A 62,426-nucleotide genomic window follows, 5' to 3' on the forward strand; every position below is an offset into this window, starting at 1 on the left:
GACATGGGTTCGAGCCCTGGTCCGGGAAGATCCCACCTGCCGCAGAGCAACTGAGACCGTGCGCCACAACCACGGAGCCTGCGCTCTAGAGCCCACGAGCCACAACTACTGAGCGCGCGGGCCTAGAGCCTGTGCTCCGCAACAAGAGAAGCCACCGCAATGAGAAGCCTGCGCACCGCAACAAAGGGTAGCCCCCGCTCGCCGCAACTAGAGAAACCCTGCGTGCAGCAACGAAGACCCAACGCAGCCAAAGAAAAAAAAAAGACAGTGTAATAGACAACCTGTCAGTAATGACCCACTTTGCGTCCTGTCCAACTAATGGGCATTTACTGAGCACCCATCTTCTGGGTAACAGGCCTGATGCCCAGTGTTGGAAATCTTCAGGGTAACAGGTGTGGTGCCCAGTGTTGGAACAGTGGAGAAGGGCTCATGGCCTCAGTGCTGAAACATCAGCTCCAGGAGGGCAGGGACTTCTTGTTGCCATTGTACTCCCAGCAGCTGGAACAGGCCAGGCATACAATAGGCGCTCAGTTATTATTTGTTGAATGAGTGACATCGATCAATCAATCAATAAATGAGTGATGGAGAGCCTCTGACTCATTTTTAAGACCTTGAGCAAGTCCGTTGACATCTCTCAGCAGCCTTTTCCCCATCTGTGAAGCCAGTGGTGTTTAATTCATATCGAGTTCCTGCCGAGCAGGAGTAAGTAACAACAATAATAAGTAAACTTATTGAGCACTGCTACGGACCAGGCAGTGTTGTAAAGAGCCCTAGGAGGTAGTAGTATTTTACCTCCACTTCATGGAAGAGGAAACTGAGGAGCAAAGAGGCAGGGAAGGCTCCTGGAGAAGGGGGATTTGATCAAGTTTTGGAGGAAAGACTGGGGCTGGGACTGAGCAAAGTGAAGAGGATCCACGGCACAGAGGGCAAGTCCCTGTCCAGGGTGTCTCTGAGCCGGGGTGGCTGCACACATAGGACCTACGTGGAACCCGTCAGCCTAACCCCGCCCCCCGCGTCTCCATGACAACAGCCTCCGCACATGCGCCTCAAGCACCGGCGCCTGGGCTGGCGGCTTGAGCCGAAGCCGGACGCAAGCAGGGCGGAAGCTGGCTCGGCGGGCTGGGCGGCGGGATCGCTGGGCGGGCTTTTAAAGGCGCGGTCTCCACCCGGGCCCATTCGCCCGCGGGGACTGCTGATGGTGACGGCTGGGTGGGCTTGGGAGTCAGGATCCAGGAGGCAGAGGAGAAGCAGGTCTGTGTGACTCCCCCACCCCCCGGAGGTGACAAGGGAGCTAGGGACTGTGTAAATGCCCTCTGGGGCAATAATGGGATGGCTGTCCCCCAGGGAGCAATACGGAGGAGAAAGGACTATGGTTTTGCACCTTCTGGGTGATAAGAGGGGGACGGGGGTGCGTAACACCTCAGGATGTTGAAAGGGAGCTTGGATTCCAAAAATGTTAGTCGTAATAATGAGAAGGGTGGGGCTCCATAGTTGCTCCATCCTCCAAGGAGGGAGCTGGGGCTCCAGGGGAGAGTCTGAGGGCAGGTTAAGAGGCCTCACAGGTACAGCTTAGAACAGTTACCCTCTCCCATCCCCTACTCTCAGCATTCTGCCATCTCCCCTCCCCGTCAGGTTGCCCAGCCATGGCCAGACTACCTGCCCCAGGCTCAGTGATTGTCCCAGACTGGCACGAGAGCGCCGAGGGCAAGGAGTACCTGGCCTGTATCCTGCGCAAGAACCGCCGGCGGGTGTTTGGTAAGTGCCCCCCTCCCCCAGCCTGTCACCTGCCACTCCCTGGGGAGAACAGTGTCCCCTGTGGTGGGGGGCGTGGAGCAGAGAAGCAGGGCAGTGAGGGCCTTCTCCACTGCACTCCTCAACCTTGGGGACCCCAGAAGCCCTATCCTGGGGTCCCCACCCCCAAACCTCCTTAGCGTTAATTCTGTCATCAGAGCCATGGAAACAGCCAAAACCCTGCCAGGAACCACTGTCACCAGAGAGGCTGTTGATTGAGGCCTCAGCTGGTGGCAGGCCCTCTGCTGGGCACTTTATACAATGGACTCCAATTTAACCTTCTCAACAGCACGTTGCAGACTTGTCCAAGATCCCCTAGTGAGTAGAGACAAGCCTCTTCCATATCCTGCTGTCTCCAGGATAAGACACTCATGTTCCCCAGGATAAAGCTAACTCACCCAGGCAAGGTCAGCTGACAGGCCAGCAGAGGGGCCTGGCATCGGCTGCAGGAGTCCAGCTCTGGCCGGGAGAGACAAAACACCAGAAGGCTTAAGACCAGAGAGTGACAGGCAGCCCACAATTTAGGACTTTCAGGTCCTACACCTATAGATGGATCATAGTTTAGACTTTATTTTTTGCAAGCTTTAAATCAAAAACATTCAGGGCGGTCCAGTGGTTAGGACTTGGCACTTTCACTTCTGTGGGCCTGGGTTCAGTCTCTGGTCAGGGAACTAAGATCCCACACGCTGCAAGGTGGGATCAAAAAAAAAAAAGAATAAATAAATAAACATTCATAAATATCTCTCTGTATTGGTTCTAAGGAGTTTATATTAATTAAGAATACTTTTGCTGATATTTCTTCACTGAGGAGAGAATTAGGAAAAACCTTTCTTTTACCTGTGGGAAATCTAGGATATGTGATAGTATTAATAAAAACCATCTCAGGGAATTCCCTGGTTGTCCAGTGGTTAGGACTCAGTGCTTTCACTGCCGGGTCCTGTGTTCGATCCCTGGTTGGGGAACTAAGATCCCGCAAGCCGTGTGGTGCGGCAAAAAATAAAATAAAATAATAAAAATCATCTCATGCATCAAACTTTTTTGAAAAATGGTGTTATTTGGAGTAGGCACTGGCCCAGTTCACAGAGCACAGGTGTTCCCAGCAGAGCTTCTCCTCCGGGGATGCTGCTTGTATCCCAGGCCTCTGTCATGAGTGCTGTATAGGGAATGGTTGGTTGGCACTGAAGAAGCCCTGAGAGATGAGGTTGTACACCCAAGGTATGACGGGCAAGTGCACGTTGACTCCCTGACCCCACCTGGATCCCTCCTTGCCCCAGGGCTGCTCGAGCGACCAGTGCTTTCCCCGCCTGTGGCCATTGACACCGCCCGCTACAAGATCTTTGTGTCTGGGAAGAGTGGTGTGGGCAAGACAGCGCTGGTGGCCAAGCTGGCTGGCCTGGAGGTGCCCGTGGTGCACCACGAGACCACTGGTGAGTCCCTCCTTAGGAGGCCTTCCTTGGGGTGGAGAAAAGACTGGCCCTGGACCACATAAGCTGGGATTTGTAACCAGCCTTACCATTTACTCTGCAACCTTGGAAAGTCACTTCACCTCTCTGAGCCTACATTCGCTCCTTTGTCCAAAAGGGATAATAGTACCAACCCCTTGGGGTTGTGGTGGGGTTGGTACTAGCGATAGTGGTGGTAACATGCCTAGCACTGAGCTGGCACAGGGTAGGTGCTCAGAAAACACCGATCTTCCTTTCTTGTTTCCTTCCACCGGATGCTGATTGACCATCATGTTGCAATATCTGAGAGTATTCCGGGACCTTTGGCTTCCCCAGTGCACAAGAGGAAACTACTTGGTCATGGCTAGGGCTAGGGCTGCCTCTCCCTGGTAGACTGGAGGCTCCTCCGGGGCAGGGCAGTTTCCCCCGTCGGACTGAGAATTCTCCCACGTCAGGGACTATGCCTTCCCCATCAGACTGAGGACCCATTAAGGTAGGGACATATCTCCTCTTCCTGTTCCTTCTGGGCCCCCTACTCCTCTCCACCTCCGCCTCCCCCATGCTGAGTGACTGACCCCCGCCTCCCCAGGCATCCAGACCACCGTGGTATTTTGGCCGGCCAAGCTGCAGGCCAGCGACCGTGTTGTCATGTTCCGCTTTGAGTTCTGGGACTGCGGGGAGTCTGCGCTCAGAAAGTTTGATCACATGCTGCCGGTGAGCAGGAAGGTGGGCCTGGGTGGGTCCAGGAGGGGCTGGTTGCCCGAGGTGGGCTTCTGAGTACAGGCATCTGAGCCTGGCCTGCCTGGTCTGCAGGAGCCAGAAGTAGGCGTGAATGGACTGAGGATGCTGCCCGGGCTGGGAGACCTCTGCCCTGGGACCAGCCACTCCCTGCTCTGGGCCGCAGTTTCCCAGTCTGTGAAAGGAGGGATGGTGCTGAGACTTCTCAGGGCCCTGCAGCCGATAGGTTCTGGTTACAAGCCTCGCCTGAGCCGCTAATTAGCCTCTCTATCCCCAGGCTTGCCAGGAGAAAACAGATGCTTTCCTCTTCCTCTTCTCCTTCACCGACCGTGCCTCCTTTGAAGACCTCCCTGGACAGCTGGCCCGAGTAGCAGGCGAGGCCCCTGGTGTGGTCAGGATGGTCATCGGCTCCAAGTATCCTTTGGGCGGCCTCTAGGACCGTCAGAGGCCACACTTGGCAAGGCACGGAGCAAGGGTGTCAGGCAGCCTGCCTCTGCCCAGCTATGGGGTCCAGCCCCATGGGCTTTATCTTAAAGGCTGCAACAGGGCCTCCCCCAGACTCTGGGTGTTGGGGGCAAGGGAGGAGGGAGAAGGCTGGGTTTCATGGAGTGGTAAGCAGAGGTGCCCGGACAGGCTCCTTGACTGTCCTCCAGATTTGACCAGTATATGCACACGGATGTGCCTGAGCGTGACCTCACAGCCTTCCGGCAGGCCTGGGAGCTGCCCCTCCTGCGGGTGAAGAGTGTGCCAGGGCGACGGCTGGCAGATGGACGCACGCTGGATGGGCGGGCTGGGCTGGCCGACATTGCCCATGTGCTCAACGGCCTGGCAGAGCAGTTGTGGCACCAGGACCAGGTGGCAGCTGGCCTGCTCCCCAACCCCCCAGAGGAACCCCCCAGCTGAGGGGTGGTGGCATGATGAGTGGGCACTCCCCACCCTCAGGTGACCCAGAGCAGGACCCAGGGCCCAAGGCTGGGACAGGAATATTGATCTCATCCCGAGGACTGGCCAGAGGGTCCTAGTCAGGGAGAATGGTGGCCCGAGAAGGCTCCCGGCCCCAGAGCACTTTCCTTGTGGAATTCTTGGCAGTGAAGTGGGGCACAATGCTCGGTAGGGCAGCCATCTGAGGGCATCTGGCTGTCCACTGGCCTCCTCCCTCTGCCCTAGGAGTCTGGGTTTCTGGAAACGGAGGAACTGTATGCGCAAGGCCTGAGGGCTCAAGCATCTCCCCAGCCTCCCCCTGCCCTTCCCCCTTCTGCAGCAACCATGGAGTGTGACTGGGGAGAGGGGGTGCCTCAGCTGGGCCCTGGACCTCAAGTGACTTCAGTCAGAGCCTGTACATGTTAGTTGAAGTAACACCATCTGCTGTACCAGGTAAACCCTGAACTCTCAGTGGCTTAACTTAATAGAAGTTTTTTTCTTTCTGTGTCTCACCTCAGGTGGAGGTGAAGGTGGGTGCGGACCCAGTTTGTCCTGGGGCATCAACATCTAGTCAGCAGATGGGATGAGTGCAGGTGGAAGGTCCCCCAGCAGGTTTCTATGGACCTGGCCTAGGACAGTGTGCCTCATTTCTGCCCACATTCCATTGGCCAGCACCTAGTCACGTGGTCACACAGAGCAGCAGGGAAAGTTGGGAAATGTAGTCCACCTGTGTGTCCAGGAGGCAAGCACCTCACTCTGGAATTCCTTTTTTTGACCATGAAGCTATGCTTAGGACAGGGGCCCTGCCAGCCTGGGGGAACCAGAAAGTATCACTGGGCAGGGACTGGGCCAGGTAGGGGGTCAGGGCGTGAGCTGGCAGGAGGCCAGCAAGGACAGGAGCAGGAAGGTGAGTGACCTTGTGTCCTTGCCCCATCAGCCAGACACTAGTGAATGCGGGCTAGAGTTGTAGGCATCTGCCCGCAGGTGCCTACAAAGCCGGCCTTTATACTTTCTTTCCCTCCCCGGTGACACCCTCTCCAGTCCCATAGATGGACCCCTGGGCAGAAAGCCGGCCTGAGTCTGACCCAGCTGGAAGGGCCCTGGATGCCCAGGTCAGCCAGCCGACCCTCAGAGTCCCCTCTCGAGAAAGCAGCTCTGAACACTCCACACTCACACGCATGATCATGTGCCCACACACACCAGTACTTGCCCTAAAATGCTGCCCCGCTTCTCCCTCCTGGCACACACAGGAGGCTCCTGCATGCTCTCCCTGGCTTACGCTCCTACGCTTACTGATGGCCTGCATGGCGCTGCTTGTCAGTCTGTCCACCCTGTGCACTGCCTGTAGGTTTGTCAACCTTTCCAGAGCCTAAAGCATGGATTTTAGCACCTTCTTACCCCCAACTCAGGTTCAGAGCTGAGACCTGAGATTAGCCCATGTCCCAGAGGAGGAATGTTGCTGGGCAGGACCCAGGCCTCACAGCCTGCACAGCCCACCGGCCGACTCCTGCTCCCGCGCCGCAGTGTCCCACTGCTGCCTTCAGCTCTGCTTTGGCCCATTTCCCTCTGGTCTTAGCTCCAGTAGACCTCACCCACCAGGCAGAGCAAGGCAGGACCCAGCAAAGGTGGCCTCTGGGCTGGAATGTGGCCTTCCAGCTATGGATACCCGTGTGTGTTGTGGGCACCAGCTACCCCACATCCCAGCCAGTTATCTCAGGCCTTAAAGCTTCAGCATCCTTCTTGGGCACCAGCTCAGCCAAGAGCCAGAGGCTGCTCTGGAGCAGTAACCTAGATCCTCCCCACAGCAGAGCAGGGCACTGGTTGGCACTGGTTAGCACTGCTCCAGTCAGAGAATCGACCCCTCACACACTTTCATCCCAAACCAAGAGGTAAACAATTCCCTTCTCCCTGAGTAAGAACAAAGTGGGGACCACGACGGTGCTAAGACTTGGAGCCGGCCACCTGCCGTCCCAGTGCTGCCTTCTGAGCCCCTCAGAGCCCAGGCCCAGTGCCACTTTAGTATTTCATAGGCTACCCCCTTAGAGGCCTCCACCGAAGTGCAGAGAACTGGAAGCACGAGGGAGGAGGGAGCTGCAGAGCCATAATTCTCCTAATAGCTGGTGGCTGTCCCCGCAGAGTGGACTCTGGGCAGGGTCGAGGAGAGCGAATGAGAAGAGAATGTGTGTGCACACACACACACGGACTCAGGCCGGCTTTGTGGGCCTGGCACCTGAGCAGTCCACAGGGCTCTGCACTGGGGGGCCCACACCTGGTTTAGTGCTCTGCTGTTGCCATCTTGAAATCCTTAATAATTTTTCAATAGTTTTCCACTGGACACCACCAATCACGTGGTAGGTCCTGCACAGGAGAGGGTCCAGACTCCAGATAAAGTTCCTCTCTCAGGACCTTGGAGACAGAGGCCATTCTGTGGCCTGTCCGGAGGCCACCGGAAGTCGGGGAGTTGCCTTCTCCCCATTTTGGTGCCAGAAATTCCACCGTTAGGTTAAGCCTTACAACAGCTCAAAGGCAAATACCCTGCTGCTCCCTTTGTGGGCCCTGAGGCTACCTGGAGGGAAGGGGTGGTGACTGTGCCCCCAGGCTGGTTCAGGGGTGAGCCCTGACTTAGAGGGGATCCTTGGGAAGAGGGTAGCCATGTTTGCTCCTCCGGGCCCTGGAGCCCACAGACTTCAGGGCTCTAGAGGGAAGCTGGAGGGAGGAGGGACTAGCTTCTCCAGGGGTGGGGGTGTGTACGTGCTGCAGCCCAGCCCTGGTGCTGTTTGTCAGGACATCCCAGACCCCTCTTCTTCCCTCCCCAAGCCCCTTTCCTACAGAGGGGGAGTGCTATGGACCGAATGGTTGTGTCCCCCCAAGATGCGTACACTGAAAACCTAGTCCACAGTGTAATGGTATTAGGGGCCTTTGGGAGCGGATTCGGTCATGAGGACAGAGCCCTCATGAATGGGATTAGTGCTCTAATAAGAGGGACCCCACAGAGCTGCCTAGCCCCTTCCACCATCTGAGGACACAGAGAAAAAGTGCTGGCTGTGAACAAGGAAGAGGGCGCTCTCCAGAACTGGGCTGTGATGATGACTTACTTATTCTTGGACTCCCAGCCTCCAGAGCCATGCGAAATAAATTTCTGTTGTTCATAAGCTACCCGGTTTGTGGTTTTTTGTTATAGCCGTCCAATGGACTAAGATAGGGAGGCTGAGGCCAGAGAGGGTCAGGCGTTTCTCCAAGGTTGCAGAGCCATGGAGCAGCCCTGATGCCCTTAGCCTTCCGTACCCCTCTCCCCTGGACTGTCCCTTCCCCTCATCCCCCAATGGTGTCTTCTGGGTCCAGCCCCTCACATGATCCCACCTGGTCTTGCTTTTCCAACCAGAAGCCTGGGGCTGCCTGTAGGAGGGGAAATACGGTACTGGTGCCTCGCTCCCTCCTCCCTCTCCTCTTTCTCTCCTTCCCCCATCCTTCCCAGGCCACAGTGAGCTGGTAAGTGAAGCTCCTGCCTGCTGCCAGCCACCAGCCAAGCCTGGCCTTGTGGACAACAAGGAGAACCCCAGGCAAGTTGCCTGCACCCAGGATGAGGAAGGGGATGCAGGAGCCAGATCTGCAAAGGCTGCTGGGCAGGCCTCCAGAGCCTTGGGTGAGTCCAGAATGGGGGTGGGACTCCCTGGTGCTGCCCTGGATCTCCTTACTCCCAGGGCAGCCTGGTGCCAGCCATGACACCACCCCCAGCCTCCACCCTGTGCCATGAAACAGACTTGGGGGAGCAGTGCCCAGAGGGTGGCATGGGGCTCAGGGCCCAAGACAAGTCAGAGCTGTGTGGAGGCAAATCCCCAGAGGCCCAAGCTGGGAGTAAGGGGGTGGGGGGTGGGGGGGCCCCTCCCTCCCTGTGACCTCAGACCTGGAGGCTGGGCCAGTGGGGGTGAGGTGAAGTGGGGAGAGTTGGTGTTCAATTCTATTCTAGAAAGAAGGGGTGTTTCCTAGGAGCAAAGGGGACGACTGAGGCTTGGGACCGTGGTCCGGAAGGAAGGTGAAGAGCTGTGACCTTGGATTGGTCACTGTAATTCCTTTGTGTCATCTGTAAAATGGAGATAACAAGAGCACCCGCTCACTTCTGGGTTGTAACAAGTAAATGCGTGTAAAATATTTAGCACTGGGCCAGGCACTGAATTAAGGGCCCAGCAAATGTTGGCTACTGACTTTGTCGCTGTTGTTACTTATGGTAGTGGTGGTGTTTCTGGGGCTGAGAGCGAGTGGAGAGGAGGGAGAAGGGTCGCAGATCGCGCCGACAGCGCCTCCATTGTTGCGCTTTATATTTAGCCAGTGGTGGGCGGGCGGGTGGGCGGAAGGAGGGGCGGCCCAGCTGGGCTGGTGGAGAAGTTTCTGGCACCTGCACCTGCGCCGGGGTCCTCTCACCCGCACTCCGGTCCTGTTGCGCCCAGGACGGCGATGGTGCCGAGGACAAGGACCGGAGGACGACCGTCTCTGCGCGTCCCGCGGCAGCATTTGTGGCCCAGACTCCGGGGGCAACATTTTCCGCGACTGGAAAACCGAAATCGGTGAGACTGGGGCCAGACAGGACTCTTACCCCCACTTCACCGCTTCACTCAGGCAGCCAGAGTAGCCCACCCACAGTCCCCCTCTTACAGTGAGGAAAGAGAGGTCTTACCTCCGCGAGGAATCCCGTGGCATCTCTGGTCCTTTTCTTGCAATGGGCAGTTCCTCCTTTGAGCTAAGCCCAGTCGCTCTTGCTGTGGCGCGAACTTCCCTTTTTTTTTTTTTAATTTATTTATTTGGCTGTGCCGGGTCTTAGTTGTGACACGCGGACCTTCGTTGTCTCCTGCGGGACCTTTCGTTGCGACGCGCGGTATCGAACCCGCGCCGCCTCATTGGGAGCGCGGAGTCTTAACCACTGACCGCTAGGGAAGTCCGACGAACTATTTCCTTTAATTTGGGCTTTAGTGGGACTGATAAACCCAGCCCCCAACTCCCCACCCAGGGTGGAAGTGGGGTAGGGTGGGGCAGACCGTTCCTAACTGCCCTTCTGCCCCCGCGATGGGACAGACTTCCTGCTCGTGAGGGAGGAGAAGCTGCGACCCCCGCGGCGGGCGTGGTGACAGCGACTCCTGCAGCGGAGCTGGCGTGAATAAGTTCCAGAGGAACCTGCGCGCGGCCGGGCAGCTCCTGGAGGAGGTGAGCGCAGCGGGGACGGGCTGCGCGGGCTCAGTCCCCGAGGCCGAGCACGGGCTTCCCTAACGAGCCCTGTGACCTGCGCAAGCGACTTCAGTACCTCATCTGTAAAATGGGCTTTACCGTAGCGTCAGCCCCATAGAGGGGCTGTGATGATTAAACTGGCGAGCGTGCAAAGCTCTCAGCCCAGGGCCTGCTCATTGGAGGTGCTCAATAAATGGGAACCAGCAGCCACTACTGTATGACCCCGGCCTAGTCAGCGTCTGCGTCTGTCTCCACGTTTGTAAAATGAGGGTGCTAGTTCCCCCCTCGTTTGAATTTCAAACGAGGAAACGCAAATCAAAGCGCTTTTGAAGGTGGCCAAGGGCCCGCGCGCGCAGAACGGGAACTGTCACTCCCAGGCGGGATCATGAGAGGAGGGGCTCCGGGCTCTGGCCCATCCGGAGACCCCGGCCCCCCAAGGAGTAGTGTCTCGCCAAGCGCCGCGCCCTCGCCGTGTACTTCGCCAAGCTGTGCGCCCTGGGAGCTGCTGGCAGAGGAACTGAGCCAGCGTGTGCCGCTGTAGGTGGGAGGGACGAGCCGGGGCGAGGTCAGCCCGGGGGCGGAGTCTTCCCAGGTACCGGTGACCCTGCCCTAGTCCTGCAGGCCCGACGTAACCCGGACTCGGACGGCAGGGTGGGGGGAGCTACTGCGGCGCCTTCGCCTGCTGCAACCTCTGCAGCAACACGTGCCCAATAAGCCACTGGACTTTCCGCCGCTCCAAGCTGGACTTGTCTCGGGTGGGCGGGGCCTCCCGCAGAGGGGAGGGGCGCCAGCCGCAGGCTTAGCCAAATCGAGGCTCCATTGCTCCTCCTTGCTTTGCCAGAGAGGCAACTCCTGCTTAACTCACTTTAGGTCTCAGGCTTGTCCCTTCCGCAGCCTAGGGTTCAGGCCGTGCCCAAGCGGCTCCCCGTCCCTGATTCCCACGCGTTCAATGCCCCTCAGATGCTCACCTGGCTGCAAAACACCCAGCCCAGGCTGAGCTTTGTGGGGAGAAGGGCTCTCTGGTTTTAGCAGCTGGCACATTTTTTTAAAATAAATTTATTTTTGGCTGCGATGGGTCTTCGTTGCTGCACGCGGGCTTTCTCTAGCAGCCGCCAGCGGGGGCTACTCTCCGTTGCGGTGCGCGGGCTTCTCGTTGGGGTGGCTTCTTTTGTTGCGGAGCACGGGCTCTAGGCGCGCGGGCTTCAGTAGTTGTGGCTCGCGGGCTCAGTAGATGTGGCTCGCGGGCTCTAGAGCGCAGGCTCAGTAGTTGTGGCGCACGGGCTTAGTTGCTCCATGGCACGTGGGATCTTCCCCAGCCAGGGATCCAACCCGTGTCCCGTGCATTAGGCAGGTGGATTCTTAACCACTGTGCCACCAGGGAAGTCCAGCTGGCACGTTTTATCCCTGTGTCCCCAGCCTAGAGACTGCCCTCCCATCGTGTTAGTTCTCGCATTCGGCGGAGGGTTCAGCTTCTGACCCCTGCTCTGCTCACAGATTCCTGGGCAGGGCTTCCCATGACTCCTACTTCTCCAGTACCCAGAGGCACCAAGTGGTGAGACAACTGCCTGGGGAGGGTCCAGCTGGGACCTTATGGGGGCGGAGTTGATGCCAGAATTCTTTCTGACAGGTGGCAGAGATCCTGGCCCGAACAATCTATGGGAAAGAGAAACGTGCGGAGATGGTCATGGCCCGTCTGCTGACCGAGGGAGTCTACACTGCAGCCTTCCCACTGCGTGAGGTAGAGATGACACAAACCCAGCTTTCTTCCACTGCAGGGGCATCAGGAGAAAATTCTGGGACTTCCCTGCAGCCCTCCTGCCTTTCCTCTCCCTAGGGCCCCTGTGATCTGCCCGGGTACCAGGTGCCTGGTGCAGACCTCAACCCTCGACAATTGCTCTATTCATACTGGGCCTGCTGGGGGTGCTGGCAAAAGTACCAGCCCCTGCACCACATACAGGAGGACTTTGGGGACAAGGCAGCTATCTACTTTGCCTGGTTGGTGCATCTGGTGTTGGGGGTGAGGGCTGGGAGATGGGGTTGAGTACAGAGATGGAGGCTCATGAGCATTCCGTCCCCCCACATTCTGTCACCTACACAGCCTGGTTGCTGCTCTTGTGGGTACCCTGGTCTTTACCTCTGGCCTAGTTACCATGGGCACAAATGTACCAGCGTGATGACTGGGAGTGCTGGGGGGATGCGCTGCATGGGCTGGGTCAGCTGGCTGGTTGAGGATAGGCCCTCCCAGGATGGGGTACCCTTTGCTCACAGGGAGGAGATCTGTGTGGGCAGGAGTTCCTTCCTCACGCGCTCACTCTGTGATACTTGTGCCACATGGAATAGTTCTGAGATCTGCCCCGTGGCCAAGGTGAGCCAGGGGAGAGAGCAAGGGAATGGGTAGGTGTTTGGGACCCAGCACCTTGGGCCAGCTGCTGGGAAGGCAGTGTGCCCTCTCTCCCTCCTTTGCAGCTGGGCTATCTCCTTGACCGCCTGGGAACTGTGTTCTTTAGCATCTTCATGTGCTTCTGGGCCACGGCCTTCCTGGAGCACTGGAGTAGCACCTTGGCCCACCACTGGGACTGCAGTGACTTCCAGGAAGAGGAGGTGACGCCCAGCTCAGCCCTCCAGGCCCAGAACTCTGCTTCCTGCGGTTCTCAGAGGCCATAAGGCATGCTGGGAACAGCTTGGACTCTGGAGTCCAGCATCCCAGGATCCAGATCTGACTCTTCCCTACAATTTTCCTGGGTCACTTTCCCACCCTCCCCTGACATCAGGATGATATAAGGTTTGGTGAAGTTAAATACTAGAGGCATTTAGAGGCTCAAAGAGAAACTCTTCCTGAAACAGGGAAGAAGGAGAGAAGCGTTCCACTCACCTACCCATCTAGCCATCCACCTGTCCATCCAAACATCTAATCATTGATCCTGAATCTGTTTGCTTTTCTCCGTCTCCACTGCCACCCTCACTTTCCCCACCTCCTAGCCCCAGTCCAAACCACAATTCTCTCTTACCTGAACCCCTGCAGTAGCCTCCCAATATATCTCTCTGCTCTTATGTTTGCCCCCATTCAATCCATTCCCAGCTGCCAGGGCAATCTTTTTTTTTTTTTTTTTTTTTTCTGTACGCGGGCCTCTCACTATTGTTGCCTCTCCCGTTGCGGAGCACAGGCTCCGGACGCTCAGGCTCAGCGGCCATGGCTCACGGGCCCAGCCGCTCCGCGGCATGTGGGATCTTCCCGGACCGGGGCACGAACCCGTGTCCCCTGCATCGGCAGGCGGACTCTCAACAACTGCACCGCCAGGGAAGCCCCTGGGGCAATCTTTTGAAGATACGTATCACATCCTGAATTATCCTACTCAAAGCGTTCTAGTGGGTTCTCATATGCACTTGGAAAACTATCTAAGCCCCTCACAGCAGCCCACAGCCCTGTGTGATCTGGCTTCTGCCTAGTTCTCCTCCACTGTCTCCACTGGCTCCCTGCTGTTTCTTGAATAGGACAGGGTTATTTCCACCCCAGAGCCTTGGCACTGGCTGCTCTCTGCTAGAATCTTCTTCCAGACTTTATATGGCCTACTTTTTGTCATTCATATCTTGACTTAAATGTCACCCTTTTAAAGAGGACTTTCTTGGGAATTCCCTGATGGCCAGTGGTTAGGACTCTGCACTCTCACTGCCAAGGGCCTGGGTTCAATCCCTGGTCGGGGAACTAAAACCCCACAAGCTGCGAGGGGGTGGCCAAAATAAATAAATAAATAAAAATAAAGAGACCTTCCTTGATCACCCAACCTGAAGAGGCTCCCTATCACTGTTTTAATCTCATCACAGCATTTATCACTACATTTTCTTGTTTATTGTTTTTTGTCTGTCCTCTGCCACTAGAATGTGAGCTCCAGAGACCTTGTGTGTGATGTTGCTGTCTCCCTAGGGCCCAGAACAGTCCCTAGCATATAGAAAGTGCTCATTAAACATTTGATGGGTGAATCTGTGAATCACAAATCTATCTCTCCACCTATCCATCTGTCCAGATATCCATAATGTAATCCATCCAACAGTTAGGGTTGACAAGAAGATAGAAACGAGACTAGTTATTTCAACAGAGAGGATTTAATATAAGGTATTGATTGGTTAAACAGTTCTGGAGGACTGAAAAAGCAGGAAGGAAAAACTGAAGTAACAAAGTCATTGTGAATGGCACCTCTTTTTTTTTTTTTTTTTAAGAAGATGTTGGGGGTAGGAGTTTATTAATTTATTTATTTTTGGCTGTGTTGGGTCTTCGTTTCTGTGTGAGGGCTTTCTCTAGTTGCAGCAAGCGGGGGCCACTCTTCATCACGGTGCGCGGGCCTCTCACTATCGTGGCCTCTCTTGTTGCAGAGCACAGACTCCAGACGCGCAGGCTCAGTAGTTGTGGCTCACGGGCCTAGTTGCTCCGCGACATGTGGGACCCTCCAAGACCAGGGCTCGAACCCGTGTCCCCTGCATTAGCAGGCAGATTCTCAACCACTGCACCACCCGGCACCTCTTAGAGCAGTGAATTATACAACTCATGTGACTCAAAGAGTGGCCCTGCCTCTGCACACAGTCTCCTCCCCAACCCCTGCCGTGCTTCCCCTTCATTTTCCCATTACTTAGCACCTGTTTGTCTTTTAGGTCCTAGCTAAAATGTCATTTCCTCTGAGTGACCATCCCTGAAGACCGTTTTCCTTCATATGAGTTATTCACAAGTACATATTTGTGTTCATTTATCTAATGTCCGTCTCCCCAACTAGACTGTAAACTCTGTTAGGACTTAGATTTTGTCCAGTTTGTTCATCATGTCATATCCAGTATCTACTGCAGAGTGTATGTGGTCGGTTAACAGTTATTGAATAACTAATACATTATCTATTCATCCACACATCCATCCATCTACCCATCCATCCTCATGTCCATCATCCATCCAAACACACCCTCATGTCCTCCTCCACCTAGACATCCATCCAGACATACATCCATCTGCCCATCTACCCACACATTTGTGCATTCACTTATAGAGATTTGCCTGTCTAGTTTGCCCACCCACCTGTCCACCTACTGCCACCCGTCCTTCAGACTATCCAGCCCTCTCCTACATGTGCATCCATTTGTTGTTTACTTCTCTGTCTACTCACCCACCCATCCACCCATCCGTCCATCCATCCATCCATCCACAGGCTCTTAGCCAGGCCTTAGGGAAAAAAGGCCCTGCAGAAACAAAAATGAATCAGACCTCATTCCTGCATTTCCAGAGCTCCCTGTGCAAACAGGAAAAGGCAGGAGGCTTCCCCCACCCCAGGGTCATGACACCCAGACCCTTGGGCCCTGGGATGTACATTTCTGTTGCCCCCTCTGATAGGAGTGCCCACATCCAGAGTTTGCTGCCCTGGCCCCACAGATGGCCCAGAACCCAGTGACAGGCCTGAAGGAGCCCTACTTCCCACCCCACACCCATCTTCCCCGCCTACTTACCAGCTCTGCAGCCATCCTCATCATGGTGAGGGGGCATTGGGCCCTTGCTCTGGAAGGACTGTGCCCTCCAGGATGCGCTGGTGCCCTGGTGGACCTGCCTTCCAGCTCTGACAGCTCTCCCTGCTGGCCCCCAGCTCTGTGTGGTGATGATTTTCCTGGTGTCTGTCATCATTTACTGTGGCATCGTCAGCATTGCAATGTTCCACACGGCCAACTCTGTGCTCATGACCCAAGTGAGTGCCCCTTGGAGCAATGGAGGGTGGGACCACTGTTCCAGACTCTGGGCACAACGGGGGCATCCTCAAGTTCCTTCTGCCTCTCCACGTGGTTGGGCTCAAGGTGATAGCCATCACTCTGCCTCGGCTGGTAATGTTGCCAACATCGGCAGCACTGTGCTCTACCTGGTACTGATCCTCCTCCTGGGCCAGATCTACACCTCACTGGCTGAGCAACTCACCAGGTGGGATGAGTAAGGGCAGGAGATCGCAGGGGTGTCCTGGCATCACTTGGGAACTGTGAGCCCTGAGGCAGGGCTCCCTGCATCTCAGAGCCTGCAGCTCCTACCTTGGTGTCCCCAGCCTGCTCAGCCAACCTCAGATGAAGGTGGCCAGGGGGGCATGGTTGGCCTTAGGGGAAGGTGGATTGGGGACAGAAGCATATGAGCTGACCCAATGGGCTGGGCCTGCCCCCTTACACTCAATAAAACTCTGACCAGCTCTGCCTTTTTCCCAGAGATGCACAGAGCCCAGACCCTCCATGAAGATGCCTTCACTTTTAAAGTCTTCATCTTCCAGTTTGTCAATTTCTACTCCTCTCCTTTCTTTTTTTGTTTTTCTTGGCCACGCCACACAGCATGCTGGATCTTCCCCAACCAGGGATAGAACCCATGTCCTCTGCACTGGGAGTGCAGAGCCTTAACCACTGGACCGCCAGGGGAGTCCATCTACTCCTCTCCCTTCTTTGTGGCATTCTTCAAAGGCAGGTGAGGACTCCCCCACCCACCCCCACCAACGCTGTCGACTCTCAGATGATTTGCCAGCAGAGTGGCAGCATCCTTGAGCCTCTAGATTTGTCTCTACCAAGGTCTTGACCTTGAAGTTGGTCCTTGATTTCCCTGGACTTCAATTTTTAAAAAAAAATATCTATTTATTTATTTATTTTGGTTGTGCTGGGTCTTAGTTGCGGCAGGCAGGCTCCTTAGTTGTGGCTCGCAGGCTCCTTAGTTGTAGCATGCGAACTCTCAGTTGTGGCATGCACGTGGGATCTAGTTCCCTGACCAGGGATCGAACCTGGGCCCTCTGCATTGGGAGCATGGAGTCTGAACCGCTGCCCCAAGGAAATCCCTGGGCTTCAATTTTCTCAACTGTAATATTCCAGTGCATCATTGGGTAAATGTGAAACTCGAACACCTGCATTCATTCATTCACTCAACCTCCCATTGCTGACATTTGGCTTCATCACCATCTTTGTGGTCGCCTTTCCACTGAGCAGTCTGGACTGGATGCTGGGGACACAGAAATGAACCAGAGCTGGGCCTTCCCTCTAGGAGCTTCCAGTTTTTAACAAAGATGGGTCAGGAGTCCTCAAGGGCTAGACTCCCAGGAGGTGGTGGTGTTACTGTGTAACTGCCATTGTCATTTGGCAGGAATGGGAGGGAGAATCACCAAAAGAACCACCCCTCCCCCCACCAGTAGCATGACTCCCTCTTCCTGGCCCAGAAATACCCAATTGACTTCTCATGGGTTGAGCAGTAGATATGGGCCATGGTCCCAACAGGCCTTGGGAACATAGCCTAGTTGGGGGCGGTGGGACAAGGCCTCCCAGCAGCCCGGTCACCAGAGTTATCTCTCAGTGGGTGGGCAGGGAGAGAGGTCAGCCTCAGCATGGAGTTTAGCTGTGGCCTGGCTCCAGAAGGGGTGGGCACATTGCCAACAGATGCGGTGGGTCTACAGGTTTGTGGGATACCCTGGTGAGCATGTCAGGCTGCTTGGCATGTGGAACGAGGACGTGAGTATCCTTAGAGAGCCAGCTCTTGAGGGACGGTGGGGGGCATCACACCCTCAGGTCTGGCAGGGCAGGATCTGCCTCTGGGGCCTCCAAGGAGTAGGGGGCCAGCCCCTAAGCCCTGAGTAAGGTGCTGTGTGTCTGCCAATCACAGCGAGCCTGGAGGCTGACTTCTCGAGCTTGCGCAACAGCTCTTCATCATCACAGTGGGCAAACAGCTGGTCAGCAACGTGCAGGAGTTCGTTGTGCTGTGAGCGCAGGGGATGATCTGGGGGTTGGGCCTAGTCAGGCTGGGGCAGGGGGCCTTTATGAGAGCAAAGCAGAAACCACCCCCCACCATGGGGGTCAGGACCCTGGAACATAAGTCCTAGTTCTGCCTCCTGTAAGCTCTGGCTTTGCTTCTCTCTAAGCCTCACTTTGCTCACTTGTACAATGGGGACAATAATACCTCTCCAAGAGAGTTGAGTGGATTAAATGATATGCTGAACAGGAAAGAGGAGGGCTTTCTGTTAGCATTTTAGATTGGGGAAGGGCTTTCAGAGACCGAGAATGGCCATGTAGGAAGCACAGAGTTTAAGAGCCCTGGACTCTGGAGTCTAACGAACAGGACTTGAGCTCTGGTTGCACCATTTACAACTTGGGGAGCCTTGGGCCAGGTCTCTGAGTCTCCATTTCCTCCTCTGTAAAGCGTAAATAATCATGGTGCCTATCTTTAAGGGAGTGGGAGGATAGAAATGGCATTGTCTTGTCCCAGGAAGCTGAAGACCTGGCAGCAGAAGAGACACCTGGCCGGGCTGCAGGACACCCAGATCAGGCAGGAGCAGTGGCACTGGGAAGAGGACTGTGAGCTCATTGAGTTCAAGGGCCAGTTTGATGAATACCTGGAGATGGGTGAGCAGTGGCCCAGCAGTACCAGGCCCAGCAGGGTTCCTGGGGGCCTGGCCCAGCAGGGGAGGTGACCCCAGGCCTGACACTCCCCAACTCCAGTGCTGCAGTCTAGGTTCATCACCATCTTCGTGGCAGCCTTCCCACCGGCACCCCTATTTGCTCTGCTCAACAACTGGGTGGAGATCCGACCGGACACCCAGAAGTTCTGTGCGAGTACTGGCGGCTGGTGGCTGAGCAGACCCGGCTGCTCCTGCTTGAAGCCATTGCCTACCTTTCTGTCATCGTGAATGTGAGGAGAGGGGGGTAAGGAGGGAAATACAGGGTCAGAGGGGGAAATGAAGATCAGAGACTGGGAGGAGGCTCGGGAATAGGGAAATGGGGGCTGAGGGTGGAAATCAGGGTGAGAGATTGGGAAATAGGGGCAGAAGGCTAGGATCCTCGGGCACAGGCTCCTGCCTGCGGGAGTGGGGCTGGACCTGGGCGGGGATGAGTTAGGAGACTGGGCCCTGAAAGGCGGGACGGCCTTCCTGTGAAGCCCCCTTGCAGGCTTTCCTCATGGCCTTCACCTCGGACTTCCTGCCACGTCTCCTATACCAGTAACACCACAGCCAGCTGTGCGGCTACGTCAACTTCATGCTGGCGCCCGCACCCCCTCCTTACCTTGCCTAGGGCAACCACACGCCCTGCAGGTGGGAGAACCACCGGCCGGGGCTGAACGCGGTGGGGCGGGGCCTGCTTGGGAGGGGCGGGGCCCCGAGTCTGCGGACCCGCTGGGCCTGGCTGGGGGCGGGGTGCTGAATCTGGAGGCGGGGCAGTGAGCTTGTGGGAGGGGTGGGGCGGGGCCTAACTGGGAGGGCAGGAAGCTGAGTCTAGGGGGCGGGCTAGAGGGCAGAGCTGGCTGAGGGTACTGCTAACCTGGCAGGGCCAGGCTCTAGGGTGGGGAGGGGTGGGAGTGCGGTCGCGGAGTCGAGAACCTCGCGGGACCCCGCGCCCTCCTCAACCGAGGTACAAGGGCTTTCGCGACGCTCAGAGGAATCTCACCCTCTTCTACTGGAAGCTGCTGGCTGTGCGTCTGGGCTTCATCATCGCCTTCGAGGTAGGCTCAGCCATCTGTGCGTCGGACAGACCCGGGTCCAAGTTCAGGCTGTGCGGCTGACTGGCTGTAAACGGGGTATATTACAGAATAGGATCTCCTTCATAGGATCTCGCTCTGAAGATTCAGTGGCAAGTACTTGCACAGCACAGTGGGTGCTCAGTGAATTAATGTCACGACTACTACTATTATTGTCTCTTGGCAACAGCCCTGGAGCTCCTTCCAGCTTTGCTCAAGATCCTCTTTCTCTAGCTCTGATTCTAACAGGGTCCCTGGTGTTAAGGGGTTCGAATTATACCTCTGTGTCTTTGGGCAAATGAGGACCTCTTTATGCTTCGGTTTCTTTACAGGTAAAACAGGGGAAGTAATTTACTCACCGCCCAGAGTTGTGAGGATTAACTGAATGAATACCCGGAAACCCTCAGAAGAGTGCCTTGCACTTAGTAAACGCTCGGCAGATTAAGATTGCTAAAGCAGTCCTTCTCTTTGGCCCCTCCTTCTCCCCAGCACGTGGTGTTCTTCCTGGGCCTCATCGCCTGGCTCGTGCCCGACGTGCCAGCCGCCCTGGCTACCAAGATAAAGCGCGAGCGTTACCTGGCCAAGCAGGCGCTGGAGGACGACAGGGAGGCGCTACTTTCGGTTAGCGCCGCCCACGGACCCTGGCCCCACCCTCTGACCACGCCCCTCTGCCTGCCCCCAGGCCTATGCTCTGCTTTCTTGCCCCGTCCTCTTGCTTGGCCTCGCCCGGGGGCAGGATTGGCCGCTTGTCCTCAAATTTTCGCCTGGCCTCCCTCTTCATCCAGCTCCGCGCACGCCACGCCCCTTCTTTTACACTGTTTCCACCACTGTCGCTTCTGCTCTGGAGGGCCCTCCTGCTCAGCCCGACCTAGCCTTGCTTTCCGTCCACTGCAACAAGGGCGCTGTTCCCAGAGCCTAGGACGTAGGGTCGAGTGAGGAGAGACTGCCCTTCCAAGACCCTAGTTCCCCCAGGATCCTCCCTCCTTTGGGGTCCTCTGCTTCCAGCTAGGGGTCTGGGCAGTACCTTGGCCAGCGGCCCCAAGGTCGGCCCTGGAGTTGGGCTGAGAGGGCTGGGGTTCTCTGAAGACCCCTAGTCCTGCATTGCCTCCCTCTTCATGTTTCCAGTGTCCTGCTCTATGTGCAACGCTGACAATAATCCTCTCTGCGCCCCAGCGTGCCACCTCTCCATGGACATCTGGTCCCCAACCGCTCTGTGCAGTGTCTCCTCATTATGTGACTGTGCTCTGGGGGGCGAAGTGGATATGAAGGAGTGAAGGGACCTAACCTCTCTGAACTGAATGGTCAGCAGTTGGTAAGGGAGAGCTCATTAGGGTCTGGGCGTGGACCTGCTGCCCTGTATGCTCATCAAGACCTGTAGTGTGTCAATAGTAATGAAAGTGTCTATAGTTAGGTCAACTGAGACACCTTCCAATGGACTTCCACACACTCTTCACCAGATCCTCCCCAAAGCCTGGTGAGGCAGTACTGGGCAGTAGTTAAGGGCACAGATTGGTGGTGGAGTCACAGACCTGGGTCTGAATATGAATTCTGACTTTTATTTGCTGTGTGACCTTGGGCAAGTTCAATTGCATCATTTGTAAGATAGGGACTTCATAGAACTGATGAGAGGTTTAAATGGGATAATGTACTTAACATGTACAAGTCTCATGTCCTCATCTGGTAAGTAGGAGCAGCAACAGTATCTATCTGGGTTGTGGTGGATATTAAATGATTATTTATGTGAAGTGTTCAGAACAGTGCCCGGCACACAGGGAGTGTACAATAGTTAAGCAACGTGAGTATTAGTATTTGTATACATCTTCATATTAAGTGTCTGGCAATTACCAATTGCTCAAATAAATGGCATGCGAAGGGGATTCCCTGTGGTCCATTAGGACTCTGACGCTTTCACTGCCAGGGCGGGGGGTTCAATTGCTGGTCGGGGAACTAAGATTCCACAAGCCTCACTGCGTGGCCAAAAAAAAAAAAAAAAGAAGGCATGCGAAGATTGCATACCACTGGGCTATTTGAATTTTTTTTTAACATCTTTATTGGAGTATAATTGCATTACAATGGTGTGTTAGTTTCTGCTCTATCACAAAGTGAATCATCTATATGTATACATATATTCCCCTATCCCCTCCCTCTTGCGTCTCCCTCCCACCCTCCCTATCCCACCCCTCTAAGTGGAGACAAAGCACAGAGCTGATCTCCCTGTGCTATGTGGCTGCTTCCCACTAGCAATTTTACATTTGGTAGTGTATATATGTCCATGCCACTCTCACTTCGTCCCAGTTTACCCTTCCCCCTTCCCGTGTCCTCACGTCCATTCTCTACATCTGCGTCTTTATTCCTGACCTGCCCCTAGGTTTTTCAGAACCTCTTTTTTTTTAGATTCCATATATATGTGTTAGCATACGGTATTTATTTTTCTCTTTCTGACTTACTTCACTCTGTATGACAGACTGTAAGTCCATCCACCTCACTACAAATAACTCAATTTCGTTTCTTTTTATGGCTGAGTAATATTCCATTGTATATATGTGCCACATTTTCTTTATCCATTCGGGACATTGAATTGGTTTTTTGAGGGCTCATTCAGTGTGGACTAGAGTCTGGGAAGTCTGGTGGAGGAGGCTGTTGGAGATGGTGAGGGTGGGTCATTACAGGTAGCAGGGGAGGATAGATCATTCATGAGGAGCTGTGATGCTGGGAGGATGGCCAGGATGGTGCCAGGTATGTCACATCACTGTTTTTCACGATTTCCGCCTCCCAACCATAGAGATGAGTGATTCCTTTATAGATGCTGTAGCAGGCTCAGAGAGGATCAACACACTGCAGAGTTCTCAGGATCCCTGAGGAGACCAAGGCTTGGGAGTTTCTCTGCAAAACTCCCAGGATGCTCCCCAGCCCCAAGAAGCCCCCTGAGCACATCTCACATTTGGGAAGCTCCAGAAGAGGGGTGACCTGTCTGTCCCCTGGGAGGAAAAGCAGTGCCTCCCCCATCTTTAGGATGTCGGTCTGGGGTCCTTCAGAGCCTCTCCTGGGCATAGGACTCCCATTGTTCCAGCCCCCCTCTTGTACCTCAGACTGGCCAAACCGGTTCTGGGAAAGGGGGGCGGGGAGCAGGCACGTTGAGACAGCCGCCTGCCCGCCCGCGAGGTTCCCTCCGCCCTTGCCTCCCCTTCTCCCTGCCCCACACAATACCCGGGAGCTTGCATTGCCTGGCTCAGGGGCCATGCTGACATCGACCCCTGAGGACCCGGCTGCATCCCCAGAGCTCCCAGGGTGTCCTGGAGCCCTGGACCGTGCTGGAGGCTGGACGGAGCTCCCTGGATGAGGTAGGGCCCCACCTGGCTGCCAGCAACCCCATCCTCCTCCCGCCAGTCTTCCCAAGTGAGTCCTTTGTGCAGCCTGCCTGGCCTCTGATCCTGGCTCCCACACACTTAAGGCCTCTTGGGGCTCCACAGCCTGCTTGGCCTGGATTCCCTTTCCAGTCATGACCTCCCACTTGGCCTTGCCCCTTAAGGAGAAGAGGGGCCCTGGCAGGGCCCTACTCCTCAGGCAGCAGGGCAGGGGGCACCAGGGAGGGGGAAGGGAAAAGCTGGGCACAGGAGGTCAGAGATGCTTTCTCCGGACCATAGTAGTGTCCAGGGACCTTCCCTGCCAGCCTTACCAAGTGGGCCCATTGTCCATGTGATTAGCAGTGCCCACTGGATGGGACCCTTTCTGGCCCTGCCCATCCTTCTCAGCCTGCAGAGATACTCAAAATGACCAAAGTTTCCTAGATGGGGTGGCTGAGAGGGGCCCTAGGGGCTGCTCTACAGATGGGCACACTCAGGCCCAGGCCCAGGCTATGATTTGCCTAAGGCCAGTGTCAACGCAGGGCCTTGAACGTTGGCAGGGGTTTTCCCCTGTGGGTTCCAGAATGACCCTTGCCTAGTGGGCACTAGAGTATCCTGTGACAATGTCTTGGGCAGGTAATGTCCCTCTGTTACCTGGGGCCAGTCTCTTCCTGAGGTTTTTTTTTTTTTTTTTTTCTTCTAGCAGAGATAAGCTATAAACACTATGAACATAGTTCTGCCCCTCCTTGGTCCCCAGCATTGAGGCTGAGTGGACAACATCCATGGAAGGCCACAGGGCTGGCATCCTGGCTAGATGGGTCATTCTCATTGTCCCTTGGCCTGGACGGAGGTGGAGGCTGACCCACTCCTGACTTCCTCCCTAGGGACCTGCCTCCAGCCTTGTGGCCCCTGAGGAAGCCTTACACGCCCCCTCCATTTACCCAGCCTTCTCCTCTGAGGCTTTAATAGGGGGTGCTCCTTGGAATCCCCTGGTGGTCCAGTGGTTAGGACTCTGCGCTTCCACGGCAGGGGGCACAGGTTCGATCCCTGGTCGGGGAACTAAGATCTCGCATGCCGTGTGGCATGGCCAAAAAAAGAAATTTTTTTAAAAATTGGGGGTGCGGGCTTCCCTGGTGGCGCAGTGGTTGAGAGTCTGCCTGCCGATGCGGGGGACACAGGTTCATGCCCTGGTCCGAGAAGATCCCACATGCCGCGAAGCGGCTGGGCCCGTGAGCCATGGCCGCTGAGCCTGCGCGTCCGGAGCCGGTGCTCCGCAACGGGAGAGGCCACAACAGTGAGAGGCCCGCGTACCGAAAAAAAAAAAAAATTGGGGGTGCTCCTGCCCCAAGGGTTCCATGTTTTGCTCATTTATCCCTGCAACTGACAAGGGCAGGGGGTTCCTCCCTGCCCTGTAGGGGCTTCCAGAACCCAAGTGGAGAGAATCACCCAGAATACAAGGGAGCAGAGTGTGTATTCTTGCACATGTGTACCCACAGAAGCAAGTGGGACTTCTGTGTTAAGGACTTCTGATTCCAGCAGAGAAAGAGACCTGTCTGGTGGGCAGTGGTCCCCTGTGTCTCCTGCCACACGCTCCTACAAAATAGGGTGTGTCTCACCCTCACTGCCTCAGTTTCCCTAATTCTGTGATGGCTGAAGCCATCCGACTAGAGAAAGACTAATAACACTCAGAAGAATGACTACCAACTGCAAAGCTCCCACTATGTGATAGGTGCTTCATATGCATTATTCTTTTTTTTTTTTTTTTTTTTTTGCTGCGCCGTGAGGCATGCAGGATCTTAGTTCCCCGACCAGGGATTGAACCTGTGCCCCCCTGCATTGGGAGCGAGGAGTCTTAACCATTGGACTGCCAGGGAAGTCCCCCTGCATTATTCTTTTTTTTTTTTTTTTTTTGCGGTACGCGGGCCTCTCACTGTTGTGGCCTCTCCCGTTGCGGAGCACAGGCTCCGGACGCGCAGGCTCAGCGGCCATGGCTCACGGGCCCAGCCGCTCCACGGCATGTGGGATCTTCCCGGACCGGGGCACAAACCCGTGTCGCCTGCATCGGCAGGCAGACTCTCAACCACTGCGCCACCAGGGAAGCGCCGCCTGCATTATTCTTAATTCTCCTATTAGCGTTTTGAAGCATGACTGTCCCATTTACCAGATAAGAAGAGACTTGCTCCCTGTGGGGAGGGTCTGGAGGAGTAACTGTCCCTCAGGAGCAGCCACCCTACCTGTACTCCAGGCAGGGGATGAGAAAGCAGGGGGAAGCAGGTTGAGGGACTGCAGAGAGTGGGACCCAGGCACAGATCCAGCTGTCCTCCACTGGGTCCTCCCCTCTTTCCCTCTCTCCCAGGGTCACTGACACTGTCACTGTTTCTCTCATGCCGAGGCTTTCTCCCTATCTCTGTGGACCTGGGTCCTTGGGTATTTCAGCCAGAACAGTTCACTCTCACTTCCTCCAGGATGCCTTCCTGGAATGCCCGGGTTGAGCGGAGCCCAGCACCCTAATCTGACGGTTCCTCTGGGTTGGCTCTTGCCAACCTGGATTGTAACTGTTTTCATTTCTGGCTTCCCCACGAGACTGGCAATCCTGCGGGAAATGAAACATTTGCCCATGTGTCTCCCCGAGTTTTTCCGGGCTTCACATCTGTCTCTGAATATCTGGTCTGTCTGAAATTTTCAGTGTCTCTGTCTCTGTGTCTCCATCTCTGGGTCCCTGAATGTCTCAGCGTCTGTGGTTTTCTGGTTTTGAGTGCTTTGGGGTCTTGGTTTCTGGGTTGCTGTCTAAAGGGTCTCAGTTTTCCAGGTCTCAGTCCCTCGGTCTCTCAGTCTCTGTCTCCTGGGTCTCCTGGCCCTGCGAGGCTGGGCACTGCCCCTTTGGCCTGAAGGGGCCTCTGGGGGGTCCTCGCTGCCCAGCCTGCCCACAGCGAGGCCAGGCTAGGGTAGGCCCCCGCCCAGCCCGCTGCCTGTTCCCTCCCTCCCTACCCGCTTGCCTTACCACAGGGTTTGATGAATCAAACTCTTTGTCTGGGTGGGATCTCCCCCAGCCAGCTGGGCAGAGAGAGGGCTTCCCCTGCCGGAGCAGCCGAGCGACATCAGCAGTGGGCCTTGGCTGGAGAGGTGAGGGGCTGCAGGAGGGCAGCCAGCAAAGGGCCACGGGGCAAGGGCTGGGGGGCTCAGACCCCTTGATCAGTAGACCTGTCCTGAGGCTCCGGCAGCCTCCCTCGGGATGACGTCCTGCCCAGAGAGGACCCATTCAGCCTGGCCCGATCCTGGGGCGGGGAGCTGGGGTAGGGAAGAACCCCTCCCTCACCCCAAGCTGAGGGGCTGGGGCACTTCCCTGCCCGTCTCTTGGGAGGGCCCAGTCTGATCTGCGTGGTGGCCCGCCTGCCAGTGTGTGACCCTCCCAGCCAGCTTGGCATGGGTGTGGGCACCACTCAGTGCTAAAGGCTACAACTCTGGGCGCGGGAGGGGAGGTTGGGTAACACCAAAGCAAGGATTTCTGGGCCTGTGTGTTTGTATCTGCATCATGGTGTGTGAGCGTGAATGGAACAGGAGTGTGAGAAAACTTGAGTGGATATGGAAATATCTGATGGGTCATCATGTGTTTGTGAAAGTCTGAGTGAATATATGTACTTGTATAAAAAAGTGTGTGTGAATGTGTGAGCCTGCGAATTAGAAATGTCTGAGTATATCTGTGAAAGTATGTATGTCAATGTGTATACTTGGAAGAAAATGTGTGTGGATGTGCATGGAACAGACATGGGTTTGTGTGACAATGTGTGTGTCTGTATGTCTGATTGCATGTCAGTGAGAGTTAGGAAATGTGCAAGGTGCTTAAAAGCACAGACTCAGAAGCTAGACTGCCTGGGTTTGAATCCTGGCTCCATTATTTGCCAAATAACAACTTCTGTGCCTCACTTCCGTCACCTATAAAAAGGGGCTAATAATAGTATCAACTCGGGGTTGTTGTGAGGATTAAATGAAATAAGATGTGTAAAGTACTTGGCCTGTCATTCAGTAAGTGCCAAGTAAGCATTAGCTATTACTATATAATAAGGTGTGTGTGTGCTTGTACAGATGTGTGTACACAAGGCTTTGTCCAGGTCTCCAGGACATGGTGCTTACTGGCCAGCCCTGCTGTCCTGTGTCTCGCTCTGATGCCTTCTCCCCTGCAGGCCCAGGTGGGTGGCAGAGCAAAGGAGGAATGGACTGTGGGCCACCTCCCGCCCTCCAGTCCCATCTGGCTGGGCCACCTGGCACTGCCCACCGCCCAGTAGCTGTGTGCCAGCAGGAGAGTCTGTCCTTTGCGGAGTTGCCCACCCTGCAGCCCCCGAGCCCTGTGTGTCTGGATCTCTTCCCCGTCGCTCCAGAGGAGCTGCAGGCACCTGGCAGCCGCTGGTCTCTGGGGACCCCTGCTCCTCTCCAAGGGCTGCTATGGCCACCATCCCCAGGAGGCCCAGACACCGAGATCTCTACCGGTGGGGGAATGCGGCCCAGCAGGGCTGGCAGCTGGCCACACTGTCCTAGTGCCCAGTCCCCAGCTCTCGAGGGACCCTGGAGTTCCCAGCACCTACAGCCACAGCGCCGGGCCAGCCACGGCTCGGAGAAGAAGTCAGCCTGTGAGTCACTCAGGGTGGGGGGGTGGTGGCCTGGTGGGGAGGACGGGGAAGAGGTTGGGTGGCTCCTTTAGGACCCGTAAGCCCCCAAATTCCCCAAATAGGTGGGACAAGTGATAGATTTTAGTGATAAGGGAACTGGGGCTCAGGGGAGGCAAATGACTTGTCTGAGGTTACACAGTGAGTGGCTGGCCTGGCCTCCCTGGTCCTTTGCCCACCCGTTGCCGACTGCAGTCAGGCACTTTGCTTCCTCTCTGCCCCTCTTGTTGATCCCATTACTCTGGGGAAAGTACCCGGCAAAAACATTGGCCTTTCTCATAGGCACATCCCCCTGATGCTCAGGGCCACAGAGCGGCGGCAGGGAGGAGAGGAGAGACCCCAGTGGATGCCAGTCTATTCTCTCTCACCCCACCTCCCCCTGCAGGGCGCAAGATGCGGGTGTACCAGCAAGAAGAGGCCCTTGGCAGCCCTGAGGCCCATGCTGTCTTCCTAGAGCCAAGCCAGGCGACAGAACAGGCCCTGAGCACAGCAGAGCCTAGGCCGCTGGAGCTGCCTGGGCCCACCCGAGTGGGCCTCGAGGGGCCTGAGCGGAGGCGCTTCTCAGCCTCTGAGCTGATGACCCGGTTGCACTCTTCCCTGCGCCTGGGACGGAATTCGGCAGCCAGGGCACTGACCCCAGGGTCAGGCCCTGGAGCTGCTGCCCGGGAAGGTACAGCCTCCTCCCCTGGGCCCTAAGAACAGCCCAAGAGCCAGACGCGGGGTGGGGCACAGCTCACGCTCACTGGATACCTGAGACTGGGGCCTGGTCAACTGGAGTGTGGTGGTGCCCCGGTGCCCAGCGCCACTCTTGGGGCCACCCTCCCTCAGCTCTTGCCCCCTCCAGGGAAAGCGTCTGGAAGAGAGTCGCGCAGTGTAGAGATGCGGGTGGACGCTATGGCGATGCCGGCTCTTGTTGACCTGAGCGGGGGCTACGGCAGCTGGCCCGAGCCCAGGTACCACCTCCCACTGCGGCCTTGGGTCCGAGGCGGGGTAACAGGTGAAGAAGGGCCCTGACACTCCCTTTCTTAGGCTAGATGCGCAGGAAGAGCCGGCTCCGGGTTCCAGAAGCGCCAGCGAGCGGCGCCAGTCACGGTTCCTCCTTAACTGTACGTGGGAGGGGGTCACCGAGGAAGGGTCTGGGGGCTTTGGTGTACTGGGAAACGGGTTTGGAGAGTTGAGAGGTAGGGCTCTTGTGAGAGGGAGAGAATTGAACTCTCAGTATCCAGCACAGGGGCTAGCACGCAATTGGTGCTCAAGTAGTGTTCGTGGAATGAGTGAGTGAATTAATGAATTCACTGAGTCCCGCGATCCGAACCATCGGAAAGGCTGGTTAAGCGAGGCGGGCCCTCGGGGGAGCCTGGGAAGAGCCGGGCAGGGCTGGCGGGCGCCCCACGGCCCTCCCCCGCCCCTCTCCCCGCCCAGCGGTCCTCTACCAGGAATATAGCGACGTGGCCAGCGCCCGCGAACTGCGGCGGCAGCAGCGCGAGGAGGAGGGTCCGGGGGACGAGGCCGAGGGCGCGGAGGAGGGGCCCGGGCCGCCGCGCGCCAACCTCTCCCCGAGCAGCTCCTTCCGGGCGCAGCGCTCGGCGCGAGGCTCCACCTTCTCGCTGTGGCAAGACATCCCCGACGTGCGCGGCAGCGGCGTCCTGGCTACGCTGAGCCTGCGCGACTGTAAACTGCAGGAGGTGGGCGCCGGGACCCGGCGGGCGGGGCCGGCGGGACTGCCAGCCGTGGGAGGCGGTCCTGGGGCCCAAAGAGGCCGGGGCAACATAAGGGGCGGGGTCAGGAGTAGGTGGTCCGCGGACTCTGCGGCGACGCGGGCCGCAGGGGTACCCGGCCAGCGGGACTACAAACTGCAGTAGGTGGGCATGGGATCCAGCGGGGAAAGAGGGGCCACAAAAGAGGGGCTGTCAATGGGGAAGATGGGTCTAGAACACGACAAGGTGAGGCTGGATGCAAGCGAGGACGCAGGAGCCCTGGAGTCAAAGGCGAGTGGGGAAGCTCGATGGAGGGGCCGTGTCAACGGGGCAAGGCCTAGGATAGGGCAGGGCCAGAGGAAGGGCGGAATCTGGCTGGGCCTTATGACAGAGAACACTGAAAGCGGGGACTGGGAGGGGGGAGCCATGCAGAGCGCAAAATGCAAGGTGCGCGCAGGACCTAGCGAGAAGAAGAGCAGGGGCGGGGTCGGTGGGAGGGCGGGGCTCATGGGAGGGCGCACCAGGGAGGGGCAGGGCCATCAGAAGACTAGGGCCCGGCTGGATGGGCGGAGCTAGGGGCGCAAACCAGGGCTGCAGTAGGGTTTGGACAATCGCAAGAAGCAGGAGGCGTGTCTCCGAACCCCATCTGGCGCCAGATCCTGGGTGAGGCTAGAGAAGGGGAGGCGACACGGGAGTGCAGCTACGTCTAAGGAGGTGGTGTCCAGGGCTTGGGGTGTGCGTGGTGGGCGAAGCGGTCGCATTCAGCGTGGGCTGGTTCCGCCTTTTCAATCCTGCGTCCGCCCTCACTCAGGCCAAATTTGAGCTGATTACGTCCGAGGCCTCATACATCCACAGCCTGTCGGTGGCCGTGGGCCACTTCTTAGGCTCGGCCGAGCTGAGTGAGTGTCTGGGGGTGCAGGACAAGCAGTGGCTGTTCTCCAAACTGCCCGAGGTCAAGAGCACCAGCGAGAGGTGAGGGAGTGGTCTGGCCTTGCCGGGAGTCAGGGACCGAGCCTGGGCTCCCATATCTGGGGTCTCATCCTGGTGCTGGCCCTGACCCCTCTCTGACCTTTCAGGTTCCTACAGGACCTGGAGCAGCGGTTGGAGGCCGATGTCCTGCGCTTCAGCGTGTGCGATATTGTGTTGCACCACTGTCCGGCCTTCCGCCGCGTCTACCTGCCCTATGTCACCAACCAGGCCTATCAGGAGCGCACCTACCAGCGGCTGCTGTAGGGCTGGGGGCTCTGAAAGGGGAGGTGGGGGAGGATAGGGGAGTCTCAGGCAGCAGTAGGCGCAGAGGACTGGGTGAGGAAGGGTGACCTGGGAGGGGAGGGGTACCTGAGAAGGGCTCTCTCCTGAGAACGCACCTCAAGGACAAATGGGGTGGCTGGAGTCGTGGATCCAGGAGTTCAGGGTCACCTGTGATCGCAGACCCTCCCCTCTCCCCATTTTCCAGCCTGGAGAACCCCAAGTTCCCCAGCATCCTGGCTCGCCTGGAGGAGTCTCCCGTGTGCCAGCGTCTGCCCCTCACGTCCTTCCTCATCCTGCCGTTTCAAAGGATCACCCGCCTCAAGATGCTGGTGGAGGTACCTAGAGGGTACCAGGCTGTGGGGAGGGCTGGGTGGGGGAGATGCTGCTGTGCCCTCCGCAGCCCCTTCCGGGCACCCACAGCTGGGCAGGGTCACTGGGAGAGGTCACAGCCTGCCTCACTGTGCTGACCCCGCCCTCCAGAACATCCTGAAACGGACAGCACAGGGTTCAGAAGACGAAGACATGGCCACCAAGGCCTTCAATGCACTCAAGGAGGTGAGCTCGGCAGGGCGGGGGATGTCTGGCTTCCAAGGGCCTCCCCGGAATCCCTGTGTGCCTCTAAAGGAGCCCCAGCCTTCAGAGTCTCTGGTCCCCAGGTGGGAGCCTGAGGCTGGGCTCTGGGAGCCGGGGTAGGGGGCGCTGCAGGTGACCCACCTCTGGTCTCCCCAGCTGGTGCAAGAGTGCAATGCCAGTGTGCAGTCCATGAAGAGGACGGAGGAGCTCATCCACCTGAGCAAGAAGATCCACTTTGAGGGCAAGGTGCGTGACCTCAGCCGATAGGATGGGGCACGCGAAGGGGCAGCCCTGTCTCCTCCTTCCCTGGGGGCTGCAAGCCAGTTCATCACTGTCCAGCCCTCCCATCCCCTGCCCTGTGCTCTCTGCCCCGCTGCCCCCGGCCTGACCTGGGCTCCCGCTTGCCTCCTCTATCCTTCCAGATCTTCCCGCTGATCTCGCAGGCCCGCTGGCTGGTTCGGCACGGGGAGCTGGTGGAGCTGGCCCCGCTGCCCGCAGCACCCCCTGCCAAGCTGAAGCTATCCAGCAAGGCGGTCTACCTGCACCTCTTCAACGACTGCCTGCTGCTCTCCCGGAGGAAGGAGTGAGTCGGGGCGGGGGTGGGTGTAGATGAGCGTGGAGCTCTCTTCTTCCCCGCCAATGGGCTCACAATCAGTCCATCTGACGGGCTGTGCTCCCAGGGCTCCCTGAGCCTTGGAGGTTCCCCTAGGAAAGGCAGAGCTAGGGCAAGTCCATCTTCTGGACCTGAGAATCAAGGGCTGAACTGTGTGCCAAGAACTTTGAAGCTGCTCTGAGCTTAAGCTAATTGGAGCAGAGATTAAAAGCACAACCCTAGAGTCCCAGTCTCCCCTGAGTCATAATGATAATAATCAACATTTACTGAGTGTGTATTCTGTTCCAGGCATGCTATGTGGATTGTTCCCTTTAATCCTCTAGTCATCTTCCTGAGAAGTAGTCTCCCTTGTTTTTCTCAAGATCATGGAGCTAGTAAGTGCAGGAGCCAGGAGGAGGCCAGGTCTGTCTGATGCCAGATCGCAGGCTCTTAACTATTGTACTATCCTGTCTTCCATATGTAAAATAGAAGGGAGATTCAATGTGATAATATGTGAAGAGTTTAGCAGAGTGCCTGGTACATAATGAACATTCACTCAGTGTTAGCCTTGATTATTATAAGTTTGGGATGAGGGAGAGACTTCTGGAATGAAGTAAGCCTTAAGGCTGGATGGGACATCTTATGCCATGAAAAGGATGGACATCCTATGCCGTGAAAAGAGTTCATTGCTGATTTACTCATTCATTCAATGAAGCATCACTGAATCCCTATTCTATACTGGGCCCTCCAAAGTGTGTAGGAGCTCTCAGACCAGTGAAAATACATCCTGATAACCACCTGTTCAGGGTTTTGATGGAAGGGGGTAGTATACTGTAGTATCCCCTGGTGTGGGGTGAGAATCAGTAAAGTTTCACAGAGGAAGGAACATCTGAGTTGGGTTTTGAAGGATAAGTAGGAGTTTTTCAGGTAGAGGAATTTGGGGGGATATAGCCAAGTCACAGAAGGGTACAAGAGCAGAGTATGTTTGGGAGACGATGAAGCCTAGTATGGCTGGATTTATAGAGGGGAAGGGCAGGAGAAGGAAGTTGGGATGTTGAAAGTCATGGCAGGGAGGCTAGATTTTCTGAAGGCAGTAGGGAACATGGGGAGTTAAGCAGAGGCGTGATATTTACTCCTGGCCAATTTGGAGAATGGGCTGGAAGGGCAGAGAGCAGAAGCTCTTGTAACTGCCCAAATCAGAGTAGATGCTCCAGAAGTGGTAATGGGCTTGGGGATAACTGGATTCTGGGGACAATAAGGAGATGGACAGATAGGACACAGCTACTGGTTGGGTGTCAGGGGAGAGGGAGGAAAGAGGTGAGAATGAGGACTGAGTCTCCTTTTGGGCAACTTGGTGGCGTCTTTCACTGGAATGGGGAACAGTGAAGGGACCTGGTTTGGGGTAGGAGATACTGGTTTTGTTTAGATGGGTTGAGATGAAGGAATTTATGGAACATCCTTGACCCACCCACCCACGCATCCTTCCCACAAGGGTTTATCAGACCCAAACAGTGGGCCTGGCAGTGTTGGGCGCTGGGATACAGCGGCAAACGAGACAAAGTTCAGCTTCTCTACCAGTTACAGAGTCAGACACGAAACAGTCCATAGATCTCATCATGGGAGCTGCCCAGTTGGTTCTTTGGAGCAGAGCCTCCAGGAAGAGGTTCAGAGAGAAGTGGAAAGTGTGCCTGGGGGCCAGGGACTGGCCTCCATCACCTTCCACCTCTGTCAGTGAGCCAGCACGAATGGAGCCCCCGTTCCTTTTAGGGACTTTGCTGGCTGCCAGGGAAGCGGTGCCCTGTGCAGCCAAGTTTCTTTGAGGAGGGTCCTAGAGGGACAGGTGACCCCTTCTCCTCTCTTGCAATCAGAACTCACCTTGTCCTGAGGGTGGGGGCCAGGCTGACCTCGCCTCCTCTGGTCCTGCAGGCTGGGGAAATTCGCCGTCTTTGTACACGCCAGGATGGCTGAGCTGCAGGTGAAGGACCTGAGCCTGAAGCTCCAGGGCATCCCTGGCCATGTGTTCCTCCTTCAACTCCTCCATGGGCAGCACACGAAGCACCAGTTCCTGCTGAGGGCCCGGACAGAGTGAGTGGGCTTGGGTGTGGGGAGAGGACCCCCCGGCAGGCACAAGGCCTTTATCTCTGGCTTCAGGATGGTGGCATAAGGCTGGACATGGGCAGAGCTGGCATCCAGGGTGTCCTGCACCTGTTCTGTTCTTATGCTCAGAGCTGGGTGGGCATCGGCTTGGGAACAGGGCCGTGGGTGGGCCCTGGGGTAGAGAAGACCTGATTCTGGGTCCCAGGTCTGGACATCGTACCCAGTTCTCCCACCTCCGGCTTCACCACCCTGGCCCTGGGAGACTGCACTTTGCATATTGTGACAACTCAACCCCCCTTTCCCTAGAAGCGAGAAGCAGCGATGGATCTCAGCCATGTGCCCCTCTACCCCCCAGGAGGACAGGGAGGTCATCAGCGAGGGGGAAGGTAACAGCCTGCCCCCTACCCCCACTGGAGCCACATTCCCTGGGCTGGGTACCTCATTGCTCTCCCCTTTCCTCCAGCCCCGGGTGTCCTGTTGCCAGCGGGGCTAGTGTGAAGAGAGATCAACTGGCCTGGGGCAGGCAGGGGCAGCTCTGTGAAAGCTTGAAGGATGGGTAGGCTTGACATAGGACAGACCAACCTCCACGTGCACAGGTAGCACCCTGGAGATGACATAGCCTTTTACATCCTCCCATTTCGTCCCCATTTTACAAGTTAGAAAACAGATTCAGAAAGGTAAAGTGACTTGTCCAAGTTCAGCTAGTAAGTGGCAGAGCTGGGACTGGAACCCAGGTCTGTCTCTAGCGTTGCATCAGTTGCAAAGAGGACGGAAACCAGAGTGGCTGGGGCATGGGGGTGGGGGTGGTAGGATGAGGGATCTGCTCCGTTGAGCCAGAGGCTTCTCTGGGTATGAAATGAGGCTGGTAAGCTAGGGTGCAGCCCAATCAGAGAGCATCTTGGTGTAGTGGGTACCAGGTAGCTTTGGAAGGTTTCTGAGAGAGGATGTTAAGGCTAAGCTAATGAAGGGGAAGGTAGGGAACTCCTTTCCACCCAGTACCTTCCATGTGCCAGGGTGCTAGGGGCTTTGTATATGCCTTTATTTTATTTAATCCTCATGATGATCCTATTAGTCATTAGTCAAAAATCCTATTCATTTTTCCTATCTGATAAAACTGAGGCCCAGGAATGTTAGGTAACCTGCAAGGTCATACAGCCAATAAGCTGGTCTGGCCCCAAGGCCTGTGGTTTTCCCGATACTCCCAGCCCACCTAGTGTGGTAGAAGCGGCTGAGGGCCTGGACTGGAGCTGATTCTCTGACTTGAGCTAGAGGTCCTGTTTGGGTTGGAGGGTAAACTTCCCACTCCAAAGAGGTGGTCAGGGAAGGCCCCTGAAGGATGGGGAGGGGCAGCCATGAAAAGATCTGGGGAAAATCATTCCTGGAAGACGGAACAGCCAGTGCAAAGGCCCTGAAGGAGGAGGGAGCCTAGAGTGTTTGAGGAACAGCAGGGTGACAAGTGTGGCTGAGCTTCATGAGTGAAGAGAGAGGGGAAGATGAGGGAGATGAGGAGGTTAACAAGGGGGGCCACACCAGACTGTGTAGGGCTTTGTAGGCTGTGGGGAGGACTTTGGATTTTATTCTAAGAGGAGCGGGAAGCCCTGGAGGATTATAAATGGGGGAGTGATGTGGCTTGAATCTCAGCTGAGAAGGAGGGACTGGAGGGAACACCAGAGTAGCATGAGGGGACATACAAAGGGACCATTACTGTTTTGTGGGGGCTTTCTGGGGGCAGTTAGACCAGGAAGTCAGGAACAAAGTATTGAATTGAGCTGGGAAGATGAGAGCCCAGGCACAGAAGCAGTATCGAAGCTGGGAGAGACTGGATTCACCTAGAACTTGTGTTTAGGGTCAGAGAAAAGAGTGGCCAGGGTGGACAGAGGAAAAGCAGCAGTAGAGACTACCCTCCCAGCCCTTATTTGCTCCTGCGGCCTCTCCCTGCCTCCCCCTGCCCCATCCTACCCTGGGGACTCCCTCACTCTTCCTTGGGCTCTCAGACCACCCCCAGGTTCAGTGTGTCAGGACATACAAGGCACTGCAGCCAGACGAGCTGACCTTGGAGAAGACTGACATCCTGGCAGTGAGGACCCGGACCAGTGATGGTGAGAGGGGCCTCCTGGGAAGGCCGCCCTGATGGGGCTTCGGTGGGCAGGAAGTAGCTAGGTAGCTAAGACTGCACAGGAAAAAGGTTATGCAAGTGTTGATCAACCACAGCATTCAAGAATCAAGTTAAAAAATATAAATAAATAAAATAAATTAAAAAAAAAAGAATCAAGTTAGACAAGAGGAGGAACTTCCTGCTTTCAAAGATTAGGATTGAGAGTAACTGATGAGGGAGAGTGGGAAGTCCCTTCTCAGAGGATGTCAGGAAAAACAGGTCAGAAGCTCATCTACAAGTCTGCTAGAGGCATGCTCCTTCCTGGATCTGGGGGATGCTGAGATGATGTCACCTCGGCCCCAGGGCTGCAGCTGAGGCTTGTATCAGGGCCTAGGTGTTTCCTCACAGACCTAGCCCAGGTGTTCCTTTGATGCCACTGATGCAACTTCTGGCCTATGTGCCCTTAGGCTGGCTGGAGGGGGTCCGCCTGGCAGATGGCGAGAAAGGGTGGGTGCCCCAGGCCTACGTGGAAGAGATCAGCAGCCTCAGTGCCCGCCTCCGAAACCTCCGGGAAAATAAGCGGATCACAAGTGCCACCAGCAAACTGGGGGAGCCCCCCGTGTGATGGGCAGCCATGGCCTGGGACACCTGCTCCACGCCCGGCTCCTGGACAGGTCTGGAGGGGGCCTGCAGTGTCTCCATGCCCCAAGATGCTGGCACTGGGACTTCTGTCCCGAGACCTGGCGTTGAGAGTACAGGCTGGACACAGGAGGGGCTCTCCCCTGTCATACTACTCAGTGTCCACAATTCAGGGACGAGGGTAGTTTCTTCCTCTGGCTTGGGGGCCACAACTTGTGACCTCTGATATCTGGCAAGGGCTGGGGCCCTCTCCCTTTCCTGCCCTCGACACTGCCTGACTCTTGGTCCCTCTGGCAGGGACCTGGCTGGCAATGGCTCTGGTGCTGCTGGGTGCTGGGACCTGTACATGTATATATATCTGGAGTCTTCTGGCCTGAGCCTGTGTGGGCCCTGGTTGCTGTGACCTGTCTGTAAATAAAGTCCCATAATGCCTTTGCTTGGAGTCTGTGAGCCTTTTGGTGCTGCCTCCACCCCAGCCCTATTTCCCCAGCTAAAGATCAGGAGGGTCTCTGGCTGCCTCCCACTGGGCATTGGCCCTTCTGCAGAGTTTACCTCTTAACCAGAGGAGGGTGAGAGAGGGACTCTATATCAGTTAGACTGCTTTGGGTCACAATTAACAAAATATCAGATTCAAACTGTCTTAAATATTAAAGAGAATATATTAGTTCTTGGATTTTTTTCTTACAGCTTCTTTAACAAATTATCACAAACTAGATGACTTAAAACAACAGAAATTTATTCTATTGCAATTCTGACCAGAAGTCTGAAATCAGTATCATTGAGCCAAAATCCAGGTGTTGGCCGGGCTGTGCTCTGTCTCGTAGAGGAGATGTGCTCTAGGGGAGAATTGTTCCTGGCCTCTTCCAGCTTCTGGTGGCTGCCAGCATTCTATGGCTTATGGCCGCATCACTCTACTGTCTGCCTCCGCGGTCACATTGCCTTCTTTGTGTGTCTGTCTAATCTCCCTCTGCCTCCCTCCTATAAGAATACGTATGGTTGGGGCATCCCTGGTGGCGCAGTGGTTAAGAATCTGCCTGCCAATGCAGGGGACATGGCTTCGAGCCCTGGTCCGGGAAGATCCCACGTGCAGCTAAGCCCGTGCGCCACAACTACTGAGCCTGTGCGCCACAACTACTGAAGCCCATGAGCCTAGAGCCCATGCTTGGCAACAAGAGAAGCCACTGCAATGAGAAGCCTGGTCACTGCAACGAAGAGTAGCCCCTGCTCACCGCAACTGGAGAAAACCCGTGCGCAGCGGCAAAGACCCAACGCAGCCAAAAATAAAATAAATTGATTTAAAAAAAAAATAAAAGAATACATGTGGTTGCATTTGGGGCACACCCAGATAATCTCCCCATACTATAATCCTTAATTTAAATCCCATCTGCAAAGAACCCCCCTCCCCTGCCTTTGTCCTATAAGATAACATTCACAGGTTCCAGGGATTAGAATGTGGATATCTTTTGGGGGGGGGAGCATTTCTCAGCCAACTGAGAAGTGTAGTGGCAGGATGGGCTTCAGGCAAGGCTTGATCCAGTGGCTCATTGATGTCACTGACAACCCAGCTTTTTCCATTTCTCTACTCTGTTGTCCCTATAATTGGCTTCATCCTAAGGCTTCCAGGGGCTTCTTCATTTACATCCAAAATGGAGGAAGAGAATTGTCTTTGTCCTAGCATTCCCTGTCAAAGTCCTGGGATGTTTTAGACCTGCTTGGGTCACATTGCTACCTCTGGGCTGATCACGGTGGCCAAGGAATGGTGTGTGCTAATAGACCTAGCCTAAGTCATGTGCTTTATCTCTGGAACCAGGTTATATTCTCTGGACCCCCAATGGATCCCCAAGTGGAATCTGATGGCTGCTGCAAAGGAGGAGTAGGTGCTAGGGAGGCCAATATTCACTGAAACCCAAGTCACCCAAGAGAGTGGAAGGACCTGGGAATAATGAGCTTGGAGATGTGTACACACCTGAGGGGATAGGAGCATCCTTCCTCTCTCAAGAGGAGGTCATGGGGCAAAGGAAACAAATGAGTTAGGGTGGTCTGAGAGGGCAAACATGGGCAGATGGGAAGAAGCTCAGACCCATGAAGAAGGCTTTGGGAATGACTTTCTAACATGAGATGGTGCAGGGAAGGTGGAATGTATGGGCTAAGGGGACAGACATATTTGAATTTGAATGCTGGTTCATACATTTATATCCTGTATGATTTTTTTATTTTTTGGGCCACATTGGGAGTGCAGAGTCTTAACCACTGGACTGCCAGGGAAGTCCCCCGTATGATTTTTTAAAATTAATTAATTTATTTATTTTTGGCTGCATTGGGTCTTCGTTGCTGCGCGTGGGCTTTCTCTAGTTGCGGTGAGCAGGGGCAACTCTTCGTTGCGGTGCGCGGGCTTCTCATTGCGGCGGCTGCTCTTGTTGCAGAGCATGGGCTCTAGGCACACGGACTTCAGTAGTTGTGGCACGTGGGCTCAGTAGTTGTGGCTCGCAGGCTCTAGAGCGCAGGCTCAGTAGCTGTGGCGCACGGACTTAGTTGCTCCGCGCATGTGGGATCTTCCTGGACCAGGGCTTGAACCCGTGTCCCCTGCCTTGGCAGGCAGATTCTTAACCACTGCGCCACCAAGGAAGCCCCCCCGTATGAGTTTTTAAAATATAGCTTTTACTTTGGAATAATTTTAGGTTTACAGAAACGTTGCAGGATTATACAGAGAGTTCTGTATACCCCTTATGCAGTTTCCCCTAATGGTAACATCTTACATGACCATGGAACAGTTGTCAAAACTAAGAAACCAACGCTGGTACATGACTATTAACTGAACTCTAGATTTTCTTCCGATTTCACCAGTTTTTCCACTAATGTCCTTATTTTTGTTCCACGAGCCAGTCCATGTTCCCACATTGCATGCAGTTGTCACGTCTCCTTAGACACCTCTAGTCTGTGACCGTTTCTTAGTCTTTCCTTGTTTTTCATGACCTTGACAATTTTGAGGAGTTCTGGTCAGTATTTTGTTAGACTGTCCCTCTGTTTGGGTTTGTGTGATGCTCGTGACTGGGCAGGAGTTGTGGGTTTGGGGAAAGAAGACCACAGAGGTGAAGCGCCCTTCTTGTCACATCATCCCAGGAGGCACATCATGTCCCCATGACTTATTACTGGTTGTGTTAACCTTGATTACATGGTTGAGTTTGGTGTCTGCCAGCCTTTTCCACTGCGAAGTAACCATTTTCTCCTTTTCACAGTCTGTTATTTGAAGCAAGTGGAGCCCACACTCAAGTTGGGGGGAAGCCATACTCCACCTCCTGGAAGCTATATCTACATATATTATTTTGAATTCTTCTGTTAGGAAGATTTTTCCTCCTCCCACCTCCCCCTCCCCCCATTTATTTCTATCAGCATGGACCCATGCCTTTATCTATCTTATTCTTTGGGTTATAATTCAATACTAAGTTATATATTTTATTGTTCAGATTGTTCCAGCTTTGGCCATTGGGAACTCTGTCAGATGAGCTCCTGTGTCTGTGATATCCCCCATCCTTTTTTTTTTCTTTTTGAGCATTTCCTTACTTTCTGGCACACGATGCTCCAGGTTCATGTTGTATTTTCCCTTTCTCAGCACCAGAATCAGCCGTTTCTCTAAGGAGCATGGTTCCTTTTACTGAAGGGTGGTGTTTAGGAACTAAGATCTGGGCACTGGATGTGCTCATTGCTATTGAGGTGTCACTGTTTCTAGGCCCTTTCATCAGACAGAGGTAGGAAAAAAAAAAAAATATATATATATACACACACACACAAAATGTGATTTTAGGCAAGATGCATAATGGCTCTAAACCTCAGTTTCCACCTCTGCAAAATGGGGATGGTGATAATAGTACCTACTTCACGGAGCCACTGTGAAATAAAGTATGTAAGGTTGACACACTGCCTGGTCCATAAGAAATTGCAAAAAATGGTGGCTTTTATTGTGAGAGCTGCATAGCCAAAACACGGGAGCCCTTGTGAGGTGGTGAGGCCTCTGTTTCTTGAGAATTTAAGGAACTCGGAAAGTCCAGGAATGGGACTTCCCTGCACTGAGTAAAGACCAAACGGCCTCTCTGCTTCTTCCAGTGCTGAATCTGCACGGAGATAGCCAAGGTTGGCACCAGGTCGGCAAAGCAGAGGAAACAAGCTCTCCTCATTCAACCTGCCCTGGCACATCTGGCTGACACCGGAGTCTGGGCTAGGCTGCTGGGAGCTGGCGGGGGCAGGGGGTGGCTCTCTTTGGGACCGTGCTGCCGGGCAGAGAGGCAGGCTGCACAGGGTCTCATGGGGTCTACTTCAGGAAGTATATCCAGGCAAGCCATCTTGGGGGAGCCCCTCTCTCAGTGGTACCTCTGCCCAGTAGGCTGTGCCCTGGCAACTGGCCTTGGCCAAGGACCCAGGGCCCTGCCCTTGCTTGCTGCAGGGGACGGAGGGAGGTGGGGGTGCTATTGAGCAGGACAGGAGATGGGTGGGCATGTCTGGGGCAGGGGTTTTGGCCCCTGAGGCTGTCTGCTCAGCCAGTGTCCAAGCCGTGGGCTTCCAGGAGCTCATCTCAAAGGCTTCCCGCCCAGTGCCAAGCCCCTTCTGCAGTGACGGAGGGGATCCTGCTGTTCTCCACCCCCCACCAATATTTCCCAAACTCTGAACCTATTGTTTAGAAGACTTTATCCTGAAATGAATTGAGAAAGAAACTTATTCAATTGTTCATTTTTAGGGCACAGTGAGGTTTCAGGGTGAACCAGGAGCCAAGCTTCAGCCCCAGCAGGCGCTTACCTCCGGGGCAGCCAGCATGGAGCCCACAGCACAGAGATATTCACCTTTCTTTGATCATTCTCTCCCTCCCTCCTCTCTCTCCCTCTCTCCCTCTTTGTGCTTTTTTTTTTTTTTAATATAGTTTAACTTATTGCAGTCTATTTATTTTATTAAATTTTATTTATTTTGGGCTTCCCTGGTGGCGCAGTGGTTGAGAGTCCGCCTGCCGATGCAGGCGACATGGGTTTGTGCCCCGGTCCGGGAAGATCCCACATGCCGCGGAGCGGCTGGGCCCGTGAGCCATGGCCGCTGAGCCTGCGTGTCCGGAGCCTGTGCTCCGCAATGAGAGAGGCCACAACAGTGAGAGGCCCGTGTACCGCAAAAAAAAAAAAATATATATATATATATATGTTTATTTTATTTATTTATTTTTGGCTGCATTTGGTCTTCTTTGCTGCGCGCGGGCTTTCTCCAGTTGTAACGAGCGGGGGCTACTCTTCATTGCAGTGTGCGGGCTTCTCATTGTGGTGGTTTCTCTTGTTGTGGAGCACAGGCTCTAGGCACACAGGCTTCAGTAGTTGTGGCTCGGGGGCTCTAGAGCGCAGGCTCTGTAGTTGTGGCGCACGGGCTTAGTTGCTCCGCGGCATGTGAGATCTTCCCGGACCAGGGCTTGAACCCGTGTCCCCTGCATTAGCAGGCAGATTCTTAACCACTGCGCCACCAGGGAAGCCCCACTGCAGTCTGTTTAGAGTTAATTTTGTTACAGTTTATTTTTTGGCCACACCATGTGGCTTGTGGGATCTTAGTTCCCCAACCAGGGATCGAACCCGGGCCCCCAGTAGTGGAAGTGCAGAGTCCTAACCACTGGACTGCCAGGGAAGTCCCCTTCTGTGCTTCGTTCTAATCCCCTTCATGCTCCTCTCTCTCATTTGTGTCTCCTGTGGGCCAGGTGGGCTCGGACAGCCTCCTCTTACCCTAATTGGTGAGACAGACAAGTGAACAGATGCAGTGCGGGGGCTACCAGACAGTTTTGAGAGTAGGGCAGGATGTGGGGCAGCAGGAACTCTCCCACTCTGCTGGCAGTGTGTAAACTGGCACAACTACTTTGGAAAACAGTTTGGCTGCATCTGCTAACGCCAAGTACATGCCCACCCTATGACCCAGTAATTTCACTTCTTTCTTTGTTGTTGCTGTCGTTTTTTTTTTTTTAAAAAAATATATGTTTGTTTGTTTATTTATTTATTTGGGCTGCGCCAGGTCTTAGTTGCGGCATGTGGGATCTTCGTTACGGTGTGCGGGATCTTTTTTTTTTAAGTTGCAGCATGCGGGATCTTTTTTAGTTGTGGCATGCGGTATCTAGTTCCCTGACCAGGGATCAAACCTGGGCCCCCTGCATTGGGAGCACAGAGTCTTACCCACTGGACCACCAGGGAAGTCCCTTGCTTCTTTCTTTGCATATACGCCCAACAGAAATCTGTACACACGTGCCCCCCGAAACACGAACTATTTAAAATGTTCTTAGCAGTACTGTTAATTAACTGGCAAAAATACTGGAAATTACCCAAATGCTCATCAATGGTGAAATGGATAAATTCTGGTCTAGTCACACATGGGAATGCTATGAGTATTACCGTTCATGTTGGAACAGTAATGAGAATAAACCATCGGCAACTATGCATAAAGAGAGAGAGCAGCCAGACGCAAAAGGGGACTTCTTAGATAATTGTTTTTGCATAAAGTACAGAAACAGGCAAAACTAATTGAGGGGTAGAGGTCAGGGTGGGGAAGCCCTGGGGCAGTAGTAGTAACTTACGGGGGAGGAGTCTCATGATGCTGTTTATACAGGCTGTTCATTTGGGGACAATCCATTCAGCTAACCACTCAAGATCTGTGTACTTTATACCTGTGAGTAAACTTCAACAGAAACTTAACCCTGGTGGGAGGAACCCTGGGGCTGTAGGTGGGCAAATAAGGGAGCAGCCAGCTCTTACAAGGGATCAGGGCAGGCTTCCTGGAGGTGGTGTCACCCAAGCTACAACTTGAAAAGCTGAAATGGAGGTGGCAGGACAAGGACACAGCAGAGAAGAGATACCCAGGATTTGCCCTCCTCTGGGAACCAGCGGCTTGAGGAGAAGCTGTTTTCCTCAGGAAGAGAGAAGAGAGGAAGAGAGAAGAAGTCAGTGGCTCGAGTCCTTGACCTGACCTTGACTTTGGCCTGCTCCTGATTTGCTTCCATGTGAGAGGGTCCAAGGATCATTCTTGCTCCAGTATTTTTTCTGGGTTTACACGGAGGCTCAGCTTCTGATTCCAACAGAGCTTAGCTGTGATTCAGAACCTCCCAGGATTAGGAATCTATGTGGCTGGAAAATGATCCTTTCTGCAGATGAAGGAAGTTTGGTAAGAAAGGCCTTTGGAATTTGAAAGTTCATCATGGAGGCAGGAGTGGCAGGACCTGGACCTGAAATCCTTTGAGCACCTGCTGTGGGCCCGGGACAGACAGACACTCTGCCATCCAGTGACTCCAAAGATTTCCACAGCCACCTAACTCTGCAGGGCAATGGAAGGATGGGAGGAAATGCTTTATAAACTGTGAAGTGCAGTACACTTGGACAAGACCTAAAACACTTCAACACCTCACTGAATGGTTGAGCAGCCCGTGTGCATGGTGTGGATAGTTTGGGGCTGGGGCATGGTGTTGAAATTAAACCTGAAGGATGCCACCCATGAACCTGTTATTAGAGCAATGATAAAATACCAGATACCGGGCTTCCCTGGTGGTGCAGTGGTTAAGAATCTGCCTGCCAATACAGGGGGACATGGGTTCAAGCCCTGGTCTGGGAAGATCCCATATGCCGCGGAGCAACCAAGCCCGTGCGCCACAATTACTGAGCCTGCACTCTAGAGCCCACGAGCCACAGCTACTGAGCCTGCGTGCCACAGCTACCGAAGCCCGCACACCTAGAGCCCGAGCTCCGCAACACGAGAGGCCACGCAATGAGAAGCCTGCGCACCGCAACGAAACAGTAGCCCCTGCTTGCCGCAACTGGAGAAAGCCCTCGCACAGCAATGAAGATCCAACGCAGCCAAAAATAAATAAATAAATAAATTTATTAAAAAAAAAAAAAATACCAGGTACCATTTACTGACCACTTACCAAGCCCTGGGATAAGGCCTGTATGTCCATCTTCATGTTAAGTGGGTATTGTTGATTCCATTTTACAGAGAAGACTGACACTCAAAGAGAAAGGCACGGGGGACTTCCCTGGCGGTCCAGTGGCTAAGATTCCGCACTTCCACTGCAGGGGGCGTGGGTTTGATCCCTGGTCAGGGAACTAAAATCCCACATGCTGCGAGGTGCGGCCAAAAAAAAAAAAAAAAGTCCTTTAAAAAAAAAGAAGAGAGAGAAAGGCACCATGTGAGTCCAGAAACGAGAACCCCATGCAGTCTCACTGCCCTGTCCATCTTTCTAGTTGGCCTTTAGACTACAAGCTCATTCCAACCTCGGGGCTTTTGCCCTGGCTGCTCACTCCTTCTGGCATGTTCTCCCTTCAGATATTCAGGTCTGGCCCCTTCTTGTTATTCAGAACTTGGCTCAAATGCCACCTCCTCAGGAGCCCTTCCATAATCACCGTGGCATACGTGGTCTCCTTACCTCCCCTCTTGCCACTCTGGGATTCCTTGTTTGTTTATCTATTGACCTGTTGACTGTCACTGCCCCATTGGACTGTGAGCTCCACCAGGGCAGGGACCCCGGCTGTGGCCACAGTGCCGCGTGCAGCGTCTGGCACAGAGGAGACACTCAGCAAATGTTTGTTGAGGGGCTTGAGGGGATTCGAACCCAGCTCCACGTGACTCCTGAGCCTGAGGTCTCTGTGTCCCCTCGCACCTGCTCCGCCCCTCGGTTCCCACACCACCCCGCTGCTAGGAGCCACGTGGTGGCAGTGGGGCAGGGGGTGAGCACAGGTGTCCTCAGGCTGAGGATGGGGCTGCCCTGGGCACCAGGAGACCAGCTCAGCCACTGTTGCTGCCCTGACCTGGATTTGAACCTGGGCTCAGCTCTCACTTCCTGTCCCTGAGTGATCCTTCCCCATTCCAGGGTCCTTCTCTCTGGGCCTCAAGTGTCTGCCCAAGATTATATTTCTGACACTCCTCAGAGGAAGAACAAAAAGAAATGGGCCGAAACTGCAGCAGGAAGGACTCTGGTTAGACATAAAGTAGAACTTCCGAGCTGTGGGAACTGTAACAAACACCTGGGCGGGTGGAGGAAGTGGAGTTATGGAATCTCCTCCCCTGAGCAGCGTGAAGAACAGGATGAACAGTCACCTGCTGGGCTGGGGTGCCGGAGCACGGACAGGATGAATTTCGGAAGCCACTCTCAAGCTCTTGGCTCATGCGCTGCCTTGAGGGCCAGGGACCTGGTCAGGAAGGAGAGAAGGGGTCAGATGTTAGGCCCACCCGGCATTGGTGTGGGTGTGGGAGAAGGTGGAGAAAGAGGCTGAAGCGGGCAGAGGCTGTGCTTGTTTATTTAAATCAGGCAATAAGGACTTGGGAAATTTTAAGGTGCTTTAGAGTTTCCAAAGCAGGGTGTGGGGAAATGAGCACTGGAGCTGGAGTCAGGCAGACCTGGCTTTGAGTCCGGTTTTACCACTTATAAGCCATGACGCTCTAGGCAAGTTACTTCCCATTTTTGATCAATTCCCTCCCCTGTTAAATTGGAATGATAATGCAGATTAAAGGAGGTGACAGTTTGAAAAAGGACTTGACAAAAAGCATTATGATATATGCGGGATATATGGCAGACTGGGCAAGTTTTATTATGATAACAATTATGGTGGTTTTGTTTTCAGTTCAAATTATGCGCCAAGCATAAGGTCATTTCATCCTAACAACAACCCTAAATTTTTTTTTTTTTTTTTGGTCATGTCCCGTGAACCCGGGTCCTTGGCAGTGAGAGCGCGGAGTCCTAACCACGGGACCGCCAGGGAATTCCCACAATAACCCTATTTTTGTCACCCATTCAACAGAGTGAATGAGGCTCAGAGTGGTGACATGACTTGTCCAAGGTCACATAACCAGCTGGAACCTGACTCAGGACTTAAATCCCATATGATTTCAGTCCAGTATCCGGCACCCTCCCCCTGCTGCCTATGACTGACTGAGAAGGTACTTTACAAATTGTAAAATGATGAATATCATCATCATTTTTTTAAAAAAGTGATTTTGCTGCTCATTAACTAGTTTCCTCTAGAGCAGGAGTCCCCAACCCCTGGGCCATGGACTAGTACCGGTCTGTGGCCTACTAGAAACTGGGCCACACAGCAGGAGGTGAGTGGCAGGCCAGCGAGCGAAGCTTCATCTGTATTTACAGCCCTCCGCATCGCTCGTGTTACCGCCTGAGCTCCACCTTCTGTCAGATCAGCGGCGGCATTAGATTCTCATAGGAGCGTGAACCCTACTATGAACTGCGCAGACGAGGGATCTAGGTTGTGCGCTTCTTATGAGAATCTAACGCCTGATGATCCGAGGTGGAGCTGAGGCAGTGATGCTAGCGCTGGGGAGCGGCTGCAAATATCATTAGCTGAGAGGTTTGACTGCACAGAGACCATAATAAATCAATTGCTTGCAGACTCATGTCAAAGCCCTATCAGTGGGCTTTGCTGGTGGCGCAGTGGTTGAGAGTCCGCCTGCTAATGCAGGGGACACGGGTTCGAGCCCTGGTCTGGGAGGATCCCACATGCCGCAGAGCAACTAGGCCCGTGAGCCACAACTACTGAGCCTGCGCGTCTGGAGCCTGTGCTCCGCAACAAGAGAGGCCACAACAGTGAGAGGCCCGCGCACCGCGATGAAGAGTGGCCCCTGCTTGCCACAACTCGAGAAAGCCCTCGCACAGAAACGAAGACCCAACACAGCCAAAAATAAAAATAAATAAATTAAAAGAAGGCTCAACATTCAAAAAACAAAAACAAAACAAAACATCCTATCAGTGAGTGGCAAGTGACAATTAAGCTGCATCTTACCTAGTAGACTGGACATAAGCAACACACTTCGGGTGTCACTGTATCGCATCACCCCCCAGATGGGACCATCTAGTTGCAGGAAAATAAGCTCAGGGCTCCCACTGATCTCGCATTATGGTGAGTTGTATAATTATTTCATTATATATTACAATGTAATAATAATAGAAATAAAGTGAACAATAAATATAATGCACTTGAATCATCCAGAAACCATCTCCCACCACCCGCCATCCCCCTCCGTCTGTGGAAAAATTGTCTTCCACATAACCGGTCCCTGGTGCCGAAAAAGGTTAGGACCGCTGCTCTAGAGGGAGCAGAGTACTTCTCAGTCCTGCCACTAGAGGGCAGCAGAGCCCTGGACTGGGACCCAGAGGTCCTGAGGGTGGTGCCCTGCCCACTTCTCACATCCTTGGGTCTTGAGCCCTCCTGATGCTTAGCTGTGTGCTGGAGGGTAGGAGCGCAGAGCAGCGGGCTGGCCAGGGGGCAAGAGATGGCACAGCCTTTGGGAAATAGGAGCACATGCCCAGTCCTGACTTCAGTTCTGAGAGGAAAACGTCTGACAAGCAAGATGGCGGTTGGTCGTGACACCCTCCTCCAGGAAGCTCCCCGCTGACTCCCGGGCTGGGTCAGGAGCCCTCTTCTTGCCCCCATAGCCCTGGAATCCACGGCATCAGCATCACAGGGTATGTCACCTTCTCTGTGCTCCCTTTGGACGGTCGGCACCTTGAGGGCCGTGCACTCTGACTCCTTCAGGGGTCCCAGCATGGGCCGAGCACTCAGGGGTGCTTAAGGCTTATTGAATACATGTATGTGGGCAGCGGGTGTCTGAGCTGGGTTCAGAGCCCCTTCCTTCTGAGACTGCCCCGAAGGTGGAGTGAAGGGGAAGGGAGAATTCCTAAGACTGAAAGATGCTTATCTCCAGAGGCTCTGGAGACCACCCACTTGGCCCTGGGATGTCTGAATCTTTATGCCAAGGTCTTGGCTGCATAATGTGACAATAAAATCACCACCACCAGGTACTAAATGTTGTTTGTCATTTCATCCACGTTGTTTACCTCCTTAACCCCTGTGACAACCTTCCAAACAGGTTCTATATATATCTTCCAGATCTTTCAAAGGAGGAAACAGAGGCTCAGAGAGAGGAAGTGAGCTCACACAGCAAATAAGAAGCAGAGCCTCTTTGAACCCAGACCCACCCGACCCAGGGCCTTTGCTCTAACAACCACCCTCTCCCAGCTCTGCAGCAGTTCCCAGCTCAGGAAGCCCATGCATGTCCACCAGTCACCACGGTGCTCACAGCAGCCCTGCAAGGTGGGCAGATGGGGATGGGAAGCATGGGGCAGTGTCGTACCACGGTTCACTCAGACGGGCACTCAGGAGCAGCCCTTCCCAGCTCTGCATTCAGTGATGTCAGGCTGGTGCTGGAAATGAGCCATGCTGGGCGTATTTACACTACTGAAACCAGCTGCCCCCCATCCCTGTCACCACCCGACGTCAGAGCTTGTTGTTAATCCTTCACCAGCACACCCCCGGATGAATGGGAGCCCACCGAGCCTCAGAGAGAAGTGAAGATACTGAGATGCTCACAGGCCCTCTCTGCTTCCCAGCCAGGCTTCAGCCCCTCTGCCTGGCTCCCCGGAGCCTCTGCCCTCCCTCTTTGCTCACATCCTGCCTGGGTGTGGGAATGATGCAGTTTCAGCAGCTGTGCCCCTGACCCTATTATCCCCTCCGGGGCGTGACAAGTGCCTGTGACTGGCCCTGCTGGGCCCCCGCCCCTCCCTCCTCCTGCCTGTGGACTGGGCGTGCTCCTGGCCCCCCAGGTAAATCTTGTGCCCAGCGGGCAGTGGGATGCCTCGAACCCGACTTTGATATCCCTCAAGCTGTGACCCGCCAAAGAAGAGTGACACCAAATGGTGTCACATCCACCTTGCCTCAATGCCTGTCTACACCTGCCCCCCGCAGAGTGGGGTGAAGCAAGGCTTTGCGAAGGCAGGGGTGGACATGTGCTGGAAGGCTGTATTTCTCGGCTGAGGTAGTGGCTGGTGGCACTGGTCACTCAGGGCCCGGTGGCACCCTGGATTCAGCCCTACAGCCACTCGGGCTGCTGGGGGTGGTTTTGGGGTCCAAGCGTGCAGTCAGCGCACCTGGAGGTGAGGACATGTGGACGGGCTCGGGGAGGAGCACAGGGAAGGACACCCCCTTTTCCCAAACAGATGCCTCCCTCCTGGACACCCCCACCGAGTCTGCTGGTTTCCAGGAAAAGGCCGATGCAATCGCTGAGTCAACGGATTGAGGCTGGTATCACCCTGGCAGCTCTACGAGACGAACCTGTTGCTTCCAAGGCCCAGCAGGGCCTGCCCAGGATCCCCGGACCTGGCCAGGTTCCCGCTACCCACCCTGCACCATTGTTCCTACCTGGCAACCAGCCCTGCCTCTCTCGCTCTCCTTCTCTCCTGCCCCAACCTCTAGCCCAAACATCACGTCATGCCCCAAACCAGCCTCTCTCCAACTTCCCAGATGCCAGACTTGCTCGCTCTGCAGTAGGAGGGGGTGTCAGGAGACCTGGGTTTGAATTCCAGGACCACACCTACCGGCTCTGTAACCTTGGGCAAGTCCTTTTACCTCTCTGAGCCTCAGTTTCCTCACTGATGAGATGCAGGTTGTCACCCCACTGGACCTTACTGTTCAAAGGATAGAAGGGGCCCAGAGGGTGCCGTCGGGCAAGAGGTGTTCAGGGAATTAATGGCTTTTACAGACTCTCCTCCAGCATGACCTGTTTTCCCAGGGCCTGTGGGGGAGAAGGGAGCTGTGGAATCTTCTGCTCGCCCACCTCACATCCATCAGCATCAATCACCATGCTCATCATAGAGCTCCATGGTTCACTGGTGAAATGGGTTCGAGCTTCCCACCTGGGTCTCCCACCTGAGCCGGCTCTGAGTTCCTGGCATTAGCAGAGCCTGAGGTGTGGGCAGGGAATGGACACGGCCAGAGGCCACCATCTGGGCGAGGTCAGGACTTGGAAGAATCCAGCCTGTCCAAGAGGAGAGCAGACAAGACTGCCTTGTGGGGGGATTCGGAGGGGAGGCCTGGTCCTCTCCGGGGCAGCTCCAGGTGATGGCCCCCGGCCAAGGAGCCCATGCTGTAGGCTTAGCGCCCATACCCTGGTTCTCGTGTAGCACGGCACCCCTGCTCCAGACAGCGTCTTCTTGTTTTTTTGGGGTTTGGGAGGAATTAGTGAAGTTGTTCTGTAATTAGCAGTGTGGTGGGCACCATCCAGGACTCGCAAGGGGGGCTGGGAAAGAAGGGGAGAGAGCCTGGGGACCAGGATTGCTCAACAAATGACCGGTGAAGCGGGAGGAGTGGGAAGGGAGTGGTGGATTGAACAGAGTGAATCTGAATGAATAAGTGAGTGAGTGAATTAATGAATAAGCTAATGTCTAAACAATATTAGCAAACACTTACGTAGCTCTCGCTACATGCCTGGCGTTGTTCTAAGCCCTTTCCTTGTCTGTACTAACTCAGTCTTCACAAAAGTAAGCTGTCTTACTACCTCCATTTCATGGAGGCACAGAGAAGTTAAGTAACTTACCCCAAGTCTTACAGATGGTAAGTGACTGAGTTGGGATTGAACCCATACAGGCTGGCTCCAGAGTCTCCTGATACCAAATGGGAGCACAGCCCCAGGACTAGGAGGAGAGTTCATAGCTGAGTGGTGGGAAGCTGGATTTTGCAGTCTGGACCTTGAGACTTCAGACTTCACATTATTTCATAGGTCGTTCATTCATTCATTCCACATATCTGCTGGCCACTCACTCACTCACTCATCCATTCACTGAGTGCTAGCTCTGGGAAAAGGAGGGGTGAGAATTATGATTCTGTTCTGCCCTGGCAAAATGTGTCCTTCAGGGCTCAGCTCAGGTGCCACCTCCTCCAGGAAGCCTTCTCTGATTTCCTCTGCAGAGGCTCCTGGGCTTCCCTCAGTATTATCTTCCCCCTGCGCCTGCTTCCCCCTCTAGTAGGGCAGTGCTTTAGTCTCTGAATTCTTGGTATACCATTGGTGCTCAATAAAAGCTTGATGAAGCAACTTGTTGCTGCTGGGCCTCCTCCTGAGTACTGCCAGCACCCTGCTCTCTGCTGCTTCCTCTCCTCACTCCAGCCAGGATGCTCCAGTGTCTGGGCACACCCCCCAAAAGACTTTCCCATCCTGCTGGTGAGTGGAAACTCCCCAGGCACTGGTTCCAGCCAGGGGCCATGATCAGCAGGGGTGGGATTCACCCCTGCCTCGGGAGGGAGGGAACTGGGCCCGCCCTAGCTCAGCAACCAACAGCAGCCTCTTCCTTTGCTGGCTAAATGTTTGTTTTCAAATTCCTGAGGCCCGCATCACCTCTCACCCCTGTCCCCACTGGCCCCTGGCCTGGCTTTGCTTCCTTCCTCCCCTTACTTGACCAGGCTGGTTTGCCCTGGGGAGCTGGGCCAAGCCTGTCTCTCCTGCTGCCCACCAGCTAGGGCCCGAGCCTTGAACTGGCTGACTGGGGAACCCAGAGATTGGGGCATGAGACAGGGAGCTCAGGAGCCCTCCCCAGCTCCTCCGCAGAGAGTATGGAAAGGCCAAATCTTTTCGCTCTTCAGGGAATCACAGGCTGGTAGCCAGAACAAGTTACTGGGTTAGTCGGGTTGGGCAGGCCTAGGCCTGGCTGAGGAGGCCCAGCACAGGTCAGACCTAATTCAAACCCTCCCCAGCTGGGAGTCTTGAACAAGTAGTGTGGTGGGTCTCAAACTTGAACTCTTGTGCCTCAGAATCACCCAGGAACCTCGACAAAAATACAGACTCCTGGGCCCCATCCTCTGACTTTCTGATTCAGTGGATCTGAGGGAGAACCCGGGGATCTGAATTCGGAGCATGCTTCCCTGGTGATTCAGAGGCAGGAGGCCCACACTGCTGACACACAGTGGTGAAAAGCTTGAAGAAGACAAAGCCAGGTTAGACAGACAACCATGGGTTCTAACCCCAGCTCTACCATTTACCTGTCCTACGACTGACCTTTGAGAACTGTACCTTCCAGTTCAGTGGGCACTAGCCACAGGTGGCTATTTACATTTAAATTAATTGAGATGAAATCAAATTCAAGCCAGTTCCTCGGGGGCATTGGCCACAATTCCAGTTCTCAGGAGCCCTGTGTGGCTTAGTGGCCACCATATGGCACAGAGCAGATATAGAACACTGCCATCCAGCCATCACTCCATCCACAGAAAGTTCTCTTGGACGGCACTGTTACAGAATGTCAGCTCCACGAGGGCAGAGATAATCATTTGCTTTGTTCCCTGGTGTCCAAGATATACAGCATAGTGCCTGGAACATAGTTGGAGATCCATAAATACTTTTTTAGTTGATTTTTTATTGTGTTAAAATATACCACATATGATGAAAAATTGACCATCTTACCCATCTTTATTCAGCTCTGTGGCATTAAGTATATTCACATCGCTGTGCAACCATCACCACTATTCGTCTGCAGAACTTTGTCATCATCCCAACTGAAACTCTGTCCCTATGAAACAGTAAATCGCTATCGATAAATATTTTTTTAATAAATGGGTGATCTTGGTCACCTCCCTGCTCTGAGCTTCAGCTTCCTTACCTGCAGAATGGGTGTCATACGAGTTCCCATCTTGCAAGTCTGTAAAGGTTAAATGAGATCTAGAGCGTGTGTTTAGCACAGACCCTGATGCAGACTAAGTGCTCATTAAATGTTCGCTTTTGGGGCTTCCCTGGTGGCGCAGTGGTTGAGAGTCCGCCTGCCGATGCAGTGGACGCGGGTTCGCGCCCCGGTCCGGGAGGATCCCACACGCCGCGGAGCGGCTGGGCCTGTGAGCCATGGCCGCTGAGCCTGCGCGTCTGGAGCCTGTGCTCCGCAACAGGAGAGGCCACAACAGTGAGAGGCCTGCGTACCGCAAAAAAAAAAAAAAAAAAAATGTTCGCTGTTACTGTGTTATTGCCCCATCGGGCAGTCTTGCCTGAGTATCCCACAACTCCCTGCTCTCTGAACTCTCCATTCAAGTAGACAGAAACAGGGACCACTGTTGGTGTGAATGACATGGGTGTTTTTGTCTCCAGGGCGTGAGCCGCTGTTGCCTTTGTGTCCTCAGCCAGGCTAGCTACCCTGATGACCGTCACTTCCAGCTGCTTCACCAACAGCTGTCCTGGGACCCTGCAACACCCCCTGAAATGCGCGGGGAGTTGGAATAAACCCTTACAGACGATGTCAAAGTACAGATGGGAAGGCTGAGGCCCAAGGTCACATAGGAAGGCAGAGGCAGAGCCACGGCTCAGAGCAGGAATGCTGATCCTAATCTTTTCAAGACACTACCTGACTGGCACATGGGAGCCACTAACTGAATGAATGGATGGATGAATGAATGAATGCTGTCAGGTGGATGAGCCTTGTTCTGCAGCTGAAGAAACAGGCTCAGGGAGGTTAAGTGAGGTGCTTGGTAAATGTTTATGGAATTGATCGCATAGTGTCAGAGGGCAGGGCATACTGGCCAGGCACCTTGAACCCTGCAGTACCTTTAATCGCTGCCCCCAAGGGACAGCCAGGACAGTCTGTTGATCTGGACAGGAAGTTATAATGGTGGAGTAGAAAGAGAAGCTATCTTCTTGGCATCATGAAGGAAGGAAGGAATTTCTTTGGTTTTGGAGTCAGACAGGCTCAGATCTGTCACAGATCTTGAGACAAGGGAGCAGTCTTGCTGAGCTCTCAAACTTTCTAAGCTTGGGGCCCTCCTGAGACATTATAAAAGCTGTGGCCTCCAGCCAGTGGTGAGCTGGTAAATGTTTACCAACTGGCCCTCTCAAAGGAGAAAATAAATGCTCTGGTTTGCCTCATTTGCTGATTGCTATGGTGTAGATGCTTCCACTCACGGTTATTTCAAGGTACCAATGAAAGCTGGCTCACAAAATTCATGAAATGTTAACAACGCGCTCTCCCTGAGCCAGAGGAGCCACAGCTCCAGCACGTCAGGCCAGGCTCTTCCCCTTCCCGTGCCTCATCTTCCTCGGCTGTAAAGTGGAGGTGCTGATGGCTCCTACCTGCAGGGCTGTCGTGAGGATGAAATGGGTTGTTTCTACGCTCCAACCCAGAGGCTGGGAGATCAGCAAGTCTAGGGGGGGCACCGTGGAAGGTCCCACCTTCCAGCCCTGGCTGGGGCGTGTTGAGGGGGCCCAGAGGGCAGCCAGGAGCCTCAGCTGTGGGAGACCGGCACCTCATCCCCTTCCCACCCCTGGACTCCTAGGCAGCCTATCCTTCCTTTCTGATTCCCGGCCCAAGGATTCCTGGGTTGCCCAGTGGAGGTGACCACGAAGCCCCCCGCCCTTCTGTTTGGGCCACTTCCGGAAGCGGGTGGAGCAAGGGGGTGGGCAGAGCAGCTCAGTGGTGACAACAGAGTTTGCCCAAACCTGGAAAGACAGGCTCATCTGCCCGAGTCTGGCTAATCCCCTCCTTTTACCCTGGCTTAATTCCTGTACCATGGGAGGGGGGAGGAATTCCCCTCTGCCACCCATGCAGCCCCTCCTATCCCTACCTGAGGGCTGGCAGGACCCTGGGCACCCAAGGGAGCCCTCCTTTGACAATGGGGTACCAGATCACGGTGCCATGCCCCACTCTGCATCTCTCCTCTTGGTTTTGGCATCTAAGGCGCCTGCATCCAGGGGCAGTGAGCCTGGCAGCTAAGGGGAGCTGATCATGTTGAGAAGGGTCCTTCTCACTTTGGGAGGGAAGACTGCATTCCCGGCCAGGTGTTCTAAAAGATTCTTTGTAAAGAATAGGAGAACACAGCAAAATATTAGGGCAGAAAGGGACCTAAGGCAAAGACAAGCCTTCTGCTGCAAAGATGGGGAAACTGAGGCCAGGGAGGGGAAAGGTCATGTTCATAGTTGCACAAGGACTCAGAGGCTGAGCTGGGACCTGGACCCGGTCCCTGGATGGACAGCCTCTTTTTTGCTACCTGGTGAGTGGTGGAAGGGGCTGGAAGGTAGTGGCGCAGGAACACGGCTGTGCTGGGGGGAAAGGGTGACCAGCCAAGGCCTACAATTTCCCTCTTGCTGGTGACCACCCTCCTACAAGCCCCAGGCCCTGAGAAGTGGAGTGAAGGTGAGTCTGGGGGTGGAACACTCCCCTTCCTGAGGTGTAGATGCTGCTGCCTGCGGGTGGGGACCTGGGTCTGCCCAGCTTTGCCCTTAATTCCCTGTGTGGCCTTGGGCAATTCATGGTCCCTCCCCGCCCCCCACCCTTGACACCAGTCTCTCTGGCAGCAAAATTGGCGGTTCGGACCAGACCAGTGGTTGAAAACTTGTTTTAAGCTGCAGAATGATTGTCTAGGTGCCTGGTATAGAAAACAGACACAAGAGGGACAGAGCTGGGGAAGCTGGGGTTTGAAGAGGGGCCGACAGCAAGAGGGTGGAGGATTGGGGTCCTGGAGCCTCAGCTACTCAGACACCAGGGGAGGGGACTCAGCCCTCCATGGCACCCCCTGGGGATTGCACCTGTAGGGAGGGGTGGGGTGCTGGGTCTTGGGCCACACCCCAAGGGAGGGAGTCTGGTACCACCCTCGACCCCTGAAAGAGATGGAGAAAGACAGAGAAGTCAAGAGATAGAAAGACAGAGATAGACAGAGACAGAGACAGAGGCAGGGAGGCAGAGTGAAATAGAGCAAGACAGAGAAAAACAGAGAAAGGGAGGCCCCCAAAAGAGAAATATTCGAGAACGAAATGGAGAGAGAAGGAGAGGGAGAGAGGGGGAGGGGGAGAAGAAGAGACACATGTTTCCACTCAAAGTTCTTTTTTGTTTAAAATTAAACCGACCCAACAGTCTCTGCTGCTGACGGTTGGCTGGAGCCCAGGCCCTAGGCAGAGCGCACCCACGGGCCTCCTGGCCCCCTGCCTGGGAACTCAAGTCATAGCTGCCTGGGGCTCTGCTCTCAGCCACCTCTGACACAGAGCCTCGTCCCCTGGCACCGCTCAGGCCTGAGGGGCCCAGGAGGGACCCCAGAGCAGGCGGGGCCCCTGAGGCTTCTCCCAGATATCCCCCCAAGGGGGCTGCCCCTGCCAGAGCTTCGCGGTCATTCCGGGCTGGGAGCAACCAACCACCATGAGGCCTGAGTCCGAGGGCCAGGCGGGGCAGTGTGGCCAGGAGGAGGGACAGGTTCAGGCTCGGCATTAACTTGGGGCCTGGTCAGCAGGGGTCCCTGCAGCCCTGGGTCGAGGGCACCTGGCTGGGAGTGACCCGTGTGCCATGGGGACCATGGAGGGTATTATGCGAGGAAGAGCAGGCGGGGTGGGTCGGGGGCCTTGTCTCCCAGCACACCTGGCCAGGCTTGCTCAGAGCCCCTCCATCTTGCACGCACATATTTTGCACTCAGACCCCAAATTTTGGTCTGGCCTAAGCCCCAGGGACCCAGGCAGGAGTGAAGCTAGTCTGAGAGCAGCTAGCGTTTGTAGGGCACCTAAGGGGCCCCAGAAGCTGCCAAGCGCTGAATGCAGCATCTCATTTAATCCTCACACCCCATGAGGTTGGAGCCATTATAACATCCGTCCACTTTACGGATCACGAAACCGAGGCTCAGAGGAGTTAACACGCTTACCCAAATCTTTTAATGAGTAAAATGTGGGATTTGAACCCGGATTTGCTCACCCACCACAGCCCCACACCCTGGGACAGTGGGGAGCTTCTGGGGTGTGGAGCCACCCCCTGGCATCCCAGGGCCCGTGGAGGGGGCACCCTCCACCCTCAGGCCCAGGCTCCTGTCCCTTCCGGAGCTGAGAGAGGCAGGTCTGAGAACAACTGATCCCTGGGGTTTTGTTCTTGGCACAAAGGCATCCGGACCCAGGCTTAGTGGTGAATGGCGAGGGGCCCGCAGCCCCTCCCGTGGGCAGGCCTGGCAGGCTCTGCTCCTGCCTGCTTCCCCACAGCCTGGGAGCCCTCAGCTTCCTATTCAGAACCCTGGCTCAGCCACCGACAGGAGTATCAAAGGCAGGCAAATCTGGGGGGATTAAAGGAGGCAGTGAGAGGCTGGGGGTGCTGGGGAGGAGCTGGGGACACTCACATGGGACTCCGTACTATGTGCTGGGCACCCCCTGATCTCACGTAGTCCTCATGGCCAGCGGCAGTGTAGGTAACGATGGGAATTGGAAGGCCAGAGAGGGAAGGGACTTGCCCAAGTTCACACAGCAAGTCGGAGGCAGAGCCAGGCTTCAAATCCAGGTGACCCAGCTCCCACGCAGGGCTTTTTTCATGAAACAAGTTTCCTCTGTGCTTAAGACACCCCTGTCCTGTGGCCTCTTCCAGAGACAGAGAAAAGGGCAAAGGCAGGCAGAGAGAGGACACACCAGCTGGCAGAAGGGAGGAGAGAGGGGCTCTCCTAGGGGAAGCTTCCCCTCCTGAGCGCCTGAGGGGGGCGCTGGGGAACGAGGGCTGCAGTGCCGCCTGGACTGTGCCCAGTCTGGTAGAAGAGCCGAGGAGGGACAGGGGACCCCACGAGGCCGGAGTGCCAGGACGAGGGGAGATGAAAGCCCAGGGCTTCCCCACCCAGAGCCTCCTGTACCAGGTCTGCCCCCGGCCAGTGTGAGGAGTGGGGCCTGGGGGTCCTCACTGACCTGGGACTCAGACTCACCTGGGAGAGAAGGGAGTGCGGGTCTCAACAGTGGGGGCTCTGGGTGGGTATAGAGGATGAGGGGAGCAGTTGGACCCTGAGGTTCTGCCCTGCCGTGTGACGTCAGGGAGGTGAAAATCCCTCTCTGGGCCTCATTCTCCTTCTAGGGCCCCAGAGCCAGAAGACCTCCTCATTCTGTCATGGCGATGTGGGCTTGATGCCTGAGGGCCCCCTTCACTGAATCCTCCGGTGAGGCAGGCTTGTGCTAAGGCCTGGACCTGCGTTCTTTCATCCAATCCTCACAGCAGTTGCACCAGAATCATTTTCCCCCCACTTGACAGATGAGGAAACTGAGGCTCAGAGAGGCCTTGTCCAAGGTCACACAGCTCATAAAGATTTCAGAGCCTCGCGACCTCACTTTGGCCCCCGGTCTCAGATGCCAAGCTCTGGGCTGGGATCCCAGCAGGCTGGTCCCAGGGCCTGGGCAGTTGTAAGGCCCTGCGCCTCTGTCTGAGGCCCCCTCCTCCCTCCCGGTGCCAAGGTGGTAGAGCAAGGTGCTGACCTGCCCCCAGTTGCAGGCACCCCCAGGAATGCCGCTGCATTCCTGTGGTGCGGGTGTGGCGGCCCGCGGCTCTGTTTGCCCGAGGCCTGTGCTGGTTGTTAAGCAAGTCCCAGCTCCAGGCGCTGAGTCAGCAGGCCGCGCAGCCCTGTCACTCCCAGCAAACCCCCATCACCAGGAAGGTGGTGGCAGGAGGGGAGGAGGAAGCTCTGCTTCCCTTGCAGGGGGAGGGGGGTGGGGGGAGATGCCTTAGTGGCGGAAGTCGGGCTGAGTCCTGCGTGGGGAGCTAAGAGGCTCCCTGCAAAGGAGTTGGGTCAGTGGAGCTCAGGGCCCAGAGTGAGGACTTCAGACCCGAGTGGGGGCATCTAGGCTTTCAGTATCGCCTTCCATATGCCGGGCTCCACGCCGGCTGCTTTGCCAGGTCTCTTATCTCCTCTAATAAAAGTGACTCACTATGCTTATCCTCCATTTTTCATATGGGGAAACTGAGGGGCAGCCAGGTCCTTAGTGAGCAAAGGGCAGGGCCAGGCCTGTGACTCAGAGCCTTGCTCACTGTGCAGGGTGGTCGGGAGGGATCCCCTGTTCCCCCAGGCCTGGCCTCGTGCGCCTGGACCAGCCCCTCCCGCTCTGGGGCCTCAGTTTCCCCCGTCTCTGCTGGGATCAGCGAGGGTCTCTCCAAGCCCTGATGGGGAAGGGAAAGCGGGGGCCCGCCACGTCCTCCTCAGTGCTATTTGCTCTTGATTAGGGACAAGTCACTTCCGCTGGCTGGCCTCACCCTCCAGGCCAGCCTTTGATCTCCTGGCGGTGCCTGCCTTCAGATTCCCTTTATCTTTATGGGTAATGCCCCTGGGCACCACCCTCACTCCCCCCATCCCCCACTGGCACCCAGAGGGCAGAGGGGGGCGCACCCAGGAGAAACAAGAGTGGTGGTGGGAAGAGCCTGGGTCAAGAAGGGCCGGGACGTAGAAGCGTCTCGGACGTTGGCCTCACGGTGCCAGCTCTGCTCCCCGCCGGGTCTCCCTTGGAACGGAACCGGCGGGTTGTGGGCAATGGGAGACAGGATGGGACAGACGGGTGGGGCGTGTGGGGGGCGGGGTCAGGAGGCCAGGAGTTTCGATGGCTGGTTTTGGTGGCGTTTGATAAGAGAAGGAAGGGGTGGTCAAAGTCCGTGGGAGCCGGGGTGGGGGCAGGAGACATGGTGGGGTGGGAGAGGGGCAGTGGGTCTGATTCCCAGCCTGCCTGCCAGTTTATGCCCCACCGCCCGAGGCCTCAACCTGGGTCTGAGGACCTGCTGCCCCCTGCCCTGCCTCCCCTCTCAGGCTTGGGGGGAGGGGACTTGAACAGATGGCAATGATTTGGGGGCCCAGGGCTGAAAGAGGCCGTGTCTGTGGGGCCTCCTCTGACATGTGCGCCCTGAGCTGATGGGCTGGGCTGGGGGGGTCCCTGTCTGATGGGGGAAGGCTTGGCCCCTGCCCTGGGAATATCTCTCCTCCAATGAAAGAGACACAGCCCCTGCCCTCAGGGAGCTCCTCGTCTCGGGAGAGGGCACACAGGCCGTTCCTGGAAAAGCATCCCGCCAACTGCTGGAGGACCTATTGTGCCCTTCCCCTGGGGGATTCACAGTCTGAGGGCAGAGGGAGGCAGGCGGGCACGGCTGCGAACGAGCAGGCCTGTGTGGAGTCCAACCCCTTCACCTGCTGGGTCTGGTCAGGCCAATTTGGAGGCGAGGAAGACAGGGCAGGGCCCAGAGACACCCCCACCCGCACCAGGGATCAGCCTGAGGTCAGGCCCAGGCTGGGGGGGGGGGGTCTCTGCCAGACTGGCCCCGGGGCACAGGTTCGGGCTGTGACATGAGGTGGATCCGCTGTGCAAAACAGTTATTACCGCTGCTCCTCTAGGCCCCGGCGAGAGAGGGAGGCTCTATTACAGGGATGGAGCTGCAGGCAGTCCTCCCTCCTCATCCCACCCCACCCTGCCCACCGCAAGCGGGCACACACACACACACACCCGGGCACAGACACGCACATCTGTGCGCACACGCAGCCAGACATGCTAGTTGTATGATTTTGAGCAAGTCCTTTCACCTCCCTGAGCCTCAGTTTCTTCAGCTGTGAAATGCGGATCATAACAGCTCACATGGCTGGCACCTCCCTCCCCCACCCGTACTCTGGGACACGCAGACGTGGGCACATACGCGTCCTTACACGCTCACGTGGGCACCCACATGAGCCCACACGGCCCTGCTCAGAACCCCCCCAACTCACATGCAGTGTGCCCACACACCCTTGCTTGTGAATCTTCTCACAAGTACAAGCAGTTGGGGGACTGCGGCAGGGTCTCCAGGACCGCAGAGGGAACCCTCACCCCCCACCAGCAGCATTCTGTCTCTGGGGTGGACCCCTAAGTCAGCCATGCCCCAGGCAGGGTGCCCAGGCTCAGTGCCCCCTGCTCTCTCTCCTGGGTTAATGCCCATTTGGCCAGGGGGAGGTTGTGTGTGAGAGACACATAGATCTGGCTTCAAATGTCAACTGCCCCGAACCTTGGCTTCCTCGTCTGTAAAGTGGGGAAGTGCAAATGGTCATTGAGAGGCCACAGGGCAGGAGGTGCATCCATGAGATGATCTATACCAAGTGTGACATGTGTAAGGTGCCCAGGATACAGCAGATGCTCCATAAACCCTGGTTGGGTTGCCTTGGGGCAGCAGCACCTACGTGGCATGTGGAAGAGAACAGATATGATCAGGTGTGATCCACAAGCCTGTTATGTTCCAGGCTTTGAGCTGGGCACTGGGGCCTCAGATTTAAAACAAAGCAAAACCAAACCAAACCTTGTTCCCTTCCTTCCCTCAAGGTGCTCACCCAATACTGCGGATGACGGATGACGTGTCAACGGTCAGTTCCAAGTCAGTATGAGGTGTGCTGGGAGACAAACACAGAGGCAGCAGGGTGTGAGGGGAAAGAGTAGGGGTGCCACTTTTCAGGGGGTGACCTTAGTCAAGTGATTGTCCCTTTTTGAACTCAGTTTACCCGCTCATAAAATGGGCGTGAAAATAACCGGCTCACTGTTGGTTACGTGCTGGGCACGAAGCAGAAGGGATGATAATTCTGGGGTGATTACTACCTGGGAGGCGGCCCCTGGGCCCCTTTCTCCCCTTCCAAGCCTGTGCTGGGGAAGGGTCTGGGGGTCTCGGATGAGGCTGTCTGTTTCCATGGTGGAGCCTGCACTTTCCTCACCAGGAACCCAGTCCTGTGGAGCCCAGATCTCAGGGCACGGGGAGGGGCTGGGGCAGACCCCTGGGATGCGCTTGGCCATGGACAGACATAGTCAACCAACTCAGCCACTGGGGTCTGCACATTTCTCGTGACCACAGACCTGGGGAAGTGGCAGAGGCGTACTGGACCTTAGGAGCACTTGGTCTAATGGGAGAGGCAGGAACCCCCCTCTACCCTCCCTCCCCCCAACACCCAGTCAGAGGGGGGGAGGCAGTATACCAAGTCACCCTCATGATGACCTAAGTCTCTTCGGAATGTCGAAGCTGGGGGGTTCCTTCAAACCTCTCTCGAATCTCCAGGGGCTTGGCCTGGAGAGACCCACTCAGGATCACAGGGGCGGGACTCACGTGGGGCGGGACTCACGTGGGGCGGGACTCACGTGGGGCGGGACTCACGTGGGGCACGTGCGCAGAGTGGGTGTGTCTTGTAGGCACCGGGACAAACCGGAGCTTGCATGCCCTCTAAAGACCTTCGAAGCCAAGATTTTACAGGCAGCCCTCCAGACCCACCACCCCCAGACAAGTCTGTGATCTAGTTCCTGCCCTTGGCTGGTCAGCTGGTGAACCCCATCCCACCTTCCCTTTTTACAGATGGGGAAACTGAGACCAGAACCAGGAGGTAG

The 62,426-nt window shown here is 55.3% G+C and overlaps 2 protein-coding genes and 1 long non-coding RNA gene across 13 annotated transcripts; 2 read left to right on the forward strand and 1 right to left on the reverse strand.

Moving 5' to 3' along the window:
* Positions 1-433: 433 nt before the first annotated feature.
* CPLANE2 (ciliogenesis and planar polarity effector complex subunit 2) lies at positions 434-8,360 on the forward strand. Of its 2 annotated transcripts, XM_022598431.3 has the most exons (6): positions 434-1,251; positions 1,633-1,755; positions 3,066-3,218; positions 3,823-3,947; positions 4,249-4,385; positions 4,625-8,360. In XM_022598431.3, the coding sequence occupies exons 2-6, from the start codon at positions 1,644-1,646 to the stop codon at positions 4,872-4,874; spliced, it is 777 nt and encodes a 258-aa protein (XP_022454139.2). In that variant the 5' UTR covers positions 434-1,251; positions 1,633-1,643; the 3' UTR covers positions 4,875-8,360. The 2 variants fall into 2 exon arrangements, with proteins under 2 accessions (XP_022454139.2, XP_089756461.1); XM_089900335.1 differs by lacking the exon at positions 434-1,251 and having other exon boundaries at positions 1,266-1,755.
* Positions 8,361-12,033: 3,673 nt separating this feature from the next.
* On the reverse strand, positions 12,034-20,149 carry LOC149750827 (uncharacterized). Its single transcript, XR_016388870.1, has 3 exons — positions 19,953-20,149; positions 19,524-19,642; positions 12,034-18,757 (listed from the first exon to the last, which is right to left on the reverse strand). It is a non-coding gene; the product is annotated as an uncharacterized LOC149750827 (long non-coding RNA).
* ARHGEF19 (Rho guanine nucleotide exchange factor 19) lies at positions 19,475-41,416 on the forward strand. Of its 10 annotated transcripts, XM_089900504.1 has the most exons (17): positions 20,100-20,214; positions 20,719-22,934; positions 27,119-27,562; positions 27,984-28,268; positions 28,443-28,551; positions 28,628-28,704; positions 29,021-29,283; positions 30,107-30,267; positions 30,372-30,524; positions 30,752-30,881; positions 31,027-31,101; positions 31,276-31,365; positions 31,542-31,702; positions 33,638-33,796; positions 34,115-34,194; positions 35,803-35,907; positions 36,371-36,977. In XM_089900504.1, the coding sequence occupies exons 3-17, from the start codon at positions 27,148-27,150 to the stop codon at positions 36,526-36,528; spliced, it is 2,421 nt and encodes an 806-aa protein (XP_089756630.1). In that variant the 5' UTR covers positions 20,100-20,214; positions 20,719-22,934; positions 27,119-27,147; the 3' UTR covers positions 36,529-36,977. The 10 variants fall into 10 exon arrangements, with proteins under 10 accessions (XP_022454137.2, XP_089756630.1, XP_089756648.1 ...); XM_022598429.3 differs by lacking the exons at positions 20,100-20,214; positions 20,719-22,934 and adding an exon at positions 19,475-19,578; XM_089900522.1 differs by lacking the exon at positions 20,719-22,934 and having other exon boundaries at positions 20,110-20,214.
* The last annotated feature ends 21,010 nt before the right edge of the window (positions 41,417-62,426 follow it).

The sequence above is a fragment of the Delphinapterus leucas genome, chromosome 1, assembly GCF_059928025.1.
Source record: "Delphinapterus leucas isolate spDelLeu-1000000601 "Yukka" chromosome 1, BTC_Dleu_Yukka2, whole genome shotgun sequence".
NCBI lineage: Eukaryota > Metazoa > Chordata > Mammalia > Artiodactyla > Monodontidae > Delphinapterus > Delphinapterus leucas.

Coding starts and splice junctions, on each gene's coding strand:
- CPLANE2 (XM_022598431.3), top strand. CDS start 1,644: ATGGCCAGACTACCTGCCCCAGGCTCAGTGATTGTCCCAGACTGGCAC. Junction 3,219..3,822: donor GGTGCACCACGAGACCACTG/GTGAGTCCCTCC, acceptor CCGCCTCCCCAG/GCATCCAGACCACCGTGGTA. Junction 3,948..4,248: donor AGTTTGATCACATGCTGCCG/GTGAGCAGGAAG, acceptor CTCTATCCCCAG/GCTTGCCAGGAGAAAACAGA.
- ARHGEF19 (XM_022598425.3), top strand. CDS start 25,661: ATGTCTCAGCGTCTGTGGTTTTCTGGTTTTGAGTGCTTTGGGGTCTTG. Junction 30,268..30,371: donor GTCAAGAGCACCAGCGAGAG/GTGAGGGAGTGG, acceptor CTGACCTTTCAG/GTTCCTACAGGACCTGGAGC. Junction 30,525..30,751: donor CGCACCTACCAGCGGCTGCT/GTAGGGCTGGGG, acceptor CCCATTTTCCAG/CCTGGAGAACCCCAAGTTCC.